The sequence below is a fragment of the Tamandua tetradactyla genome, chromosome 9, assembly GCF_023851605.1.
Source record: "Tamandua tetradactyla isolate mTamTet1 chromosome 9, mTamTet1.pri, whole genome shotgun sequence".
Taxonomy (NCBI): domain Eukaryota; kingdom Metazoa; phylum Chordata; class Mammalia; order Pilosa; family Myrmecophagidae; genus Tamandua; species Tamandua tetradactyla.
Genome location: NC_135335.1, coordinates 101,206,295 through 101,278,383, shown reverse-complemented (window position 1 = coordinate 101,278,383; position 72,089 = coordinate 101,206,295). Strand labels below are relative to the sequence as shown.

The window sequence follows — 72,089 nt, the reverse complement described above, 5'->3', positions numbered from 1 at the left end:
TTGTTTTTTTGGGTGCATGGTCCAGGAATTGAACTCAGGTCTCTCGCTTGGAAGGCGAGCATTCTACCAATGAACCACCCATGCACCCAGAATCCGTATATTTTTAATGAATCAAATGACACAAGATGAATTTTTTAAGGAAACATTTTATTTTTACTACTTTATTCTCAAAGCATTTATATAATTTTAGTTTGGCTGCTTTTTTACCCAGTGCTTCCATTTGTCTAAGCATTCAGAAGGTAGGCTTGCCAAGGACATGCTTGTTAATAGTCTAGGGACTATCATAATAAACAAATAAAGAAATGAACAAGGCACTCTATTCTATGTGGATGTAAGAAAACTCAGTGGTACCACGTGGAAACGAGCACTATTTATTCCTGGAAGCCAAAATTAAATAGAAAGGCTGAAATTAACTGTTTGGCTCTAGATTGCTAAAGAAGATAGTTGATTGACAGTCTAGCACCATCCCCCCACGAGATATTGTTACTACTCTAATCACTGTACTACTTCCTGCCTTTGAAGATAGTGGAGGCTCTCAGGTACACTTAGCAACCCCATGGCACTTACTGTCATCTTTCTTATAAGATGTTATTAAAGATGGTCATTATCAGTGGTTTTCTGATTTTCCCATTTATTAGAATCAGCTGACTTGCTTTTAAACAATGGAAATTTCCAGGCCCACGTTAGCTCTACTCCATCTCATTTCTGGACAACAGCCCAGGGCATTCTGGATTAAAACAGTTTTCCCCAGTGATCCTGATACAGCCGATGGGCGTATGGGAACCATGGAATGTTTTTTTGAAAGACTCATGAGAGATTTCACTCTGGTCTCAGTTACAGCACCAGTGGTCCTACTGTTGCACACACTGTTTATTTCTTATTTCCTGGATATTGTAATTCATGCCACTGATTATGATTTTTTTTGTATTGGCCAATGGAACGCATAGGGTCAAATATGGTTCCCTCTAGTAAGTGTGTAAGAAGAAACTTACGGTGCTTTGGTTATTAACAATGACCAACCTTGACTTCTCTTTCCTACTCTCATTTCCCCTTTGTCCAAATTCCATTAATGCTTATTTTTAATTTTTTATTTTGTTTTATCATGGGTATTTTTGTACATTGTTAAACATATTTTTTTGGAGCAAAGGCTGGTATTAATTAATAATAAATGCTGTCCTAAATATTTTTATAAACCTTGATGATTCATTCTTACCTTGACTTGGGGTGTTTGAATTTACTGTTTCTTATTCTAAAAAGACAACTTATGATGATCCAGCAGAGATCACAATATAAACTTGGTTGATACTGTCTTATTTAGTCTTTTTGCCTTTTGGGGAGTGTGAGAGGAGTAGAGAGGGGTATCATTTGTTGTATCTTATTTCCATAAAAGACAAACAGATAGCCTTCTAAATTTTATTCAGACCGAAGTCAGCATAGTTAGAAATACATCAGTGATATACCTGGACAGGAACTTGATTCCTTAACAAAATCAGTCCTGAGGGGGCAGAACCGAGCCCCCACTGTGCTCTCTTTAGCTACATCTGAAGATAAAGTCGGACTGGAGAACAGCAAGCAAGCCAGAAAAAAGTCAGCAACTGCAAGCGACTAGATCCAAGGAAATCATTTGTAATCTTGACTTGCATGAGATGGGGCAAGCTTGCTTTTGATCCAGGTCTGATATTTCTTGGTTAATAGGGTGTAGATTCCAGGTTTCTTGGCCTTACCACATTTATGACCTCCAGAAACTATGGCACACAAGACACCCTTACAGACCAAGGGGCCCCCTGAGTCACCCTGGAAAGAAGAACAGGGGCAGATACTTGGTGAGAAGCTGTTGAGTTGTTTCTACCACCAACTGTTGATGACTCAAAGGATTATTATCTGGGTCCTTTGTTTCTTTGTGCCCGGCACATCCTGTTGCTCAGTATAGGTTCTCTAACTCTCTGTTTCTGTCTCTGACTATGAGTATGTCTCTGTCCTTGTTCCTGCCTATATCCATGCTTAAATTTTGTTCTTTCTCTGCCTATGTCTACGCACACACTCACTCCTTTAGTTATCAGTGACTATTATGCTTTATTAGCTAAAGAGTGGTTGGAGATAAGGTTTGCAATAATCCACTGAAATAAAAGATATTTTTTAAGCTGTGAATTTCATTTTGGCATTCACAGACTTTAAATCAAATTGCCATTGAAGTTAGCAGAAAGGAGCAATGTATGGTAAATTTCTTAGATTACTTTACTATATTATTTTTTCCTTTTTGCATTGTCATGTGGTTGAGCTTAATACTATATACATACACAACACTTAGTCAATGCTTATTGAATAAAACAATTTTTGAGGACTCTAGAAGCACAACATGTGACCAAAATTGAGTGAGAAGACTTACAAGGGGCAACAGGGCCTTTCAAATAAAGAGCTGGTTTTCAAAGCTGAAGACCAACTTTCCCTCTGCCGCCTGTCACGTTGCAAAGCTGTGTTTTCTACTCTGGTCAGTCATGAAAACGGATGTTTAGGAGGGGACTGCAGATACAAAAGACCTTTGAAATCATTACCCCTCTCCACCAGTAATGCTTGGTACAGTGTGGTGGAGAATACTACACTCTAATTTTTAAAAAATTAATTATCTACCTATCTGTCACCCCTAAACATGATCATATTTTTCATTGTTGTTGTTACTATATCAGAAACCAAAAGATTTTGAAAGTACAGTGATAGCTTTTCTTTTTTGTAAGTCAGTCAACATCATTTGAGAAACATGTACTGTATACCTGAGTTTTTTGCATTTGAATCTTATGAGACCCCTGTATTGATTGTCTTAGATGTTTTTCTGTTCTTGGATAGGTTATCTTCTCCTAGTCACCTTAAGTTGCTAACACCCCTCAAAGGAAGCCTGTAAAAGTTGCCAGATATAGTCTATTACCCTTATTAACAAACATTTAGTGAGCGCTTATTAGGGATTGGGGGAGTTCTTATGACTCATTCACACTGGCAGATGAAAAAAACAGAGAACGCTCTACAGGAATGGAGAATAAACTTTTTAAGTTATGATTTCATATTCTCCATGCCTCTCTGAGATGCCTGCTTGAAGAATACCAGAGACTTACCTGGCAGGAATCCTTCCAGCCTCTGGCATCTCCTGCACATACCATGTCTTCAGTTATAATGGGCTTGTGGTTGTAATAATTTTGACTGTTGCAGAGTTTTCGACTTATGACAGTAACAGTGACTTCTTGCAGGGTATCAGAGGGGCTATATAATTCTGGGTCGGTGGTCCCCCAGCCAGCAACCTGGCATTTGGTTCCAGCTCTCATATAGTGTTGGGATCTTAGGTGGAGCAGCTGGACATTCTTGTTGAGTTTTGCAGCCATGTGAAGCTGGTAAATTAGAAAAACAATAAATCATCATTTGTCCCTGTTAGTATTCTGCTGTTAGCTTGAGTGTTGTATGTGTGGTCCTCTGTCCTAGGAGTGCATCTCTCTTCTTGGATCTACTTTGGTGGCAGCCCGCAGCTGTATTTGTGGTTATTGCTTTTCTGAACATGCTCTCCATTCCCTGTAGAGCTCAAGGATTCTTGGGGTGAGAGTTTGCAAAGAGCAGGAATTTTGCCCAGTCTCAAGGAAACTGGCCTTTCCCCTGCACTGGACGGTTTTCTGTGGAATAACATTCATGGGTCATAACCTTGAGGGCTGGGCTGTTTCCTGCTAGATGGGACCCTTGAGTATGGTCTAGACTAAGTTTGGACTAGATTAAGTATGGTCTAGACTAAGTTGTAACTCACTTCTGATTCCTGAAGTCACTTGGTTGGCTCTGTTGCATAAACTCCTATTATGGCTTTCAGTTGATAATGAGGAAAGCATTTGGGAATGAAGCTTTCAGTGTGGGCCATTCCATGTCCCCCTCCCTCAAATGCGAGCATCAGGGTTGCTTTTCTTCATAAGAATACTAGCCCTGGTGCCTTTGTGGTAAATTCTTGTTCCTTTCAAGGCAATATATGGGGTAATATGGATCCTTATAGAATATGTTCACAATCACCTCAAGAAAAGAGAGGGTGCTTTATGCTTGTATGTAGATGGTTCAGTTAATTAAGCACATTGGAGAAACTGAAGGAAGCCAATGCACATACCTTAAGCAGCATGATATCATTCGATTCAAGATCTGATTTAAGTCTTGAGAATGGTATGTATTTCTTAATGTCAAATGTTTGTTTGGAGGCCTCATTCTTAGAAAGAGAGTGTGCTCCTAAAACCACTTTAGGAGACTTGCCTTTGGCAAACCTGTAAAAGCAAAAAGAAATAACAGAGAACACAGACAGCAAAGTGGGAGACACACCATGGGGCTGTTCCCTATTCACCCCACGTGGTCAGGCAGGGTAGCCTACTCCAGCAAAAAAGGGGGCAAGTTCTGCAGCTTTCCGAATGCTCTGTGGTGGTGAGAAGGCAGCCAGAGGAGGACATTGTTTGAAGGCAACCTCTGGGATTTCAGAAAGTAAGACTCTAAGAACATGGAGCGTGAGACAAAAGCTAAAGCTTGAGAAGCTTCGACGGGGTGAAGAAACCACCGAAGATGGAAAAGTTTATCAACACCTGCAGAAGGGGAATCAAATTCAGGGGACATGCAGCTGGGCCAGCCTGAGCGGGGGTGAAAACTTCTGAGGGAAGCTTTCAGATGCCAAGCAGAGAATCAAAATGATTTGGTAAAGGTGAAGATTAGTTGATAAATGGACCACCTATCAGCTAGGCTTCTTACTCACTGAAGCGTTTCCTCTCAAAATTGGACTTATTTGTCTAACAAATTCGTGTAATGTTAAAGTTACATTTAATTGCAAAAAGTTACAATTTGTTAAAATCTCATAAAGGTATGCTATGTTAATAGACCGAGGTGGGTAAGCACATTTTAGGCTTGGGTCTAGCGCACAAGTGTTCCCTGGCGAGGGTTTACCTGGTGCAAAGGCAGGTGTACATTGCTGAGAACTAAATAAGCCACCTTAGAATGATAGCTATGTTAGTCGTCATTTCTTCATGGGCTTTGTTTTGCAGCTTCATTCTTCAGCCATTCTTTTGCTACAATACCTACTACAATCTACAAAGAGTTATTTTGCTTCTTAAACTGAGCAAAGGCCATACAACTGAGAAAATTTTATTCATTATCTTATTTTCCTCTGGTTTCTTTTCCACACTTTAGGTTTTTACCAAGCAAATGGTTAGCAGACACCAGAGTAAATAAATAGCAAAAAAAAAAGAAAAAAGAAAAAATGGAAGTAGTTATACCTGTTTAGCTAAATAAATGATAGAACTATATAAAATTACCACTGTTCAACTATTTTGGCCTATGGCAACTTCATATGATTAAACTTATTAATTTTTTTCCATGAATGTGTGTTTTCATACAATAGTCATAGTTCCAGCTACGAAGATGATTCCCTGCTCATACTGTGGAGTTGAATGTGTTATCAAAGCAAAGAACAATATGGATTCTAGTGATTCTACTACAGGAACAAGTCTGAAAATAAGTGTTCTAACAAGAGTGAAAATTAAAAATATTTGAGGTAGATAACTTTCCTAAAAAGAATCCCTAAAAGGAGTTATTCATACCAACAATAAATATATTTGAGTATAATAATATTTTAAAAATATTCATGAATTATTTTCCCCCTGATGAATCTAAGCTCCTTGAAGTCAGATATTTTTGATTGTCTTGTCAGTGCTGTGTCCTCAGCTCCTAGAACAATGCTTGGCACATGGTAGTTATTAGTAAATATTTGTTGAATGAATGAGGTGACATTTCACCTGTCACCTCTGCATTCAAGAGCTGCTTTCAATGTTTCTGTAGAGGGTTTTCTCCTGGCGGGAAGAACTGAACAAAGAAGACTTTATGAAGCAGCTTTTTTCTTACTAAGAGTTGATTTTATGTGTCAACTTGGCTAGATTATGGTGTCCAGGTGTTTGGTCAAGCAAGCTCTGACCTATTGCATCTATAGTCTGTTGGCTGCATCCATGGCACATTGCAGCTGCAACTAACAGAGGAGATTGCCCTTGGCAACGAGGAGAGTTTTCTCACCTGATCAGTTAAAGGTCTTAAAATAAGAACTGAGGATTTCAGTTCTTTCACAGTTGATCTAATTTGCTGTATGTTGGTTCTCTCTGGACAACCCTGACTAATACAGTTATGACTTCAAGCTTCTGAAAACCAAAGAGGGCTCTTCACAAGGCAGAGGCTTCCCCAGGAAAAGATTCCCAAAGGATTGTGAGCAAAAGAGCGATGATGGAGGGGACTCAATGAGAAAAGGTTTTGTCTAAGTGGCCCCCAGTGAAGCAGCATGAGTTTTGACTATTTCAGAGGCAGTAAGTCTCAGAGAAGAAGGAGTTGTTGCAGAATAAGGCCAGGCTGACAAGATCCCAGTTGGCCTCTTAAAAATTCCCAACACCTTAGGATGGAACAGAAGCAGCAGAATGTTTCACAAAGCCCTGGAAATGGTGGAGACGGCCACCTACATACAGGAACAAGGACCATCTCCAAGGTAATCTGCTTAGACCAAGGACTGAAGATTAGATGGAGTGACAGAGGTCTCAGAGGACACCTGTATGGACAGATGATATCAATGGCCAAAAAAATCGGCCCTCAACCCCACCCTACCCTATGCCTTGGTGTTGTGAAAGATTATCAGAACTTGCAATCAATGGTGGGGAAAAAGCAGTGAACCATTAATTGCCTGAGATAAAGCTTACAGTAAAATTCAAATTATTTATGTAAAAATAAAGTAAGCTATATTTCTTAGATACCTGAGTTTCCAGGTTGAGATTTGTACCCATTACTGTAAGTTTCTTTCTTTCTTTCATTCTTTTTTACAAACTAAGGCCCAACTGTATGCTTATTCAACTGGTATGCCGAGACCTCATCTTGGGGCAACTTGGAGAAATCAGGACCATAACATGGCTATCCCATATGTTCCTACTTCCTGCTCTCTCAATTAAAAAGATGATTTGAAAAATAAAAGGAAAACTTTCCTCCAGCTGAAAAATAATTGCTAATTTGAGTTGAAGATACAATTCCATTCTGTTGTGAAGGTTTATAGGGTATAGTCTGGTGAGTCAGGTGAGGAAACAACAATTTTTTCCCCTGGTTGTACATAGTCCTGGTAACAGTGTTTTAATAGTGCCACAGTTGATCTGATTTGCTGTATGTTAGGTAAAATTTCACTTAGGCCCAGTGATTAAAATAGAAATTATTTTTATTTTTAAGATCCTGGCAATAGCTTGGAACCATTTGTATGCTACAGAAATATCCCATTGCAATGTCTGTTTTTATGGAAGCCACCTCAAATCCCTATTTTGGAACAAGGAAGGATATAAAAATAATTTTATGTATTTGTTTGCATATGTTTCCTTGCTACATATAAAAGGCAGCTTACAGCAAAAATGCACATTCTCATGCATACAGCTTAATAAAGACTAATAAAGAGAAAGGAGGATATGATCATCTCAGGTTTGGGAAATGAGTGCACAATTGTGGTAGAGCAGGTTGGCACATGGCAGAACTGTGATTTCCCAGAATTAATCCTTTTTGGTTTCTACCGAAAGAGTTTATTTTCATTTACTTTTGGAATTCTAGTTCTATTTGTTGAAAAGTTTGCCTATTACAAAATCAGGCTGGGGATGAAATTTCTCATAGGATATGGATTGGATTTCCGAGGACTGATTCAAATTCAGATTCAACATTCTTACTAAATCCAAAGATTTGGATGGGAAAGATGTTACAAAATCCCTAGGAATTCACAATCAAACAGAAAAGAAGGATATGTGCATTAAAAACTCACACAAGGAAGGCTGTGAGGTACCAGTGGGAGGCATGGAGGATGGATTCCGATGAAGGTGGGGCTGAGAAAATTTTTGGTTTTCCTTCATCTTTTACCAATTTCCTTCACTGGTTATTGCCTTTGAAATGCTTTGGTTGTTTTCATCTCCCCTGGAACATGTTAATATAAAGCACCTGACACAGATGATGAAAGCTTTCTGAGCTCTCCATTTCTGGATACCCTTTAATGTAATTTGTATTACAAAGGTCCATTTTTCTGTCCGTGAGTTACCTGGAATTACTTGAGTTTTGGGACTCCATCTCCTTAGCTAACTCTGGGTCTGAATTCACTCCAAGGAGAAGTAATAATACCATTGTCTTTTATTTGTACACACAGTGCATCCCCAAGTGTGGTCAAGCGCCCACCTGGAGGTGTTTGTGTAAAATGCAGCTTCCCGTGTCCACCCTGGATTTACTTTGAAGAGTGTTACACAGAGCACAATCACATTGCTTCTAAGTGACAAAAAGTGTCACTTAGTGACTAGTGACTAAGTCTTTTTGTCATCTGCCAAAAGCCATCTGTGTTAGTTTGCAAGCTGCCGGAATGCAATATACCAGAATTGGAATGGCTTTTAAAAAAGGGGAATTTAATAAGTTACAAGTTTACAGTTCTAAGGAAGTGAAAGTGTCCAAATTTAGGCACCAACAAGAAGTTATCTTCAGTCAAGAAAGGCTGATGCGTCAGGAACACCTCTCGCAGCTTGATAGTCACGTGCTGGTATCTGCTGGTCTCTTGCTCCTGGGCTCCATTGCTTTCAGCCTCTGTTCCTGTGGGGTTTCCTCATTTTGCTTCTCCAGGGCTGGCTTTCATCTAATGGCTCCCCTTGTCTCTCTCCAGGTTCTGGCTTGCTTAACATCTCATGGTGACATCTACTGGACTCCAGGCATCTCCAAACATCCGTGTCTCCATTCTCCATGTGTTTGCATGTGTGTCAGCTCTGCTCTGAAGTTTCTGTTGGCTCTGAGGCTTCAATCGCGTTTGTCATTTCTGACTCTCTCCAAAATGTTTACTCTTTTAAAGGATTCCAGTAAACTAATTAAGGCCTACCTGGAATGGGTGGTGACACAACTCCATCTAATTAAAAGACCACACCCACAATTGGGTATGTCACATCTCCATGGAGATCATCTATTTGAAAGTTTCCAACCTACAGTATTGAATCAGGATTAAAAGGACTGGCTGCTCCCACAAGATTGGATCAGTATTGAAACATGGCTTTTCTGGGGTACATTATACTTTCAAACTGGTGCAGCATCCATAAATGTGATCTTGATTGAACCTAATGACAGCCCTTTCTGGTGTTGTTAAAGCTGGTGGGCTGTATATTTTTCATCAGTGAAGTGGTGTCTGTTGACTGGCCCAGGGTGACGCATCTCTGAAGTAGGGGGATCAGGATTCAAACCCAGTTTTCATGACTCAGTCTTGCGCTCTTTCCATGACTCCTTTTTAAACTTCATGCCGACCCCCTTCAAGTCTCATATTTCCTCTGCCAGCTTGTCCAGGTGCTCAGTATTCCAGTGTAGACCCACTCCTTGAGGTTTGACAGCAAAGGCAGAAACCTTATTTCTTTTCTTTTATTTTTTTCTGCTTTAGATATATATATTTTTAATTGAGATGTATTATATATTCACATATCATATAATCATCCAAATTGTACAATCAGTGGTTCACACTATCATCATGTAGCTGTGCATTCATCATTACAATTGACTTTTGAATGTTTCATTACTCCAAAAACATTAAAATAAGAATAAAAGTAAAATTAAAGTGAAAAAGAACACCTAAAATATCCCATACCCCCCCATTCTTTATCTATTTTTGTCGTTTTTTTTTCTTACTCATCTGTCTATACACTGGCTAAGGGAGTGTCAGTCATGTTTCCACAATCACATGGTCACACCTTAAAAGCTATATAGGTAAAGAGTCATTTTCAAGAATCAAGGCTATTGGATTACAGTACAACAATTTGAGGTATTTCCCCCTAGCTACTCCAACACATCACAAACTGAAAGGGGATGTCTATATACTGCATAAGAGTAACCTCCAGAATGACTTCACTACTCTGTTTGAAATCTCTCAGCTACTGAAATTTTTTATTTCATTTCTATTCCCCTTTTGGTCAAGAAGACTTTGTCAATCCCATGAGATGCAGGGCCAGGCTCATGAAGTTGTGTCCCACTTTGCCAGGGAGATTTACACCCCTGGGAGTCATGTCCCACAGAGGGGGGGATGGCAGTGAGTTCACCTGCAGAGTTGGCTTAGAGAAAGAGGAGGAACCCTGTTTCTTGAAGACCTCTTTGTCCTGAGAGGGGTAGGGTGGGGAGGACTTGGCTGTCAGAGAGGGTTTTTTTCATAGTCTTGTCCCATCAACACAGATTGGATCAGTAGATTAGCTCCACTGTTACTACCTGGGAAGGCACACATAACAACCCTGGATAATATGCATTAAGCTCTGATGATGTGCCGGGTCCTGAGCTAAGCATTTTGCATATTCTCCCTCATTTGTACCCGAAGACAGTCTTGGGAGGTAAGTATTCTGATTACCCCCATTTTACAGATGAGAAAATTGAGGTTCACATCAATCAACAAACTTGAGAAAATTCCACAGATATTAAGTGGTGGCTCCAGGATGCAAACCCAGGTAGGATTAAAACTCAGTGTATTCGAAGGCAGGGCCTGTACTTTTAGCCATTATACTCTGGGAGCCTAGAGAGATTGAGATGGAGTGAGGCTGTGCTGGAAGTCCATGTGGTGACTTGTTAGGCTTTGAGAGGAGGGGAAGGGCTGGGAGACATTGGAGGGGGCCCTGAAAGACAGTGGACAAGAGAGTTTTGCTTCTGATAAGTTGAAAATAAGCTTATGCAGGGAGTTTTTTTTATTGGTTTCCTTTTATAACTGGCATGGCAGTTTATTAAAAGAGGCCAAATTGCTAAGTGAGGAAGCATGTGGGTGGGTGATGAGGAGAGAACATCCCCAAATTTGGCACACTTCACCATTTTGCTGAGGAAGAGACTTGGGGTTAGTGAAATATTCCCACAGGAAACTTGAGAGTACATCTGTGGAAAGCCACCATTGAACTATTTCATAAATATTTTGGATTTCTTCAAGTTTAATATTTTTTTCAAGTACTGATCTGTCTACATTTTTACACCCAAGTGTTCTGCAGAGGAAATTTGATCCAAATATCCTGGAATTCTTTATCCTTCAGTCATTTAAAATGATGCTCAGCAGTAGTTGTTTTTTTTTCTTTTTTAAACTCCAAGACTTTTTATGTCTTTTTATAAGCTGTTTTCCCCAACTTGGGAATTCACTTGTATTGAATCAAGTCCACTTAAAATTTAAAATTCAATTTAATAATACTGTTTAACTTTGGATAGCATTTTATGGGTTTTGAAGGACTTCACACACCATGCTTTAGGCTTAGCAAAAAAGAAAATCCTCCAATCTCCTTCGTTTTTTCCACCCAGCATTTGAGCATTTATAGGTCAAGCCTTCTAGTTTGGAGAGATAGTATTCCAACTGAACATTCACCATAAGCATATTTGAAGAAGTGGATGCTTTGAATGGAATGAACATTTATAGACAGTCCCCTCTGCCTACCTGGTTCTGGGGTGCCAGGTGTTCTGGAGAGAAGGTCTGGGGTGACAGGGATGCAAGATGATGTCTGGGCCCAGAAGAACCCCATTTAAATGAACCACATTAAATTGGAAATCAGTGGCTTGCTATTTAGAAATAAAATCCAAGCTCTCACAGTTGGCAGGCTTCAAAGCTTCCAATTCATGTTTGAAAACGACCCCATTCAAATGGGGCAATCTGACAAATACCCAAAAGGAACATGGAGAGGCCGGTCCATTCGACGGATCTGTATTTTTTTTTTTACTTTTGGCGCATGGTCCGGGAATCGAACCCAGGTCTCCTGCATGCAAGGCGAGCATTCTACCATGCAATCACCACGCACCCAGTGGTTCTGTTTTGACCTAGCTGACGCACAGAGGACAAACCACTATGGCTGTGGCAAGTTGTTACGTGAAGTGCTGTGATGTATGTAAGGAAAGGAGAAGGCTCCCTTTCTTATTAGCTTATTCAAGAGTGATACATAAGGAAATGAACAAACAAAAATCCCCAAACCGAAAGACAAACAGGTAACAAATGAAAAATTAGTTTTCTATTGCTTTTCCTTTTGTGATGGTGATAGCATCTCAATGTGGGTTTGTATTTTACTGGCTGAAGTGGGTAGAGAATCATAGGTTGAAATGGACATTGAGAGTTTTATACTCTACAGAAAATCCCCCTATTCTAAGTATCTCCCCAAAATAACTCTCCCTGTAAATTACCTATAACGGTTTTTTATTCCACCTGGGAAGGTTGTTGACCCTTACAGCTTAATTATCAAACTGTGAGCCCTAAAACTTTGGAGGGGAGCAGGTACTATTATTATAATGTACTCATTTGTCAAATGGGGAAACTGAGGCACACAAAGCAAACCTAGGTGATCTGATTTCCTTGTGAGCGGCATGATGTAACAACGTTAAGAATACTGCTGCTTCAATTATTACTTGAATTAATTATTCAATTAATTAACAATTATCAATGTTTCCCCTGGCATTAAATAGAGAACTTGAATTTGTCTAAAGGCGTGCTGGGAGAGGGATGGAGAGTTAGCCCAACTCTTTCTGACAAGGAAAATCCAGGGCAGCGAAGGTGGATGTGTGAGAAAGTAAATACACTCCACCAGCACAGAAAGTAACAGTATATCAAATCCTCTCCCAGGAGAGGCGAGCTTCTTTTCTAACCACCTTGAAGGAAAACCACGTTCGCCCGAAAAGCGTAGGGCACTTACCGAACTCGGCAGTGGGCCGCTGTCAGCACCCACTGTGGATGAATCAGAATCCCTCCACAAATGTGATTTCCACCGTATTGGATAGAAGCCATAAATGGCCAGGAATGAGGGGCCACTTCACTCCCTCCAATAATTTCCATGTTGAAAGCTACAAGAAAACCAAGACTTAACATAAACATCCAATTAGATTGTTTTATGTAATTCATCTGACAGCCACTATATTATTTTCAAAGGGGGAAAAAAGCTCCTGCAGTCTCCTTATAGTTATTATTATAATTTTAATGATGAATAATTGTACATCATAGTTTAGAAAGCTAGAAATAGTTGTGCAAAATATTTTTTCTATAATGCCACAATATAATCCCATTGAATTTCATTTATTGCTTATGTGTGTTAATTATAGGAGATACTTACATTCTGGAGTCACGTAAGCCCAGGCTATTAGGAAAAGCAGAAAAAGAGAAGAAAACTTGGCCATTTTAATGACTTAGATTTATGAAGTCCAGATTAAATACTCTGATACTATCGGCACAGGAACATTCTGAAGATTGAATTTTGATCTCGGCCAGTTTTAACTTTCTCACCACAAGTGTTCTAGAGGTAAGGTTTTTCACGCCTAGATTTAAAAGTATGCTCAGTTTTGGGTGTTTCCGATCTCTGCTTTTAGCATTTTTTGGTAGAGGTATGGGTGCGATACAGAATTTATTGAAGTTACAGAAAAAATTTAAAGATGTTCATTACTCTAAAGCAAAACTTACTATTTTTTCTAGCAGAAAGGGGTGCCTGTTGTTTTTCATTTTTATTTTTCATTTGGACATAAATTCATTTATAGAGAGACGCAGAAGCCTTGCACAGATCATGGCTGCTTTACAGGGTGGCTTAGCTGAAACCTGAAAGTCATACCGAGAAACCCGTGTGTTTTGTAGCAAACTTATTTCTAGTCATGCCATTTTCTCTGAATTTGACCAAGTTTGGTTACATTTTAGTTACAACCTTTGGGAGATTTAATAATGTTATTAAAGAAGAACATTGGCAAAATGGTTTTGATTCAGAGTCTCTCTTTTCTCATTTTTAATTGAAAATGACCATGTGTTTATCCAAGGTTTTAATAATAGCATCTTTTAAAAATCGAGGGGGGCATTTCGTCATTCTCCTCAGGAACTTTGCCAGTGCATTGCCAGGCTTTCTAAAGAACTTTCTCCTTCATTACGAAAGGTATTAGGCTCAAGGTTCTGCAAGATTCTTTTTGCGCTGGGTTCTGATCAATAAGGAAGACACTATAAAATGCGTTTAAATAGATACCTCAGGCACCGGAACCTCAGTCACTGTCTTGAAACACTGACCAAAACTTGCATTGAATTAACAGATCTTATTTTCCCTTTTCTAAGGTATATGCATTCTAAATTCGATTTTTTTTAAATAAAGGTGGTTTGAAATCCAGAGCTATTACACCTGGCAGATTGCAAGAGATTCCCACCAAGTCATTGTTTTCTTGGACCACAAAATAGGAATGATAATAATAACAACACTAATTATATATTTTTAATACTATTTTTATTGGGTTATATAAGTAAAGTGCTTTAACTAATTTCCAAATTCTCTTTACATGGCCATTTACATATTTTCTTGTCTTGTGTCTGTGGGGAAGGCAGACAAGTATTATATTTATGTTACAAATGAAGAAACAGGCTCAAAGAGGCTAAGTAATTTGCCCAGTATTACAAGCCTACAACTGGACCGAATCACTTGCCTGAGCTGAAATAACTTGCTTGTTAATAAAGCACTGGCAGGGCATAGACTCTGATAAATAGCTTCCTTTCATTTTAGAGGGATGTGGCCGCAGTAAAGCTTTCTGCATGTTAAATGAACAGAATTGAAAAACCAGCGTGAAGTAGTAACTTCCTGCCAAGACAGCAGAGGATGAGACACAGAGGAACCAGGTGAAGGAAAGCCTCAAACTGAATAAACCAAATTTGTTACTTCCACCCAAATGTCCCTCTGAAATTCCAAGTGACCTTAATCACTTCTTCGTGCCTGGGATGAATCTCTCATGTGTCATTTTTCCAAATTGTAACGTGGGCATAATGAGGTGGGTTTCCTACTCTATCACAGCTGGAAAATAAAGAAGGTGCTGTGTGATGCTTAGAAGTCATTTGAATCATTAGGAAGAAATATTTTGTACAAAAGACAAAGCTTTATTTTTTTTTCTTTTTTGTGGGGAGGGGGACATAGTAAAAAAACATCTCTCAGCTTCTTGCTTCTATGTGTAATAAGGATTATTAGTATCCACAAAGCCTTTCTACAAACTGCAAAGCATTTTTAGCAGTGTTTCCAGGGAGGTGGGTCTCATTAGCCCTTGTTTCATGGATAAGAAAACTTAAGTTTGGGGACTTGGCTTGCGATGACAGAACTAGCAGGTGGCAGAGCTGATTCTTAAACCCTTATATTTTGGCTGCAGGTTCCATGTCTCTTTCAACCGGGCCTCATACCTGCCTGACACTGAGAAGTCCCTGGGGGACTAGATGTTCTAAGGGGCAAGCTGGCTGTGACAAAGTGCAAAAATAATTTAACCGTATATACTGCAATTAGACATGGGTGAGATTTAATTTAGTTGGGAAGACTCTTCCTTGTAGCTGACCTGGAAAATTCTGAGAATCATGTTGGTTTGTAGTAATGAGTTACTTGGTTTTGGCTTTAGACTGATGTGCTGCTTAATAGCCTCATTTGTTTTTATATTCAGGATCCTGGATTTGAGAACAGTGAGCTGTGTAACATGATGAGATCTGTGATCTAATTTATTTCTGGGTGTCGGTTTTTGTTCTGTTGAGTCTGCTGCATGGAAGGCATGTTTGGTTTGGAAGGCTTTTGCTGCAGCTGGGCTGGGCTGGGTTGGGCGAGAGCAAAGCTGGGCGCAGCCTGGGGCTGGCTTCCCACGTCAGTGGGCTCTGCCATTTTCCTTTGCTGTGCTGTGGAAAGCTGTCCTTGTTATCTGCACTTAGATGTTGTTTTTGAGCACAGGGTTTTGTTTTCCTCCATCCCTCCTCTTTCTCTCTCAATCCTCTCATGTTTCAAGAGACCCTTTTTGAACAACTGTCTAGAAGCTCCAAGGGCCATAGATTGCCTAGAGGCTCCAAGGGCCATGGATGTGGTTCCCCTCTTGGGCTGAATGGATCACTTTTCTTCAACAGCCCAGCCACCTGCTTCCTCAGAGCCACAGACCACGCCCTCTAGAGCAGCATCACTCAAAGTGTGGTCCGTGGACCTATGCCTGTCTGTGGCCTGTTTCATTACCAGTCTGGGACAAGATGAGGATGCAAATAGAGAGTAGGACTTTAGAAACTGTTAGGCACTTTAACATTGCTCTATAGTAATGCATTTTATTTAATAAAATATCAATTACTGTCTGTTCAATCTACTCATAAAAACTGGGTAGTGATTTTGTATGGCTTTGATTTTTATTAGTTTACTTTATTAATTATATTACATTAATTAATTTAGTATACATTTATTTACTTTAGTTTTTCAATTTGTTTTTGTTGTATTTTATAAAAGTATCAGTCTAAACTAAAATAAAACAAATTAAGCAAATAAAAATGTAAAACACCTTGTCTTCCCCATAGAGAGTTTGAGAAGCACTGTTTTGTACACACAACTGCAGAGCAGGTCTATTTCATCCCCTCCCCACCCCATCTATCATCCCCTTTGAGAAAATTTCCCAACACCAAGGTTTCCAAGGCTCCCAGGGCTGCCCAATCATGCCCAACCTTAGGCATTTGGAGATCAGGATTTGGCAGTATTTCCCTGAACCTCTCCCTGTGGCCCACCATCCTCTGGGCCTTGATTTTGGTCTAGTAATGGTGCAGCTAATTTGATAAGTGAATCTACGGACAATTACGGTGAAACAATAGCGGCTTTGGAAATTGGGAGATGGGAGGGAGATTGGGCTTGATATGATGACATTATGTCCAAGGTCCTCCCCCCAAATTAAATCCTACCTCATCTTTTAGCCATCTCTCCCATGAGGTCCCTTAAAATAGATGAGCATCAGAGCAATTAAAAAAAAAATAAAAGTAACTCTTGACTATTAGCTGCGGTTCTCGCCTTATCCTTAATGTAGAAAAACTGGTAGATTAGGTTGGGGCATGGGGAGCACTATGTTTTCCTAAAATACTGAAATTTAAATGCTTAGAGATTTGTTCTATGGCACTCTCTCATCATCCTAGCTTTCTTTCCTTCCAGGAGTCTTGGGTCTTGTCACAATCATTTCCTAAGGAAGCGAGCAGTGGAACAAGGAATAGGGTGGTAGACAGATAGAAGGGAGGGAGGAAAGAGAATGTGCCATCACCATAGGCATTGGGATTTTAATACCAAGTGCCTCCATTTGTCAAATCACTTGACCAGTCAGTACTCTAATCTGATCAATCCATGGCTACTTCTTCCTTTGAACAGGTAGGATAGAGGAGAGGCACAACTAAATCTATAACTTCTAGAGACCCCATACATTCTTCTGAAGTTCTCGGTAGAATAATGGTGGTGATGAGGGTGGGATGGAGGCAGATTTGTTTTATGATCCTCCACCACATCTTTTAACCAGGATGCATTTTATATAGTGGAATATTAATTATTTTCCTTTATTAAATATGAAGATGTATTTCCTAATCTACCACTATGGCATTAAGTAACATAATAGTACTTAACCTTCTTCTGGTTTGCTCTTCTCCAAGTCAACTGTGGAATAATGGCATTGGGTGAGAGTTGTCTTGAGTATAAGATTTTGGCGTAAGAGTAACTATTGGGAAACACCTCAAGAATTAGGCAAATGGTGATTTCCATTGCTCCCAGAGCTGGCTGTTTGGTGATACATTAACTTTATTCCAACATTTTCTGCAAATATCAAGCTGTCCTTCTGTGATATCTCTTCTTTTATTCTTCAGCGTGTCCTTCAATGTTCATTTCCATTGTGTTCAAATACTATGGCATGGGTGGGGAAACCCACATGGTGAAGTTTTATGATGTTGTTGGACCTGAGACAAATCATTCACACTGTCTGCAGTATTTGTCCTAAAAAATTTATACATGTGAAAATCCATCAAAAAGCCTATTCATAAAATTAGGGCAATTTAAAAAAATCAGCATGGAAGAAAGCTTTTTCGTTTATATCAGAGTGAAGCAACACCAGCTAGAAGACTGAAGTTCCACAAAGGGACATATTCTTAATAAAGAGCTTTTGGATCTTTAGGGACATTTTTACAAAAAAAATTCTTTTTTTCGTAATAAAATTCTTTCTCTTTCTTGCCATCCTGATCAATTGTATATTTCCTATTGGTTTAGTGCAATAAGTTTTCAGTGAATCTTGTGGGCTTTCATGAATGCTCATCTCTTTGATTCTTTTGCATCAAAGAGGTATTGTTAATACCCAATGGAATATGTAGGATTATGGTATAAGTTTATCAAACTTTATGGACCATGGAACATTTCTTTCTAGAGAGCATGTAAGGCATCTGACTACCATGGAACTCATGGTGGGAAACACTGCATACACTTTTCCCTAAGAGCAGAGCTTCAACCATCAACCTCAGTGTGGATGATTTTCTACCTTGACCTCATTTCATAATATTACTCCTCAATGCTTTTTATTCCCTATTACTCTCCTCTAACCTTCTCACCATCATGTTAGAACAGATTAATTTCTACTCACTACCTGTATGATAGATACTGTATTATTCCAGTCCTGTATGAAATGCCCCTTTCTCCATGAAGTATTTCTTAATTATTCTAGGCAAAAAAAAAAAAAAAAAATTATTCTAGGCAAAAGTGCTTGATCCCTATTTCAAGACCAAGAGAAACCCTTAAAAATAATAGAGTGAACATCCTGCTCAATACCATTATGACATTTATAATATTCTGCATATTTGTTTTTATATATATGTTATTCATCTCTGAGATGGTTAGCTACTTGAGCACTATGTCTATGTACCTTGTACAAATAAGAGATGCTTTCAGTTGTAAATAACAGATAACCCAATTGAGAGGGTTTTAAACAAAAGGAATTCATTTTCTTGTATAACAAGCAGCTCAGAGGTAGGGTGGCACCAGAGTTGAATAATTCAAGGCTCAACGTTACTATCAAGGACCTAGGTATGCATCCCCAAGACCATTAAGCTCATGGTTCCAGATGTCACATCTGGCCACATAAAGGGTAAATGGAAGAAGGGACCATCTCTTTCTGTTTGTGTTTCTTAGGATCGCATACATTTTCCAAGAAACCAACCCAGCAGATCTCCCTTCCCACATCTCACTGGACAGAACAAGATCGCATGACTGCCCCAAACCAATCACCACAAAGGCAATGGGAGTTCTCAATGGACTAGTTTCGATATATCTGCTGAGTTGGGGTAGGTGTCATCTTTGATGAGGAATAAAGATCTGAAATAAATAAGGGCTCTGTTAGCAAGTATGAGTGACATCTGTAAGATCAAGTTCAGCAAACCACAGAGCATATTATAGGTACTATAGATTTGCTGACTAAAGGATAGACAGATGGTTGCACCAAATAATATGTTCAGTCAAGATTTTATAACTTGTTACCCTTCTACTTCCTTTCTTGAGTTTCTCTATGGAAGATTCAAGTTTACATCACAGGAAGAATATTCACAGTTGAACATTTATGGTTGTTAATTCTATATTTTAAATATTAAAGCCTTTTTCCTCTGTACTCCTTACACCAGTAATATCAAGAGCCAGGGATATAATAGAGTCATTTTCAGTAAATATCTCCAAGGAAATTCCCAATGGTAAAATCAAAATAACATAAAATAGATTCTAAATTAAGATTTTCATTGTTTTCATCAACAAAACCATAATGTTGGGAAGCTTCTTTTTATTTTCTCTCATATTCAAGATAGCAACTGTATTTCATTGTAAGTGATTTGATGCCAATAGTTGAATCAGTCTGTATTTTAATTTAGTGTTTCCTCCAGACATTCTTTGAACATGTGTCAACAGGAAAGTCCATTTCAAAATCCACTTCTGCCCATTTCTCCCTTTAAAAAAATGAGGTTTGAATGTATGTCTTCCAAGTGTATTTCTTTAGTTCCCTGCATTCTTGCTGAAATTTACCAACAAAGAAAAGATCAGAACTGCTCAAAGGCAAATTCTGCAGCAGATGAAAATGGCCATGGGAACACTTCCATCTCCACTCTGAGTATTCCTATTTCTCTCAACATCCTCTTCTGCAAGGATTTATTGTCAGTGAATACCTACCAACATCTCATTGCTCAATAATATTTTAAGGAGTCATCATGCTCAAGTTCATTCTCATTTCATTTGGTTTCTTAAATATTAAAGAAACATCTGAAGTTTCAGAAGAAGCGTCTTTAATCATGAGATATCAGGTCTGGAGACCGTCAGGAATGGAGATAGTTTGGGTAGAGAACTTGTTCCCATTAAGTCACGCCACACAGGTGTTATGTACTGTGTGTATGTGACAGGCTGGCTTTAGGAGTGATGTTTCATTTTTGCACATTATTGGGTAATACATAAGCCTGAAGCCCCTGAGTTGTTGCTGCTGTCAGGAGGATGATTAAAACCGTCACACTAGCTGTGCTAGGGAACAAATTTCTGTCCACTGTGTGTCTATGTTGAATGGGAAGGTGGCTAAGGAAATATTTTAAAGTTTAGGCTTTAATCAGAAAGTACTTTTTCCACTAAAAATGACATTTAGGCACATATCTGAAGAAGCAAAGAACACAAAGAGTGAGACTCCAGGAACAGTATGGGCTTCTGGTCTACAGAATGCTCTATCACAAGCATATGACATGTGCACGTGCACACACACACACACACACACACACACATACAAGCCATCTCCAGGGTAATAAATAATAAGAATATAGGAAGTTGGGCAGTAGGGATACCACGGTATTGAGTAGGAAGGTCTTTCCCTTGTGTTCCTAATTGCCAGATACTTGCTTTAAGAACAAAGTCGCATGAAGTCAGAAACCTTAAGAATGTATCCTTGTGACTCACTTGACAGAATTCAAGGCAGCAGGTTGTAGTACCAGCTGGCCTTATGCAGAGAAACCAACCCAAACCTAAACTAAGGATGCTTGTTGTGGGGTACGAATCAGAATGCTCAAAGTGCTTTAAAAGTTGAGGAGGCTTTTAATAACTTGTAGTTCAAGGGAGAAGGAAAACTGTCCTAATAGACTAGTTAACTTTCCTTTTCAGACACCCAGAACACTCTTCATCATTTAGTCTTAAGATTTTTATTTCCAGAATGTGTTCTGTGAATGTGTCAAAAAGGACTCAGGGAGAGAAAAGACTGGTAATGACAAAATTAGGAGTGTTCATATGACCAATAGTCTTGGAGAGGAAGGTCAGAAAAATTATGTGAGATCTCTGGGCCAAAAACCCATGTATGTGTATGGAATGTATGTATGTGAAGATTCGTGAATACAAATATTTTTTTAAAAATGTATGATCCCAGAATAATCTGGGCAGAAGATTAAAAATTATTTGCAATAAAAAAGAAATATTTGCAAAATACCCTTGAGAGACTGGGAAAAGAAGGAAATATTAAACCTCCCCACCTGCAGAAGACCTGATATTCTTATAATCACGGGGGGCTTCCAATTTGATGGGCCAGACACTCAGTTTTGGGGCTTGTCCTTATGAAACTTATGCCTGCAAAGGAGAGGCTAAGTCTACTTATGATTATGCCTAAGAATCACTCCTAGAGAATTTCTTTTGTTGTTCAGTTGTGGGCTCTCTCTCTCTAAGCCAACTCAGAAAGTAAACTCACTACCCTCCACCCTACGTGGGACAAGACTCCCAGGGGTGTAAATCTCCCTGGAAATGTGAGACATGACTCCTAGGGATGAGCCTGGCCCTGGCATCGTGGGATTGAGAAAGACTTTTTGACCAAAAAGGGGAAAAGATGAGATAAAATAAAGTTTCAGTGACTGAGAGATTTCAAATAAAGTCAAGAGGTTATCCTGGAGGTTATTCTTATGCATTATATAGATAACCCTTTCCAGGTTTTGGTGTATTGCAGTAACTAGAGGGAAGTACCTAAAACGGTTGAACTGTAATATAGTAGCCTTGATTCTTGAAGATGATTGAATAACCATATGGCTTTTAAGGTGTTACCATGTGATTGTGGAAACTTTATCCAGAGTATGGAAAGATAAATAAGAAAAACAAAGACAAAAAGTAAATAACATAAGGGGGTGGTGGGTATGGGATGTTTGGGTGTTCTTTTTCACTTTTATTCTTATTTTTATTTTTAAGTAATGAAAATGTTCAAAAATCTATTGTGATGATGAGTGCGAAGCGATATGTGATACTGTGAACTGTTAATTATAAAAATTGGATGATTGTATGGCATGTGAGTAACATTTTTTTTTAATTTAATGAAATCCTTCCTCATAAAGACATCTGCACCCTCACATTTATGAGATTTTGCCAGATAGCTTTTAATTGATGAGGACTTTTAATTTTTCATCATGGACACAACATTCAGAATCATGACTTTGTTTTAGAAACAAACATTTTTCTTTGTTTAAAAACAAATAAACTTGGCTCGGACTTTCAGAGGCTACTTGGCTGAGCCCTATGGCCATAGAAAATAAAACCTACTTTCTGAAAAAAAAAAGCCAAAAACCAAAACCAAAAACAAATAAACAAACAAAAATGTATGGTAAACCTATATTTTATTTAAAAAATATTCTGAGGGAAATATTTCATTTTCAAGTTTTAGAATGGTAGTGTGGTAGTTAGATTCAGTTGTCAACTTGGCCAGGTGAAGGCACCTAGTTCTGTTGCTGTGAACATGAGCCAATGGTACGTGAACCTTATCTGTTGCTGATTTCATCTGCAGTTGGCTAGGAGGCGTGCCTGCTGTAATGAATGACTTTTGACTTAGTTGGCTGGTGCTTAAATGAGAGAACTCAACATAGCACAGCCCAAGCAGCTCAGCATACCTCATCTCAGCATTTGCAGCTCAGCCCAGGACTTTGGAGATGCAGAAAGAAATCACCCTAGGGAAAGTTGCTGGAACCCAGAGGCCTGGAGAGAAGGCCAGCAGAGATCACCCCGTGCCTTCCCACGTAAGAAAGAACCTCAGATGAAAGTTAGCTGCCTTTCCTCTGAAGAACTAACGAAATAAATTCCTTTTTATTAAAAGCCAATCAATTTCTGGTATATTGCATTCAGGCAGCTAGCAAACTAGAACAGGTAGTAACAACCATTGGCAGCAATGGGCATCTTAAACTGTTTTTCAACTTATTAAATAATGGTTACTCTTCTGATGGGAAAACAAGGAATAAAAGAAGTGAGCAACCATCATTTTGCCAAGTGTATCTGTGCAAAGCCAAGATGCCATAGTAATTTAGCTATGCAGGCTCAGTGTCTGCCAAAGTTCATTTCATAGACAAAGAATCAAGTACTGGACACAAAGCAAGAGTAACATGAAGCACGCAGAGAAGGATCATCAGAATGTGGACAAACCAAGTAAGAGACAAGACACAATTCAGACAAGTCTACAACAGGGATTACTCCACTTTCTCCAATTCATTAGTGAACACAAAGTTTGTTTCTGAACTCCCAACATGAATACTATTTTAGTGGTGAATATACAGACACACACACACACACACACACGTTTGTTTGTATATATATATTCCAAGGTAATTAGATATAATTGGATTCAGTCATTGTCAACAGATCCTTTTATACTCTTTATAAAGCCCTGAGTTAAAAAAAAATAATTCATATGGGATTGACCTCTGGGCAGGACGAAGTTCATCTGACTATGGAAGTCCAGGTTCTGATTCTATACTGCACTTCTTTCAGAAAGTTGTTTTAATAAAGCAAATTGATGTCTGCTTGGACCACAAGTGTTACAATTACAGAACATTAATGCTGAAAGATACCTGCTTCAATAAGATCCTGTCAGAAGTAATCGTGACTCACGTTGTTCAAAGGAAGAAACTTTAATGAAGGGACTACACAGAGAGATGTGGGCAGGGTTAAGGGAACTGACTGGAAATGTTGCACTGATAGACAAGCAACAGCAGGAAACTGTTGTTGCTCCTATAGCCCAGGAACTGAGCCAGAAAGGGGGCACTTCTCAGTAGGATCTGTAAGCACAGAGGGATATTGCCCCAGACAGAAATGCAGGATGGAGCAGCAAAGAAATGCCAGGATTCCTTCTCCTTTGCTTGTCTTCTGCAAGTGCCTGCCATAAGCCAAACCCAAACTAGAAGTCTGGAGACTTCTAGTCTCTAGAACTATGAGACAATAAATTTCTCCCGTTTTAAGCCCATTCAGTTTGTGATATATTTTTTTATGGCAGCCCTAGAGAACTGAGATACCAGGGAAGAAACTGGTGTTTCCCTAATCCCGCAGCTTGAAAGTTCTGCAACCCCAAATTTAGCTGTTTGACTGCTGTGTGCTGCTCTAGAGTGGGCCATGGGGAAACCAATCTTGTCTCCAGAAGTCTCCCCAGTGAACTACGCTCTGTCAGATCTGGTACATGTGTGCTACTTTGCCATTTTTCCTTGTTGACAGGATACTCAGGGAGGAGCTGATAAGGTAGCAGGGGCTGCTACAAAACTCCAGTGACAGATATGGGAAGTCTTCTCATTGTCCACCCTTCTAGCCAGCATCTCCTTTAATCAACTGCATTCTCAACCGATGAGGCCAAGGCTATTGTGCATTACTCATCCACATTGCTTTGCAAAATGAGATAATCAGTGGGATGACTATTGAACATTGTGACCCAGTGTGTGTGACATTAGTATAACCCTCACCTGTGCCTGGTGGGTGGACATCAATATTTGGACACAGAATTGAACAGGAAAAGCCAAAGAGAAGTGGTCATTTACAAACATTTCATAGCTGCTTTTAGAAATGAGTGATATTTATTTGTGGCGCATTGCAAGTTGCTCAGTATTGCCCATATTTATTTCTGTTGCTTTGCAAGTTGCTCAATTATAGTTTTAATGAGTCTTTCATGAATAAGGCTTCGATTTCCACTCATTTCATTTAGGGAGGGTATTGTGGGAAAATGTGGCTTTTTATTATGCCATTGAAGACCTCTTTGTCAGGGTTCCAAGTGGTTATAGCAACTAAGTCTCCTATTGAAACTTCCTCTAAACTCAATCCCTGAAAATTAATTGGAACAGAGTACAGTGAGCTCTGTGAGATGCATCTTTTGGTTTCAGAGAGTCAGAGAGCTGGAAGGTGCATCTGTTCTTTGATCCTTCATGACTTCTATGATCCTTTGAGTCCTTGTGACTTATTTCATACAAGGTTTTGTTGTTGTCTCATTCCCTTGGAAACTCTAGGGCTCTTATAAATAAGGACCACTGCTGGTCATCTTGAGATTCATCCTTGCAGCTGTATTTCACAGAGCCTCAGAGCCCCTCAGACTACTGGCCAAACATTGAGGGCTCTTTCTACCTGTGGAAGGCCATGTCTATTAAAAAATACTTTTAAGGGTGGGCCACCGTGGCTCAGCAGGCAAGAATGCTTGCCTGCCATGCCAGAGGACCCGGGTTCAATTCCCGGTGCCTGCCCATGTGAAAAAAAAAAAAAAAACTTTTAAGAGTTTGAGGTTAACTCTACTTGGTTGCATGAGTCAAGTTTCACCTCTTCTCCTAAGGAAATTGAATCAAAGGGCTTAGTGGGTGGGGACACAGCCTGAACTTCTGGCATTTCCTGAGGACCTTCTCTACTGTTCTTTTCTCTATTGTGTAGCTCCACGTGGGTGCTCTAAGGAGACCAGGAATCATGGTATACAGCTGGGGCAGGAGGGGTATCTGGTGGAGGCCTGGTCAAAGACCATGCTGCGTTATCAAGGCATTTTGTGAGCTCACTAATTCCCAGACATGGGGCTAAGTGTATTAATGGTTATAAGTCTCACAGCAACCCAGTAGTAGGTATCTCCTCTTTTTACATCTGGGGAAATTGAGGCTCCAAGATTTAAATATCTTGCTCAGTTTATACTGTTAGTAAGTGGTGTACTCAAGATTCAATCTCAGGGGGTCTGACCCCCAAACCTGTATTTTTTTTAGTCACTGCTCGATTTTGTGGAACATTGCTGCTGTTTTCACCTCTGTTTACTTCCTGCCAGAGTAGCTGCAGGTTCTAGGGAGAAGGGGGCTTGGCGGGGAGGAAGGCACAAGGGTAGAAAGAAAAGTGATCTGATATACTCTTTTCCACTAATGTACTAGTGATCTAATGTTATAGTTGCTTCAAGCATTTTAATTTTAAAAGAGGGAGAAGTGAGAACCCAATCCTTAAATCATCACTGCTTGAGTACTTGGGCAAGGTGAGGGGAATGGGGACAGAGGAGGGCTGTCAAAGTGTTTTCCTCTCAGGTCCCTTCAAAATGCTGTTTGATATTCCCTGGTAAGGTTGGAAATTTTGTTTGCACCATAGGCACTTGTCTGGATGTGTGGTGCTTGAAAGGTGATCAACCACGGCCTTATTTGAAGCTTCATTATTTTTAAATTAGTGAAATGAAGGCATTAATACTTTAAAAATAGCTGTGGTTGATGCCTACCAGCTTGTCTATCTGGAATAACTAGTGGGCCCTCATAGCTTTCTAGAGTAGGCCATGTGAAGGTTGAACTTTTGATTTGCCATCTTGAGAACAGTTTGGGTAAAGAAAGCCTAAAGAACTTTGCATCTTTTTTTATTCTTGGAGACATTGTTTGGTATTTTATTCAGTGAGTACTTCCCAAATATATTTACAAAGGAACACAGGCTCGGTGTGTCGTCTGGAAGTGTGCACCCAGACTCAGGATCCAGAAATGTAAGCTGGAATTTTGTGTACGTCCATGTATGTGTGTGTGCAACTATGTGACTGAGAGTGGGATATTAAATCTGGGCTTTCTTGCACATATATCTCACCCCAAAATTTCTCTAGTCAGATCAAGTTATGGTGATGTTTATCAGGCAGCTTGCAAGGATGTCCTCATGCACTGTTCTAGTGGGAGATTAAAGTGTGGCAGAGCAGAATACTTTCTACTGTGAAGCAAACTGTTGATGGTGGGTCAACAAAAGTGAAAGCAGATCTATTTGTTTAGGAAACTACCATATGTCATTGAATCTAAGATGTCACCAGTATAATATGTGCCATTACTTTAAATATTATTAAGGAAGAAAAAACGTCTTCCAATGAAACTCTGATGTAAAGCTTTGTACCACTAGAATTTTTATTTACACTTGAGAACTGACTTGAATGGACATAGATTTTTGTCACTTGAAACTTTTATACATTCATAAAATGGAAATTATAAATAAATGGTCAAGATTACCCTATAATGACTTTATATCCATGTCTGATCTTTCTGAATCATATTAATACTATGTCTTTTCTACAGTGTCTGCCTATGAGCCATCAAAACCATAGGTGACACAGCATTTCTTATAAGCAACCTCCACTAACATCTTTAAGATTCTCTTCCCAGTGACAGATGCTCATCCTGTAAGTTTTGAAGTGCATGGTAGGTGATGATGTCATGATAGATGCATCTCAGCTTCAGAGATGTTGACATGTGAAGTAAATGTGAGTTTTAGAATAAATGAAATATGCTAAAAAAGTGAAGTGCATAATATAATATAAGGCCAATTTCAGAAATCTCCAGAGTGAAAAAATAAGTGCCATTTCTGTGAACATGAAAAGATGCAACTGGGGAAAGTCATTAATTTAGAGGTTTCTCAAAATTTGGAGTATGTCAGAATCACCTAGCTTACTTGTTGTTCTGGTTTGCTAGCTGCCAGAATGCAATATACCAGGAATGGAATGGCTTTTAAAAAGAGGAATTTAATAAGTTGGTAGTTTACAGTTCTAAGGTTGAGAAAATGTCCCAATTAAAGTAAGTCTATAGAAATGTCCAATCTACGGCATCCATGGAAAGATACCTTGGTTCAAGAAGGCCAATAAAGTTCAGAGTTTCTCTCTCAAGTGAAAAGGCACGTGGTGAACATGGCGTCATCTGCTAGCTTTCTCTCCTGGCTTCTGGTTTCATGAAGCTCCCCAGGAAGCATTTTCCTTCTTCATCTCCAAAGGTCGCTGGCTCATGGACTCTCTGCTTTGTGGTGCTGCAGCATTCTCTGCTCTCTCTGAATATCCTTCATTCTCCAAAATGTTTCCTCTTTTATAGGACTCCAGGAACTTCTCAAGACCCACCCAAATGGGTGGAGACATGCCGTCACCTAATCCAGCTTATCAACCACTCTTGATTAAATCACATCTCCAGGAAGATGATCTGATTTTAGTTTCAAACATACAGTATTGAATAGGGATTATTCTGCCTTTATGAAATGGGATTTAGATTAAAACATGGTTTTTCTAGGGGACATACATTCCTGTCAAACCAGCACACTTGTTAAAAATGCCAATTCCTGACAATCCCAGACATATCATATTGGAATCCCTGGTTGTGGAACCCAGGAATTAGCATTTTTAGTAAGGCCCTGGGACATTCTGATGTAGGTGGTCTGGGGAATGATGCTTTGGGACAGCTGCACTGAGCCCTTTCAGAAGACCCTCATTTGTGGTGTACATGAAGCTCTCAGATCATGAAGTCCCATGACAACCAAAAGAAAGCAAGACACTTTTTGTTTTTAAAAAGAGGGTAAAATTTGACTTTTCTTTGGAAACAAGCCAAGAACAAGGGAGCCAAGATACTTTGACACCAGAATAGAGAGTAAGTCAGAAACTGGCAAGGCCTAAATAAGGGGCCTGGGAGTTATACTTATTACTTCTCTGCTTCTAGTGATTGTCTTTCGATGTGTTAACACTCAATCATTTATTCAACCTACATATCATAAGGGCTAAGGCTGTTTGTCAATGGACAAACTGATAAAGCTAGTAGGGTGGTCCTGATTAATATTTTATTACAATATAAAGGAGGTCAGTTTAAGGTTAGATAAAGGAAGTGACATATTAATAGAGAAGCAAAGCACAGAATCATTTCCTATGATTCTTGTTTTCATCAGAAATCCCAGTCTTTCCAAATTTTGTAGTGAAAATTCCAAATCCCTTAGCAATAATTTCTATCGTGGTTAAAAAAAGAAAATGGTCAGCAAGTTCTAATACCTAAAGGGCTTTCAATGCTTAAGTTAATTCTTCAGTCACTTAGGAACTTTGTGATATTTTACTAACTCTTATAGCCTACAAGAGCAGTTTAATAAACAATTTAGACATCCCATACCAGATGGGATGAGGCAGGCAACAGGGAGTACTGGTGGAGTTTTCCTAAGAAAGAATGTTGATACTTAGCTCTGTTTCCTGTGAATTAAATGAATGAAGAACTGGACCAAGTTGCAGAAAGTGAGAGGAATGGAGAATGGGTAGGGTCTGCGATCGATCGATACTTCTTTTTTCCTCTTTTCTCCTACTAGTATATTTGCCTTATAGAATAAATAATATTTCATAATTTCATGGAAATTTAGAGGTTACACCATGTTTTTATATCTTCATTCTCATTTGATATTCACATGTCTTTAGATAAGAAAGGCATTTGTATTTCTCATAGTTCTACAAGAAAAAAAGACTTCATGTTAATCAGGAAGGCAGTAGGACCGATGAGGGAGCTAGGACCCAAACTTGGGTTCCCTGGTTCCATGTTCAGAGCTACTTTTACTGTTTACACTGCTTTTCATCTCATCAGGGCAGCACATGTTGCTCCTGGAAGAGTGTCCATATTTGAAGATAAAAGGACATTGGTATGTCTGGAATCTCGTGGCAGATGGGGGTCATAGACCCAGAACTCTGATGTGAGAGAGAGCTAGCTGTTAGAAAAGCTCACTTTGGCTTTTCAGGTGAGCACTTGCCAGAATTGGGGCAAAGAGGAGAAAAAGGCGACTGGATAGTGTGAAAATTCCTCACATGTCCTCAAGTCTAGATTTCCTATCTTTAAAAGAATTCTTGGTAGCTTGGGCCCCAAATTGAAGTTTCTATATTTGACCAGGGTTAAAAAAATGACCTGATTCTGTAGCTACTTTCTCTGGGGAATCCATTGGAATCAGAGCTCTGGATATAGTAGCAACGCTCTGGGCAACAGCCCAGAAATTCTGGGTTGAGGTTTGTAGCAGACACTGTAAGTGTCCTGCCTTTAGGTTTTTACACTCGCTTACATATGCTCACACTCACTGTTCCTGCAGGGCTGTTTGCTGACACAACTGAGATTGTGTCCCAGCAGTCTATAGCATAGATCTGATCATTAAGACAAATCAGAGGTCCTATGTCCAGGTAAGAAGTCCAAGTGCACTTGACTTTATTCATCTGAGCTGATGTAATTTTTGAAAATTGCCAGGCAATCATATAATAGTGTATCAAACCTCACTTTCCTATTACAATTGTCCTTATTAAAATTAAAACTTAAGGAACTGGAGTGAGATTTCCTTTGAGGAAATATTTGGCTCTAAGGCATAAGAATTGTTTCTAAAGAATGAAGCAAACCTTTATAAATCAGATTCTTGATAATATTAATCATGATGCTTTCACATCTGCTATCCTTTTTGGTCCTCTGAACTCATTATTGAGGGTAGAGAGGAGAGATGAGAGGTCTATGGCTTGTGGCATGTGACTTGCCTAAGGTCACATAGCTACCACATAGCTTGATAGTGGCAGAGCTGGTTCTAGAATTCCTGCAAAGCTGCTCCTAGGGCAGGTGGCTTTGGGAAGATTCTCCAAGCTCAGTGACTGCAGTGAAACCTAACCAGTTTGACAGATGTGTATCATCAGGGTCCATCAGACATGAGGTACTCCCAGGAGCTCCCTCTCAGTGTGGACATGAAGTGACCAAACTGAGGGCTGGAAGGTCAAGGGGTCAACATTGGTTAGTTGTGTAGGAGTAGATGTGAAAGGACCATAGCCTTTGCTCAGACCCCATTCAATTCTCAGCTCCTTCTGTTGTCTCTGGAAGCTTCTCTTCCACTCCCTCAAAAAGAAACTCATATTCTACTGTCTGACCTAAACTGTCCAAGAACTTGGGCTTTACTTAGCTTCTCCTGCTAGAAAGAGAAAGGAAGGGAACATACTGGTAGAAATTGAAAGGCGCATTTTAACCTTACTACTTACTCTCTGATAATGATTCTGAGAAATCATTGGTCAAATGTATATGTTTATTAGGTCCCTATTTTATGCTGGACACATGCTCAATTGCCATCAGCTGGTACCAAAAAAACAAAACCAAACCACTAAAGTAAACTAAAACCTAAGTCTCTTCCACCTAAAATCTCCTCCTAAGCCCTCCATTTCCCCCATGGAAATTTTTGCCTTCAAGTCTGCCTTTGAAATTGAATTTAAGTTAAACCTATCTGGAAAAGAGGTTTGTGATGAAGACACAGTAAGCATAGTTCACCTTTGACTTGACCTGAACCACCTTCTGAGAGTTTAGAACCTGCACAGAACCTTTCCTGCTTGTGCATATTTGCCTATCCAGAAAAAAAATGCTTGGTTTTGGTTAAAAACAATCACTGCATGCAAAAATGAAGCAAAAAAAAAATAGATTAGTGCAGATTACCTACACTTTTTTCTGGTTTGTCACAATACCAAGTTTAAAGAAAAAAATCACAATGGCATTTCAAAATGAGCAGGGTGTATGGGGTTGAATAATTACTTGGTTTTATCATTCTCTGACCTCTGTTGCAGGAGGCCACACCATACGTTAAACTTGCATTTCAGGAACTGTAATAAGTTTACATGATTTCCCTTTGTCAAATCAAATAAAATCTTCAGTTGTCAGATTTGACAACTGAGGATAGGTAGATAAAGTTGAGAGATTTGCCAGCACCCAGCACAAAGCAAAACCAGGCAGGGCAGACCTCATGCCCTCAGCCTTATCAGCTTTGCCTTCACTTTAATTTATTTTATTTTTTGGATGTAGATTAAAGTCAACTCCTTGGATGCTCGTGCTACAATTCCCTAACCTTTTGTGCTCACTGCAAACTTTCTTAATGGGATTAGTTGATCTGGGCTCATGGTTGGGGGATGGGGTCAGATATACAACTAAAAAAAATCCCATAGGGATTGTTGTGGGACACACTCTTTTGTTTGATTTTGGAAAGGCTTAAGAGTCCCCCAAACTGAGTTGTTAGTTACTATGAATTGTGTTAGTTCTGCCATGTATGAACTCTGTTGAGCATATTATCTGCACTGTTTTGTGTATTGAATTTGTTTATTGTTACTGTGGATTTGGTGCCCCTCGACTTTAGATCTTCTCTCCAGTTAGTATTTGAAGTAAATAATTTACTGAAGGTATTATGAATTTTTGGAAATGCTGAAGATGATTGTTGTATTAATCATGGTCCTACAGGGAAACTGAGCCGACAGGACATATATGTGCATGTAAATATCATGAAGTACAAATGCTGTAGGGTAGGCCGCAAGCTGAGAACTCTGATGAAGGTTTCAATGATACCCCAGGAAAAGCCGGCTGGCTGAAATAGAGATAAGAATTCTTCTTTCTGACTGCTGAAATGATCAGTTTTCCCTTCAAGGCTTTCAACCAATTGGATGAAACTTCTCTCACTGTTAAAGGCAATCTCCTTTGTTGAATGTAAATGCAATCAGCCATAGATGCAATGGCTAACTAACAAATGGCTTAAATCCACAAAATATCCACACTAACAATCGGACTAGTGCTTGCTTGACCAAACAACTGTATATTATAATCTAGCTATGTTGATATATAATATTAACCATCACAGTTGTCCATGAGCTTCCCTTCTTTTGCTTGCCCTTAATACTTGTGATTTTGACATTCAAATGCCTTTATTGTTTCTTCATTAAATTCCCATAAAAGATCAGAAGGTGCTTATCCTTATATTATTTTTCTTTATTTACTGCCAACTTCACAATGACTTTACTTAAAAAATGAAGAACAGTCATCATTTATGGAATGTATATTATTTGATAGACACTTTCCATACATTGTTTTCTTTGGTCTTAACAATGGCCCCATGAAGAAGGTGTCACTATTCCCATGATATACCATGAGGAAATCGAGGCTTAGATACATTAAACTAAGTTCCCATGGCCCCTATCTAGAAAGTGGCAGAACAGAGATTTGAATCTAAAATTTATAGAAAGGACAAACTAGTGTGCAGGCTGTATCCAGACCACCAGAAATGAGGGCCCATGCAGTACTTTCTAATTTGAATGAACTATTGGCCAACCTTTAAAAATTAGGGGATTACTGAAAACATCCAGATTCTAGCTTCTCTTTTAATATAACTGGAAGATCCATCATGACGGGCTCAGAATCCTGTAGGGTAGCAGTCAGCTGGCCCTGTGGAATGGAGGCCTGGGCACTTCAAGTGGACAAAATCCCCTCCACTCCCAATGCATCACCCTTGGCCCATTCACCTGGGTCATCTCTTTGGCACCTGTAAACTTGATTTTGCAATCCTTTTTTCTAGTCTCTAGAGCTGGTCTGGTCTCTGGAATCCTGCCTTTTGCTAACTGTGTGACTTTGTCAAAGTACTTAACCTCTTTAGGCCTCAGTTTTCTCATTCCTTAGATGGGAATAAGAGTAGTGCCTAGCTCTTGTTTTCATGGCTAAATGTAGTAATCTGTATAAAGAGCTTAGCATGGTGGGGGTCTGGCACATAGTGGTTCTCTATAATGATCAGGTGTTACTGTGAACCACTATTCCACGTAACCACCATCTCTGAAAGTGGGGCTCAGCAAAGTTTGAACAAGGAAACTTTTCTAGGGACAGCCTGAAGTATGAACTGTGTCATTGGAATCATTGGCCATTGTGCCAGCTTGAATCCATGGTGGACCCCGGAAAAGCCATGTCCTTTAACTCTGGTTCAATATTGCTGGGTGGGAGCTTCTTTATTGTTCCCATGGAAATGTGGCCCACCCAATTGTGGGTGGTAACTTTTGATTAGATGGCTTCCATGGAGTTGTGTCTCTTTCTCTTCAAGGTGGGGTAGTTTCCTCAAATCCTTTAAAAGAGGAAGCATTTTGGAGAGAGCAACAAGACAGCCAGGAGAACCATGACAGCCCATGCAGCCAGAGACCTTTGGAGATGGGGAAGGAATATGCCCCTGGGAGACCTCTGCGAAACAAGAAGCCTGGAGAGAAAGCTAGCAGACTTCCCATGTTTGCCACGTGCTTTTCCAGTTGAGAGAGAAGCCCTGGACTTCAACAGCCTTCTTGAACCAAGGTATCTTTCCCCGGATGCCTTAGATTGGACATTTCGATATCTTTGCTCTAATTGGGACATTTTCTCAGCCTTAGAACTGTAAACATGCAGCTTAATAAATTCCCTTTTTTAAAAGCCATTCTGTTTCTGGAGTATCGCATTCTGGAAGCTAGCAAACTAGAACAGCCATAGGAATCTGGTTTCACTGTTACTGGCAACGTGGTGTGTGACTTAGACATTAGACATGGTCCAAGTTCAACTCCTGACATCATAAGAACCTTGGGCAAATTATTTACCCTCTTTTTTCATTTGCAAAAGGGCATGATGGTGAAAGAGGCACACTTATCCACTGTTGGTGGGAATGTCAAATGGTGCAACCACTGTGGAAGGCAGTTTGGCGGTTCCTCAAAAAGCTGAATATAGAATTGCCATATGACCCAGCAATACCATTGCTAGGTATCTACTCAAAGGACTTAAGGGCAAAGACACAAACGGACATTTGCACACCAATGTTTATAGCAGCGTTATTTACAATTGCAAAGAGATGGAAACAGCCAAAATGTCCATCAACAGACGAGTGGCTAAACAAACTGTGGTATATACATACGATGGAATATTATGCAGCTTTAAGGCAGGATAAACTTATGAAGCATGTAATAACATGGATGGACCTAGAGAACATTATGCTGAGTGAGTCTAGCCAAAAACTAAAAGACAAATACTGTATGGTCCCAATGATGTGAATCGACATTCGAGAATAAACTTGGAATATGTCATTGGTAACAGAGTCCAGCAGGAGTTAGAAACAGGGTAAGAAAATGGGTAATTGGAGCTGAAGGGATACAGACTGTGCAACAGGACTAGATACAAAAACTCAAAAATGGACAGCACAATAATACCTAATTGTAAAGTAATCATGTTAAAACACTGAATGAAGCTGCATCCGAGCTATAGGTTTTTGTTTTGTTTTGTTTTGTTTTGTTTTTTACTATTATTATTTTTATTTTTTCTCTATATTAACATTCTATATCTTTTTCGGTTGTGTTGCTAGTTCTTCTAAACTGATGCAAATATACTAAGAAATGATGATCATGCATCTATGTGATGATGTTAAGAATTACTGATTGCATATGTAGAATGGTATGATTTCTAAAAAAAAAAAAAGGGCATGATAATTTCATTAGATACTATTCATAAGGTACTTCTTAAGTAAGGTACCGACTTCAATATATGTAAAATGTTTAAGAATGGTGCATGGCACATATTCTGCACCCAATAAACATTATCCACTACAGAAAATAATAATTCAGACTGTGCTGTCTGCTAAGTACATGTTGCTTCTGGTATTTCAAATTGGATTGCCATGGGAAGTCTGGGAAATTTGGAAGCTAGAACTCTTGTCTTCGTTTCCCACATCCTCTTTCCTGGACTCTAGATTCTGCTCCTTCCATCCTCCTGAAATTACACTTGAGGAGGCCAATCAGATCAGATCATAACCAGTGGCTTCTGCCTCATCTTCCAGAGGGATCATGGATTTTAGATAACAGCCTGTGTAACACCATCAATTCCCCAAAGAAGGTACTGAGGCTGAGAGAAGTCCTGCGGCTTGCCCACAGACAATTTGTGAAAGACCAAAAGTTAAACTTGCTGAGTTATTACTACAAAATGACACTGACCTTCTTACTTTAGGATTTATAATCCATTTTGATAAGAGTGGGAGGCAGGGGGCACTTGGTGTAAGAATGCCTCACCCCCTCTTTCACCTTACTCTCTCTCCTCTGTAAACCTTGCCTAATAAGGCTTTGGCCCAGTCGATAAGTTAAAAGGGCTGTTCTGTCTTTCGGACCTAAGGTCTGTGACCCCCACATAGTTTAAAGACCTTGTTTGCTGGTGGGTTTCGTTTTCCCTTGCTCATGACTTGCCTCTTTGGGGCTGGGTTCTGATTCCCCTGCTGGCTCATTTGTTTCCTTGGGCAGGCTGCCTTGTTTGGCGGTTTTTAGTGAAGGCTTTGACAGATGCCAGGAGGTGAGGGGAAGGGCTCCGAATGGGCTCATTCATTGGACAGGCAGAATCTGTGATGGATGAGCCTTCTCCCCAGGGAGTTTTGGATCAGGAGAAGTCCAGCTGATAAGTTTTTCCAGAATTGAGTAACCCAGAAATAGTGCCAACAAGATCTTTCCTCGTTTGTAGGTTTTTAAAAAATTGATTTTTAAGAGAAATCCTCAGCTGCAGTCCACATCTTTCAAGAAATACAGCTACTCCATGATAGATTTATGCAGAGTGAATTGCTTTGAAAATGACATTTGAGGAGAGAGAAGGAAGGAAGAGTAGGTCTCAAAAAAAATCCCTATCAAAATATTTTCTTTCTTCTAAGTGTTGAAAAGGCACATTATAACCCTTTTTTCTTCCAAATGAGCTCATATCTATTTATTGAGGGGAAATACCAAATGTTTATTTTTTTTCTAAGGAGCTTCTTGGGTCCTGATGATTCACGTCCATATCACTTTCCTTCTGACTGCAGAGGCTCTGAGGCAATGCTACAGCCCAAGCGATCCGCCAATATGCTGGTGTCAGAACAATTCCTCTCCTGAAAGAGAGGGTATCTGAACTTCTTTATTCCCCTTTCACAGACGTCCTTGAGCCTTTGAGGCGGATGTGAGCAAGTTTTTGAGTCCTCATGCAAAACAACCACCTAAACAAAACAGATGACATCAGCTTGGGCTTTTCAATTCCTGGATGGCAGTAGTGTGTTAATCCAGCCTTCATCCTGGATTTCATAAACTAAAACAAGGGAGCCTGGCAGGAGGACAGCGCTGCCGCTGGGTTGAGGAAATTGATGACGGGGGAGCATGTAGACTACCCAGTGTATAAAACTCATAAACGTGTACGCAGAGCTTCAGCTACCGCTTTGGAAGCTGGACGGCTGCTTCCCACCAGCAGAGACCACGGTTCGCCAAGCTGCGCCGGAGCCCACTGGGCATCATGAAGAGCCTCTTGCTTTTGACCACGCTCCTTGTACCTGTCCACCTGGTGACGGCCTGGAGCACCAAGTATGCGGTGGACTGCCCTGAACGTTGTGACGGGAACGAGTGCAAAAGCAGCCTGCGCTGCAAGAGGACGGTGCTGGACGACTGCGGCTGCTGCCGCGTGTGCGCAGCAGGGCTGGGTGAAACTTGCTACCGAACCGTCTCAGGCATGGATGGCGTCAAGTGTGGCCCCGGGCTGAGGTGTCAGTTTTACAGTGAGGAGGATGATTTTGGTGACGAGTTTGGTATCTGCAAAGGTAAACAGTGACCCCTTGCTTGTCCCCGCCCAGGGCAGGCTCAGGGCTTTTAGCCCACTTGGGAGGTGAGGAGGCTTTTTCCCCTTTAATTGATCCGAGGGAAAATGCAGGTGGGTTATTGATAAAGCCTAATACAGGTGTTGTCATAGGTAGATGGAGCAGGATAACTCTGCAAATAGCAACAGAAACAGTATATGCAGGAAAGGGCAGAAAGAAATACAGCATTTCGCTCATCATATTTAGGAGATCTAAGGAAAAAAGTTGACGTGCAAGCGTTGCGTCGTTTTCTGGAAAACTTTAAAAGCTTGACAGATGCTCTGCTATGGATGAGTTAGGAGCTTTTTAGCCTGGAAGGCAGTGACTACACGGGTCTCCATTAGATCACCTCTTGACGTAGTTTTTAACCCCAGGGTTTAGTGATTCTTTGATCATGAAAGGGTTCACAGGATAGATGAAATATTTCTGATGAATACTAATGTATTTTGTGGAATAGGGTGGGTTTAAGTCATTTAACAAAATAACTCACATTCTTGGAACAGGGCACCCTGAAGTATAAAACAAATCACATTCTACTTTATAAAGGTTTTAGCCATCTAGAAAAAACAGCATATGGTATAAGAGATGCAAAAGTAACAGTAAAGAAAAAATAAAAACCCGAAATCTTTACAGAATGAGGATGACAGTTCTATAAACGCATAGAAAAACTTCAACAGGTTGAAATAATAGCTCAATAATACAGCTAAGCATATCGTAGGATTTATTTCAAGCTTTGTGACTATAGTTGAAAATCTTTAACATATATGAAATATATAGAATCAAAAGAATGGTGATTTAAAATTACTTTACATATGGATGCTTCATGATCTCATTATGTGCTTTTATTAAGATGCAACACAGTCTATAGCCCCATTCATCAATTTATAATACAAAGAGACTTGTAAAGTTATTGCAAGGGCTGGGAACTTCTAAATAATCCTTACTTTTATATATTTAATACAATTGTACTCTTGTATTAATGGTAAGCACCCAGTATTAAGCTAATCTCATTAATTGTCTCACCTTTTAAATTCTCCTACCAGGGGAATTTTGCATTTTGCTTATTTTACTTTGCTTATACAACCAATAAAAGGTAGAATACGGAGGAAACATTTTCTTTGGTGGACATACACATACTTTTTTTTTTTTTTTAACTGAATGGGATCTGTATTTCTGTAAATTATAGGGCTTATCAGCCAAGAAAATAGAACTCACATAAGGAAATTAGAGAGGAAGTGGTTAACACAATAATACCTATATTATAGCAAGTATATGTAGTGGATTGCTTTTTCTCTTGGCATGAAAATGTCTTTGTAAATGTGCAATCACATATGGATAAAGAAATAAGCTGTAAGGCATCTGAAGACTTCAGCGATCTAGTTTCTGCTGCATAGTGTGGTAGAAGTTAATGAGACCTATTTTAAAAGGATATTTAGGATCACTCTTGTGGGCATCCTTCAGATAGCAGATAAGGCTGGTTTTGAATAGTCCTCACTCGGTTGGAAAGAATCAGCCTGTGTGAGCTTTAGCAACTCTAGATAGAGGCATTATATTGTACTATAGGTAAAACTCCCTCCTTCAGCCTTTTACTGAACAACAGTGTGAAAACTATACTTCACCTGTATGTCCAGATGTTTTCTGAATATTCACGTTTGGCATTGGGTTGCCCAGATAGCAATCTGTCATTCTACACGTATTTATTGAATACTTACTCTATGCCCAGCACTATCCAATATATCAGGAGGCCCAATAGGCTGGGAATTTGACTAAAGTTTTAGTTTTCATTATCTTGAGGACCAGTGTAGACACAGTCAAATCTCAATCTTCTTGCTTTTCTGAAAGAGGGTTTGCAAGATCCCATTGAGAACTATTCTTCTCAGCAGAGAGGATAATTTTTAAAACCAGGCTCATCTGGGTGGTGTGACAGTGGCTCAGTGGCAGAATTATCTCTTGCCATGCTGGAGACCCGGGTTCAATTCCCGGTGCCTGCCCATGTAAAAATAAATAAATAAAACCAGGCTTATCTGCAATCTGAAGGATACTTAAAAAATTAATCTAGCTTTCTTTAAAAATTATAATTAAGATATAATTATAATATTAATAATTGATATAAATATTCTACATCAAGTTCGCTTGACTCTTAAAAACTGGTTAATCTATTGAGTCTTGTTTATGTCATAAAACTACAAATTTTAAATAAATGAGTTTGTCCTCTTTATCACAGTGTATTATGTTTTAGTATAAGTATAAGAACATTGAAGCTCTAGAAGATTCCAGGTTTTGGTAGGCATATAAATAGTTAACCCTCAGCTTTATTGTTCATTTAGCATTCGCATCTTAGCTTTGTAGAAGGTTTTACAAGCAAATCCTCTTAACTACTGGGGGAGTTAGTTAACTTGTGCTGCCCTTTTGACAGATAAGTAACTTGATAGAGTTGGAGCAGATAGAGGATTGATCCTGTCATATAATTAACTGGAATGACAAGTGCTCTTTAGCTCTGGTTAGTTTGAAGACCCTCTTTACCCATTTAAAACACTAAATTGTTTCTGTATCCAATGGATTCAAAGACAACGTCCACATCTTTTAAACTCTTTGAGAAGCTGTCATTGAGCTGTCACAGAGGTAACCTATGAGAACCTATCAATATCTAAGCAGAAAATAAACAGAATTAAGGCTGACAAGGAGTCTGGCTATGTGCAACTGTCTTTAACTAAATTTTACAGCAGGACACTAAAACTGAGTTGTCCATGATGTGGTCTTAGTGTTTTGAGAGTCTTGAGATTTCACCTTTTATAGCTTAAAGTCTCAGCTTTCAAACTTGGACTTTTTGAGAATTGGGTTTTATTTTACAGTCAAGACCTCATGAGATTTGTTCAAATCCTAAGGCTGTGCACACAGGGGCTGCTGGATGGGGGCTTCTGCACAACAGGCAGCCCTTCTTTTAACCCTTCACTTGCTTGCAGACTGCCCCTATGGTACCTTTGGGATGGAATGCAAAGAGACCTGCCACTGCCAGTCGGGCATATGTGACAGAGCGACTGGCAAGTGTCTGAAATTTCCCTTCTTCCAATATTCGGTAACCAAGTCTTCCAACAGGAGATTTGTTTCTCACACAGGTAAGAGCTGATTCTGGCATAAACATTGGTACGATAGTCCCATTTTAGGTTTGAATAATTTAAAAAATCAGTGAATAGAATAAGAAGTTGATTTGAATAATTTTGTTTCCTATGTTTATTCCTATACCCAGGGGAAAGGTGGGTAGTTGTTGAATTTGGTTGCTATTGCTAATTTTAAAAAGATCCCATTAATAATTTTGAGGGTTATATAACTTCTCATAAAGTTTATCCATTTTATATGGAGGTTAAATATGATTGATTACCAAAGAAACTGTAATAAAGCAAACCAATCAAGATGACAAAGTTCTTTAAATTCTTCAGTGATCTGTTTTATATATGATCTTCTCTCCCAACTTCACTTAGAAAAAATACAGTGAGGAATTTATTGGATAAGGTTTGAGAGCCAAGAAAGAAAATGTACATTTCTTCTTTTTTTTAAAAACCAAATGGAGGCACTTAAATGGAGTAATTTCAAGTATGCATTTTAATGGATTTTGAAGAGAGTCAGAGATACTATCTGTGATTGATATTTGGGGAGTGAATGAAATTGTAGTAATATCCATGTGTTGCTTGTTAGTCCATTTGTATTTCTTACACAGGTTCTTAGGACATGAGAAATATGCAACCTATAAGATAATGCCATGCACATACTTGGTTTTCTTATTGGAAAAATGGCAAGTATAGTAACACTCCATTAAAGTGAAAGTAGCTCATTTAAAATATCACATAACCACAGCAACTGCTAGTGCCAACAAACTATATGCTTTTTTCCCCTCAGATATAAATAACTGATCATTCAAATCCATTTTATTCAGATTTTCTCCCCTGGCTTATTGCACATCTAATGATCAAGACGTGAAATATTTGGCATGTGCTTATTTCCCCAGCTTTACTTTCTCCTTGCACGTGGGTACAACCAAGCACACTAAAATGAAGGGACAATATTGGGCTTTTCAATGAACTCTTAGCTTTAAGTGTGGCTAAGCCCTTAGAAATTAAAGTGAGACCGTCCTTTATCTCTTAGGTGAGTTTCTTTGTGCATATTTGATCTAGAAAGGTAGGCGTTATTAACATTTTAAGTATTTATGACTTGTCCCTCTAGTCCTTGAAAAACAAAATGGAGAAAGACTAGGTTTCATAGGAGCTGGACATTTCTTGAAGGGTCAGAGTGTTCTTCATAGCCGATTGAAGGCTATCTATCGTCTTAGAACGGCTAGTTGCCTCAAACACTTGCAAACTTCTTTTTGTCTTATTTTGCTTTCTTAAAACTGCAGGCTAAAAACATCTTTGAGGCAAGACTTGCATAGCCCCTTTCAGCCAGTTAAGGTCACACTTAATGTTTCCCACCGGAGAGGATTGAGTCTGTTGTGAGACTTTGCGGCCATCGGGATGCAATCTACGGAGAGACCAGGAGGGTTCCTTTAGAATAGTCCTCAGCGACAGGAACTCTTTTTTTGTGTCTCATTTGTGTCCCTCCGGCTCCACCTGCTCACACAAGTAGGGTTTGCTCTTGGCCGCTTCTCCAGATAGCTGCTGAGCAGTCTCCTTTCTCTGACCTGTTACCCTCTCTCATATGCTAGCGTGTTTTTTTCGAATTTCTTTATTCCTAGAGGCAAGCCTTGGAAATAGATATATTTCTGGGTAGAAGTTACACAAACATATCTCTATACCAAAATAGAGCATCATGATACTCAGAAATTTGTGGGGAGAAAAGTTGTTTTTCTCCCCTCACTGGCCTGGATTGCTTCCTTTCATCAGCTAAAGGGGCAAGGAAAGGTAATTGCTTGTATGACCTTGGTAGACCTTGGTCAGATTCCAGATGGAGAGCAGAACATCCTAATGACCTGGCTGAGAGGCTTGCCAGGACTCTCTGCTCAGCTGTGCATTTGTCTACGTGAGCCTTCCCAGACGTGTGCTGTCGTTTACAAGAGGGAGCTGCGGCCCTGTCCTGCTGCAGGCTTGGAATTACCTTTGCATGAGCTTGTTTGGGCCCACTCGGAGGGCAGGGTAAAGGGCTCCAAGGCTCATTCATATAGGGACTTCCGAGGTCTCTTCCATACTCTGATTATGTGAAGTCATTTTCTCCAACTTTCTTTCAACCTGTCAGCTATAACAGTCTTCACAAATGGGCTTCCTGCCCCTGGTTCTTTATTTCTTTCTTTCCTCCTTCCTTTCTTCTTTCTTTCCTTCCTTCCTTCCTTCCCTTCCCTTCCTTCCTTCCTTCCTTCCTTCCTTCCTTCCTTCCTTCCTTCCTTCCTTCCTTTCCCCCTCCCTCCCTCTCTCTTTCTCCTTCTCTCTCTTTCCCTTCCTTCCTTCCTTCCTTCCTTCTTCCTTTTCTTTCTTGGTTGTGAGCTCTCCAAGACTGGGAATTCACAAGCAACTTTTTGGGGGGAAGTAAGATCTGGACTGTTTCATGAATTTACATGCATTCACACTAACCACCTAATAACACCCCCTTTTAGACTGTGCGCTGCTTCACTACTCTTGGAAGCAGAAAGTTTCAATTTTGGAAACTCTAAATACTACCGACTTTTTTTTTTATGTAGTGCTAAGAACAACTTTTATAAAAATTCTCCCCTTTGTTCTGACATCTGCTTTCTAGAACCACATCAATACACTACTCCCTCTTCCTTATACTAACTTTTAATATTTTTAAATTTTAACTTTTAATTTCATTTAAGTTAAAGCTTTAATTTTAATTGAATTTTCAGTACACTGATATTTGATTGTAAATATATTGCCTAGAGATCTATTCTCAAAGCATTTGCTCATTCAGCAAGTACTTATTGAGTACCTACTCTAATCCAGATATTGCTGTAAGTGTTGAGGTTATAGCAGTGAGAGAAATGAAGCCCCTGCCTTCACAGAGCTGATAGTCTAGTGGTGGAGAGAGATAATACAAAACAAGAAAACACATTTTTGCGTATAAGACAATGTCAGGTGGTAAAGAGTTATGAAGAGAGGTAATTCAAGGAGAATTATCTAAAATAGATGGGAGATGCTAATTTAGATGGGAGGTAAATAAAATGAGCATAGAATCTTTATAACTATTCAGCTAAAGATATAATGGTAAATTCTACTGTAAAATAAAAAACAAAGCAAAACTGTGCTTGGCGTCTGAGTTATAAATCCTTGGACATGAATTGTATTCCTTCTAATTTCAGACCATGACATGGCTTCTGGAGACGGCAATGCCGTGAGAGAAGAAATGGCGAAAGAGAATGCTGCCCGGGCTCCTGTCATGAAATGGTTAAATCCGCGCTGATACTGGGTGCGATCCCAAGTGGAAGCTTTATTTTCATGACTGTTCAACGTGCAACTGACATTTGGGAACTACCTAGATTATAGCAGATGGACATGCAATTTTTAGAGGCCAATTGTGGATTCAGGGCGGGTCCAGGAAAAAGAAAAAGTAGGCTCCTTCGATCTGTTTCAATGCATATGCCAACATTTTTAGATGTCTGTTGAATTTGTGAATGCCGAACGTGTAGATTTGTTAAATGTGTGTATAGGAATTCTGAAGAACTGAAAATGCAATTTGGATACCGTTGACATGGAGACAGGGTCAGCCAAAAAGAAAGCTAGCCGAAGCTGCAGACCACGGTAAAGCTGGCTTTGACTCCGGCGTACCTTAATGCTGGATGCAGGGCGGAGGAGGTGAGGGTGGGAGTGAGGGAGTATAATATTTAGCTCTTCCTTGCAATAGCTTCAATAGAATTTAACTGCACTCTTTTACTTTGCGAAAAGTCAAAACAAAACAACCAGAACCGACACCCCCCCCCCCCAAAGAAGTGAGGTGTTTGAAGCTTTTGGGAGCTTGATGACAGCTTCCAAAAGAGGCAGGTTTCAAAAAGCTGCTGATGGAGCCCCGCAGGCTGCATGTACCTGGGAGATGCTCTGGGGTAGGGAACGGACGTACACTTCCATAAATGGTTTTAAAGAATGACGCTTTGAGAAGTCAAGCTGGGAGACATTTTTACCCGCTTGGAGGAGAAGTGAGGGTAAATATTTATATATTTTTGTAAAAAAAAAAATAAGTTACTATGAGTCATCCTCCATACCCATATTTATCACCCTCTTGAGGAGAAGAACATAATATTAAGTGTGTTTATAATGGTTAGAATAAAGGTGTAACTCTATAAGTTTTGCAAACATCGGATATTATGAATATTATAATAATATTAACAGTAAGAAGCATGAGAGAAACCTGAAGAATTCAGGCACTATGGATTAATAAAATGTCCAAAATGAGCAATCGAGTGAATTTATTTAGGAGTAAGTGAAGTGACTTAGGTAAGTTTTAAATTTAAAGTGGGAAATAAGTTTGTAGAAGGTTTATAACCAGTGAGTCAATTTTTAACAGGAAAACATGTCAAGATGTAGCTCATTTTCATGCTTTTTTTCTTTCAAACTTGTTTATAAGTTGAATTAGGAGTACAGTTGGGAAGACCTGAGCACAAACAGGACTGTTGTATTAGATGCTTTTAGGGAATATAGGCAGAAGTATTTTATTTGGAGGTAAGAGCTAATTTAAGAATTATTTTACTGTCTACATATATTTTATTCTTAAAGTTTGCCAACAGAGTTGTGGATGCATGCGTGGGCGGGTTTTTGAATGTAAGCTGACTAAGCTGTTAGGTTTTATTTTAAAAGGATAAGTTTAGTACTGTTCAATAAAAAAAGACACAGCTCTTCCAAGTCTATTCATGATTTCAATTTATTCTAGTGTTTCATTCAATTTATGCATATTAAAGGTCAGCTTCTTCCATTTCTGTTACAGACAAACTGCTTCTGCCAAAATGGGAGATTAAAGTATTTATTTTTTGCCTCACATTTTTTATCTGATCGTTCCTTATAGTTTCCTAAAACATGGGTCCCTAAATATTAGTCTATTCCAAGGAGGCAAGAGAGAGAGAGAGAAAAAAAAGATGAACGCTTATTTGGGTATCATGTTAGCTGTAGAGCTAAGGTTTGAAATGTCGATTTCTAAGTCACTACTTGACTGTCTCTGTCACACAGCAGCAAGATATACAATTTAGAGCATATTTTATTCTTTATCATTGCTTTGTTTTCTCTGCCTGGAGTTTAACTTCTTTGTTACTAAGTGCTGAACACTGCTCTAGGTTCTGAGAGGAAACCCTAAATAAATTAAATCTCAGTGAGTTAGCTGACTGACTGAAAATTACAGATCTAAAAATACCAATCCAGTTTCACTTTTATCAGTTCAGGTATCTCATTCACATTGCCACTTTTAAGCAGTACTAGCATTTTGTTTTCATATAGTTCTTAATGTCTTTGAATGGGATTGCACTTTAGAAAACACAGGCAAAGACCAACCAATTACATCAGTAGTTATAGAGGAATAGACTACCATAAGAGTTTTGAAACTTGAGAGTATCATTTCTAAGAGCAAGACATGTTTACTTATTCATATGGGTAGTTATGGAAGCATTTAAAATGAATTGGTAAAATGCTGGAAAAAAGTTATGTCTGCATAAAGAACAACACCCAGTTTGTATGAACTAATCTTTTTTTTTTTATAAGAATAGTAGGAATTAGGTGTGAATAAGATAAAAGATTTCATTAATGCAGGATATTAATATCTGTATTAAATAAAAATAGCACTAAAAATTTTTGCTTTCGCTAGAGTGCAATGAAGTTTCAGGATATGCTCTCAGGGAGTAAGGTTTCATTAAGATCTATAGCCTTGGCCTGAAGATTGGCCACAGTCCAAATGCCCCTTTGGGGTAGTTTGGAGTTGGGGAACAAGAGCTAGGCTGATGCAGAGATCTGCCTGTGCTCCTGGTTCACAGTAACCAACTGTCTGACTGTGGACAACAAAAGCAGACAAAGACGTGCCCATTGACTTTTAGTTGCAGGCATGTTTTCTAGCTTCCCAGCTTTTTGCTACTAGGGCTGTATGTATTCTTAATCTCAAGCGCTATTGCCCGTCTTTCTCTAATTGCTCCATCATCTTTTAACTCTATTCTTCATAGCACTGGTCTCCAAAATTTTTTGATTTTGCACACCCCTGATTGCACACTTCATTGTTGCAATGTTTGAGCATTCAATTTTAAACTACTTACATACTATGGTATTGATATATTGTTTTGTTAGAAAGCATACACTCAGACTAGGACTTTTTAAAAAGATGACATAAAAATAAATATAAATAGGAGTTCAGAGATTTTGGACCATGCTGGGAAACACTGAAGAAGCAAAAGAAAATGCCAAAGATCAGTGAATCTCTAATGAGGTTCAATATCATTTACTATTGAAGAGAAACAAAGCTAACATATTCAACATAATAACTATTTATTGAATGAATGGGTGAATGAATGGATGGATGGATGGGTGGATGGGTGGGTGGATGGGTGGATGGATGGGTGGATGGATGGTTAGGTGGATAGAAGGATGGATGAGAAGAGGGATGGATGAAGGATTGATGAATGGATGAGTAGAGGGACGGTTGGGTGGAAGGATGAATGAATGAATGAATGAATAAAGCAGGTAACAAGTCTTCTGTCTCCATCAGAGCAGCAGCTGCTGACAGAGCAGACCACCTCTCCTTCCCTTTCATCTATTAGCTCCCCTGTCTCCCTGATGACTACCTAGCCTGCTTGTTGGAATGTGAAGGAACTGAAAAAACTGGAGACCCAGGCTGGGATCAATGAACCTTACAAACAGGGTTGTCCAGGACAACAAAGGTGGGGGTTGGGGACAGTTTATTCGCAGGCACTGGGGACATCATGGTGGTACCAAGAAGTAATTTCTGCAGTGCGAGACTGGGTTGTCCTTTTCTATGAGAGGCAATTTAGGAAGACTGCCATGCCCATTCTCCATTTTATTCTTTTCTTTTACTCTGAGTTTTCTTGGAGTAAAGGATGCCTAGGTATATTCTACATCACACCAATAGTTAGAGGGAGAATTGATTATTTCTGATTCCCCATCAGTTACTGTAGTAATTAAGCTAAGGCCTGGCTTTAAAAGAGTGCATGATATAGAGTAATGGTTATCAAACTTTAGCATGCTTCACCTTGGAAGATCTTGTTAAAACACAAATTATTGATTCAGTAGGTCTGAGGTGGAACCCAAAATTTTGCATTTCTAACAAGTTGCCAGATGCAGAGGCTGCTGGTCCAGGGACCACACATTGCGAGCTACTGACATAGGGAAATCTAGACTTGAGATAAATTAAAGGACGATCAAAGCCAGCCATTGTTGGCTTTGTGAAAGAATGCACTGCAGTATCTCTTAACCAACTGGTACATTTAATTTTTAGTTTGAAGATACCAAACTATTTTAGCATCTGAGAGGGTTGAGAAATGTCAGAGAAACTTTCAGCTAAATATGGGGACTTACCAAAGACAAGTGAAGAAGTCTATAAAAGGAAGATGGAAGGGGAAGAAACAGAGACTTTGAAAGTAATAGCAGAGCCTGAGGTCTCATAGACAGAGTGACCAGAGGTGTCATGTACCCGGGAGAGATCAGACGGAAGTGAAGAGTCTTTAAGAGGCTCCCGGTAATTGCAGTGGAGCAGTAGAGGTTGGGTTGGAAGGCTGACTGAAAGGTGATGAAAACTGCTTAGGAAAGGAGCATTTCTCCAGAAAGTTGTCTGGGAAGGTAGAAGGGGTTTAGTTTTGGTTCTCCAACTCCCCCATGCAAGATTAGAGAGCCTTCACCATTTTAAGCTCAGGGTTATCATTCAGGAAAAAAGATAAAGACTTTGTAAAGCAGTAAGGGAGTTTGATTTGATTGTATGAATCCAGTTTATAAAAATTCCACTGATAATGGATTTTTGAGATCTAACTCTTACATAGCAGATGTATTTATACGCTTTCTGGCCCCTTAGAAAATATAGGCATACATGGAAATCTGAGATATTCAGGTTGAAAAGAGGGGGCTATAAAATTCTAGTCTAAACCTTTTATTTCACAGATAAAAACACCTAGATCCAAATAAATTAGGTGATAGACTCTTGTACATGTTGGTGAAAACTCTATTACTTATCACTATACCACTTTTAGCTATTAGAGTTAAGAAATGAAAATATGAAAATCTTTCGTTCATCTATACCATATTAAAAAGTTTTAAAAATATGCATCTGTTGATGTAGACATTGTATTTTTGTGAATTTATTCTAAGGAGATAATTTTTAAAAGTGAGAAAAATGTATGTATAAAACAAATGTGACCATGTTTTTACAAGAGTGGAAAATTATAAAAACTCTGAAAAGGTCACTGATAAAGTATCAGTTAAAGGAATGACCAAGGATCGATCATTTGGCTAAAGCTTAGCCAAGAACTGAATATCATGTAGACTTTGAAAATGGTGGGGTACCCATATAGCTATTGCTATAGAACACTATTCACTCTGCAGGAAAGGGAGACAATGTGATCAGCTGGTTCTTTGGTTGGTCAGGCAGTGAGGCTGCTGGATGGAATGCACATCCTCTCTCTTGCTAAACCACAATCAGAGCGCAGACTCCTAGATTTTAATGAATCCCCTATCCCCAATTTGGGAGCTGCTGTTTTTCAAAGTGATACCTTTATCAGGTTTCCCCAAAACGTTCATGTTCTAGGGGACAAGAATCTCCCTTCTGCATTGTCAGCTTATTGATCTACATAATATTTAATTAAATTGAACATGAGCGAATGAGCACAAGCAGATTTGGAAACAAATGCAACCGACTCTTTGTAGGGTTTTATTTAAACTGGTGGGAGCGCAGGTGTGCTCCTTCAGGGTGCAGCCTGGGTGTCCTGTGTTTTCAGGAGAGAATGGAGACACCTGGTTATCTCAGTGAGAATGTTAACTGGAGGTTGCTTAAGAGCACTTCTGTGAATTAAGCAAAGAAAGCACGTTGTAATGCTGTGTGAATTATCTTGTTTTTGTGAAAAAAAAAACACAAACATGTATATGGGGTAGTGCACTGGTGGCTCCGTGGCAGAATTCTTGCTTGCTATGCTGGAGACCTGGATTCAACTCCTGGAGCCTGCCCATGCCAAAAACAAAACAAAACAAAACAAAGTGGAGAAAAAACATGTATATAGATAAAGCAAGATATTAACAGTAGTTCTTATTTTATCACTTATATTTTTAGTCATTTTCTGAAATTTTTAATGTTTATAATTAACTATTTAGGAAAAAAGAATAAAGCGCTCTCCAATTTCAATCGCAGCATTAATACAATGTAGTGATTTACTACAGAAACAGCAACTTAAGGACAAAATCCTCTATTCCAGGAGTTTTGATACGTACTTTATCCTCTCAGCACTTTGTTAGACGCAGAAGTAGAATTTCAAACTAAGTAAATGTGGCGAATTGCACTTTCTTTGCAAATACGAGAAAGGCTACAAAGCACATTTGCACAAATTGCACAAATTCTGGGACCCATTTTTGGTCTGGCAGAAGCAAAATCAGTGAATCCTCATGAAATACAGATTAAAGTCTCTGGCTCCAAATACACATTTTAAATTACAATATACTTTCTGCACCTATGCCCAGAAATGCTATCTGCTTAAGCAGGTCACCCAGGCCACCAGGGTTTTTAAAGTATTTCCTGACACCTGTGAAGTTGGTAAATATTTCCTGTTTTTGTTGTGTCTAGAGAAAACAGGAATTAACAATTTGGAAGTGGTTATTAAACAAATGTTGCGAATGACCTCTACATTTTCTTAATATCTACCATGACATTCTTATCTTAAGGGAAAAAAGTAATGGCGGTAATAATCTGACAGATTGAGTAGTGGCAAGTGAACTTTATACCCAGGAGGAGTGGCACTGATATTAGTCATAGGATGTGCACTATAGGTTTGCGGAGTTTAGATGTAAATCCAATAGTAAGTCTGCAGAAGTAAAACGGGACTGACAAAGGGAGCAATAAATAAATATGTTAATGATGGCTTTTAGCTAACTGTATACAGTTACCCAAGTTTTAGTATTTTTGATCATCTTAAAGTATCGTGGATGGACCTCAGGGTTCTTGAGTCAGATGGAGCCAGAATTAATCCATCATATTACTCACTAGCTATTGTGAGTAATATAAGCTGTAGGCAGACTATGCAACCACCATGCCCCGTTACTATCTTTAATATAAAGTGTGGGTAATGTTTTCTGTGCAAATTTTGCATATATTCTATGTGACATGGGATCCTGTCCCTGTGTCTAGGAGATATTAAGCTTTCCATAAGTAGCAGATAATTTAAGTGTTGTAAAAGCCTGTCTCATTTACTGTATTTTAAGTGTCCATTAATTGCAGCAAGACTGAAATATTTAAAATATCTTACATCTGCCATTAAAGATGAATCAATAAGGTAAATAGCAGCCAGTGAAATTCAGTTAATAGCCTCTGGAACTCTCTCACAATTCTACAAAAGAAGTGACTATTTTTAAAGAACAAATAATAGTGTTCTATTTAAATCCCCAAACAATTATTAGCATGCTCCTGGAAAAAAAAAAAAAGGTACAATACCTCGGGAGAATGCAAGGGAGCCCTACAGATGTGGCACACTTCCCTGTATGTTATTTTTAGTTTCCTATTCCTGACTTTTATTTTAGAACTTGGCTCGCTTCCTTTGAAGCGTCCCCTTAACTCGTTCATACTTTTCTTTCTTATATAATATACTTTAACCATCTTTTTTTTTCACCCCTCAAAGGAAACTCAAGGAACGTTGGCCAGTTCAGGAACTCCTGCTGGCCGTGGCACCAGCAGAGTTCTTGGTTTGATAACAACCAAAGACCTCCACTATCCATGGATGACTTTCTAGTTTTTTAATGCACCAGAGCTACCGATGGATATGAGGGCAGAAATGAGTGAATTTTGAATAATACCATTTCATGAAATTGTTTCACGACTTACAGAAACTGGAAGAATTTGAGCATGGACTTTGTTTTTCAGTAGATTTATATATATATATTAAATTATATTATAATTATTAATATAATTTTTAAAATTATATTAATTAAATTTTATAAATTAAAAAGGAGAGGGTGGGCAACAGTGGCTCAGTGGCAGAGTTCTTGCCTGCCATGCCGGAGACCTGGGTTCGATTCCTGGTGCTTGCCCATGCAAAATAAACAAACAAACAAAACAAAAGGAGAAAGTCCAGTTAGCCTAGTTTTTCTATAGGCAGTTGGTCAGGCATCCTTGCTGATGGAACAATCAATCCGCATAATGTACAAGGAGGCAGTGAGGGGACATGAAAAGTTATGGTCCTGTCTTTAAAGAGTCCTGTAGAGAAACTGTGGGGCTGGGACAAACAAAACTGAATATAAAATCATGTGTGCTTGTTTATGGTTCTTCCGTTGCAAGGAAAGCAAAAAAGCAAAGCAAAATAAAAAACATAAGACAAAACGAAACAAAAAAGTGACATGAGTAAACTTCAACAAAAATGAAATTCATTGGTTGAATATGTAATGTCTCACAAACTGGAAAAAATACTGCAGAATAAACTGGCTTGAGAGATGCAGGAGGCAGGAGCGAATGGACATTCTCTCTGGGGTACTGCCACAGGGATAAACAGCTACAATTGTTTTGTTCGCATTCCAGGGCTGCTCCATCACTCGGAGCCTCTTTGAAACTCCTCTGAGGAGAAATTACCCTGAGAGCCTGTGGCCCATTTTAGTGAATAGCTCAATTGTGACAATTGTTCTCCCTTTGTAGGTGAATTTCATTTTCGAATGTGGCCAGAGCCATTCAGAGCCAAGCTGGCCAATGAGATGTTGATCAGTTTGGACAGTACTGTTTTGATGAAAGCCAAGATGTGAATATAAGATAATAAGTAGGGTCTGGCAGGAAGGAGTGCTTCGGAGAATCAAGAAACATTTTGTATACTTGGGAACTTAGGAAGTAGAACCCACCCAATTCCATTTGTGTTATTGGTGCTTGTGGGAAAAAGATGGGGTGCACTGCTCAGTCGTCTTTGGGGATTGGGTCAAGCTCCTCCAAGGATAGAGCAGTGGAATAGCCGGGTTCAGTGCGGACTATGTGGGGGCAAGAGACATCCCATTGGTGGGTGGGGGAAACAGTCACCCTTAATTGCCCCTTTTCCCTCTCACAATCTGGCCATTTATATATTTTTGAAATATGAGATCATTTGGTGTCAAACACAAAAACGTTTTTATTCACATTGCTTTCAGGCAAAGATTGTCCTTTGTAATATCTAGTTAGTTAAAATGAAAAACTTTCTGTTCCTAGCCTTGAAGGTTTATTTTTTAAAAATCCTCTTCCTTCAACTGTACCTAAATCACTGCAAGTTATACTCAAAAGGTATTGAGAAATGCGATATGTATATATATCGATAGAGAGACGAATAAAGGAAATGTGATAAAATGGTAACATTTGGGGAATCTGGATGAAGGGTATATTGGAATTCTTTTTCTATTCTTGCAACTTTTCTGCAAGTCTGAAATGAGCTCAAATTAAATGCTAAAAAAGTAATCATTGATATTTTAATCACTCACTCCATGCTGCTTCATTTATTGCTTTTTCCTCATTGTTGTTACAATAATTATGTCAACACAAAACCCATTAAAACCCCAGAAAATCTGCCACTCTGAGGCAATGTGCTCAGGAAATGTGGCTGCCCCCTTGCTTGATGCCCATGTGCTTCAGAGGAGGTGTTACAAGTGGGCAGCCTTCAAAGCCCCTGAGAAGCCCAACTCGTCCAGCTCTGAGTTCATATAGGGAGCACTGAGGAAAAGGCTGAGACCTACATCATCCCAGGGACAAGAATCCCTGCTTTTGGTAGGTGCCTGTGCAGTAGGGGATGGCCAAGGCCAAGTCAACACCTGTTGCAAATAAAGGCAATGGCTGGAGGGAGGTGTCCATGCCCAGGCAAATAAGTTAGAGATGCTGGGAAGGCTTCTCCTAACCCTGCGGATACTGTTACTTATAAAGATCACAGTTGGCAGTACTGGTCTCTTTTGTTTGCCCATTTAGTTTCCAGGCAGTCAAAAGAGTCAGCTACGTTTTACCTATTTTGCTCTTATGCAAGCAAGATTAATTTTCCATTTTCAGAGAAATTCTCTAGTTGGTGGGGAGTTCATGGGTGGGTTGTAGACATAGAGACTACCCTGTTATGTCAAGGTTGTATTGCTGAAATTATCTGGAAAAATACGAATTTTTTAAATGCTTGATGGGTGAAAATCCAAATGGGAAAACCTGGGCCAGAAATTTTCACCTCCTCCAGTGTCTGTTTTCTTTTCCTTGAGTACTGACTTGGCTGCTCTCATTTACTTTCCAATGTGTTTTAAAGTAAGGAAAAAAGATACGAGAGGCAGTCGGTTTCTTGGAGAAGAGTACAAGCAAGGGGCAATGGGGGTAAATCTTCTCAGAAAGTTGTTTACTGATGAGGAAGATGGAATGGGGATTTCTTCTAGGGTGATATTTTATTTGTGTCTTTTGGAATGACACATCTTGGGTATATGATGAAGTGGATTCCACTCATTATGCTGTGGGAAAATATTTTCCTTTAATGAATCGTAAACATGGGCTTGTTATTCTGAAAATGTGGAGCACATCCTCATTCCACACAAACAATGTGACATAGGTCTGGAGCCAGGCCAAGGTTTTCTATGAATAGAATTTAGCACAGAGGGTGTTAGAAACACTGTGTATCCGTGTCGCAGCCCTGGATGCCTGGTTCCAACAAAGGAAATGACTTACCTGCTCTTTGAAGGTAGAAATTAAGAGGATTCCCTCTTGTCCTCCTTCACACACTGGTCTAGGGCTTCCTGTTAACATCATGAGCTGACCACACAGCCAGAGATGATGCATTTGCTTTTGAGTGTTTTCTTTTTCCAGACATAAATGGATTTCAATCAGGCTCTCCCTGTCACCCCAAGGCCGATAGAGTCCACATAAATGCAACCTGGGAAACAGTCGATGGTATTGAACTGGGCAGTGACCTCCAAACACCATGCTTTGGTCTAGACTGGTTTGGTTGCAAGGAACAGAAACCTACTCAAATGGCTTGAGTGAAAAAAAGGTAGGGGGACAGGTGGAAATTTAACAATACAGAAAATTTAAATGGTATGGCTGGGCCAGTGGGGTTTGGAGAGGTGTGTAGAATAGACTCAATGCCTTTCCTTCCCTCAGTGGCCCAGTTAGCTTGTGACTCTGTTATTGTCTTCATGCCTGATTCCCTCTCCTCTTAACAGTTGACTTCTGCCGCTTACTGGTAATATTAATAATAATGGTAGCTAACACTAAGTGAATGTTTAATCTGTACAAGCTCTGTTCTAAGTGCTTTACATGTATTAATTTGTTTAGTCCTCCTGACAACCCTTTGAGGCAGGTACTATTTTTCTCTCTTGTTTAAAAAAAAACTTTTTAAAAAAATTGTATAATATGACATATATATACAAAGGAAAGGAAGAAAAAAGCAGTAGTTTTCAAAGCACTCTGCAACAAGTACTTGGTTTGTACAGGTATCGTCCTGCTTTGACAATAATTCCTTCCCTACCCCTGCATAACCTTTTCAGTTCTAGAACTCCAGTACCTTGATGTTAGAGGACAGTCTCTGAGTATATTATTAAAAATTTCTGAGAGAAAAGTTCTGCTTCATTACAGGTCCATCAATTCATCTTTTTAAAAGTACTTATCTATCACAGCTCTTTCACTATGTATTCAAATACTTCTTTGGTGGCAAGTGACAGAAATCCAGTGTAAGTAGTACAAATGCATTCAAATAAAAAGGGGGAATTATTGGTTCATGAAACCAAAAAGCCCAGAACGTAGGTCTAGCTAAGCTAGCTTTGGGTCTGGCTGAACCCAGACACTTATGCTGTCAAGATTCTATCTTGCTTCTGTCTGGGGCTGCCCATCTAATCTATTAACTGAAGAACTTTCCCAATAGCTACAGCAGAAAAGTCATCAGAAGTGCCCTGGAGGAACAGTCTGAGTGAGGAGACCAAGAGTTGAGAGTGGGGAAGGAAGAATCTCCCATAGGAAAAAAAGGCTCAGATACCAAAGAAAGAAGGAAAGTGCAATGAAATGCAGGGCAACAGAGGTAACAGCTGTCAATTCCAGAGCTCCAACTCCATTACATCAGCAGTACCTTGGGTGAGGTGGGGGACAGGTCACATAGTATCAGATGAATTTAGAACAACAAGGGCTATGGCTAGGAGGGTATCAGTGGGGCAAATGTGCTAAAGTATGTCTAAGACATCCTATGAGTCATCTTGCATTGGCATATGCAAATTAAGTTCTGGGAAGTATATTATGGCACCTGACACAGGAGAAACAAACACTTGGGTGCCAAGTGTGGTAGGTTGAATTATGTACCCCAACAAAAGGCATGTTCTTAATCCTAATCTGCATTCCTGTGGGTGTGAATCCATTTATACATAAACCTTTTTGAAGATGTTATTTTTAATTAAAGTGTGACCCAACTGAATCAGGTTGGCCTTAACCTGTATTACTGGTGTCCTTAATAAGCAGAAGAAATTCAGACACGGTCAGAAGACACAAGGACAAGCCAGATGTCAGCAGAAACTGGAAAAACAAATGGGAGAAAAGAGAGAGAGACAGAGAGAGAGATCTCACCATGTGATATGAGGCAGAAATGCAAGCCAGGGAATTCCAAGGATTTTTTTTTTTTTGGTAAAGGATGTCTTGTTTTTTAGATTTTAAATTAAAACATCCATTCACACACATAAGAGATTCATTAAAGAAAAAACAAAAGAAGAAAAACATTAAAGATGGTGGAAGGTGAAAAAAGTTCAAACGCAAATAGTGATAAAAATAGATGAGCCCTCCATAAAAATCTGGACTAAACTGTTGAGTCACTCATATCTATTCAGTATCAGAGTATGAGGTGAATGCTGTAAACTTTGGGAAGAAAGTATGTCCTTGCTGACCCCTTGATTTTGGACTTCTGGCCTTTCAAACTGTGAGCCAATAAATTCCTGTTAAGCCAACCTATTGCTATTTATCATAGCAGCTCTCACAAACCAAGGCACCAAGAGACGTACCTCTGGTTCATGCTGCACAACTAATGAGGGCAAGAAACTCAATTCTTGGGGCCTTGATTTCTTCATTTGTAAAATGAGAGGCTTGGTTAATGGACCTCTAAGCATCTCTTTCAGTTCTAAAATTTTTTATTCTGTCTTCAAAATCTTGACTTATACTTTGTTCCTGTGAGCTGTCATCACCATCTCATGACTCCAATCTAGAGCAGAAAGGTTGAGCCCAGTGAGGATATGGGAAGTGGACTTGTGAAAATGTGCATAGTTGGTTTCTCACATAACACAATCTGAGGACAACAGCACTGTCAGCTACTCTCAAATTTCTCCTACTGTCTAGCACTGTAGAGAGTCTCAGAGTCTCCTACTGTGCCTAAAACTCCAGCACTGATATATTTTTACATTTCTAGATCAGAGATTCAAATTATTTCCCACACTGCTTGTCTAGCTCTCTCCAGTTCTACCCGCATCTTGTACTCTTGCCTATGATGTCCCCCTTACCCCTTGTCCTTTGCCCAGTTAACTCTGAGTCATTCTTCAAATTTCAACTCATTTGTTTGTTTGTCAGGAAAATATTTCCTGATCTCCCAGACTTAGGTAAATCCCTCTGTGATATGCTCTTCAAGCACCATGCAGCTTCTCTGCAGGGCATCTGTGAAAGCTGCAGTTACTTCTCAATTGTCCACATGAGAAGTGTGGTCTTCTTATGAAACCATCAGCTCCACATATATAGAAGTTGTATCTGCTTTGTTTATCACTTATCTCTAGGAAGTGGCACAGTGCTTGGCCTATAGTAGGAACTCAATAAATACCTGCTGAATTTTTTAGTTATGAGTGCTTGCTTCATCTAGGAAAATTGGACATGGGAAAGTTTTCCTTCTTTAAGTTTCTCCTCCTCTTATATTTAGTGGAGTAGTCTATGATTGGTTAAAAGGAGTAATAGGTGAGTAAAGGAGTTACCAGAACTCCACCCCTTCCATTTAGTCAAAAGCTATCAACTGTGATCAAGCATTCCTTCCTGGAGATATATACCCTCGATATATACCCTTCACTCAAACATCATGTAGGACCCAAAGGCTCTCTTAAGAGATATCCCATACCCAATCCTCAACTGGCAAGATCTGAAGATCAACGCGCCTCTCCTGGGGTAGGCTAATGTCACGTAACCAGGGTTTTCTTCAAGTTTGCTATTGTTCAGTGATCAAAGACAGAGACTGGTTGTTGGTAATGGTGGCAGTGATGGGCAAGGCAGAGCTGTCTGTTCATCCATACATCTCTGCACTATGCAAGCGATAATTGCATCCTACACAGATCCTGTCTCCCCTATTCCTGAAACCTCGGATCTTCTGTCTAAAGAATGAAAGCAAAAGGGGAATGTGATGGTGATATCTGGGCTCAACTCATTTCCTGCCATTCCCTTCATGATCTAGGAAGGTATCAGGGAGACTGAAGAACTCTAGTGGTGGAAGGTAGGTGGAAACATTAGTGCAGGAAGTTCTCTTCTTGTATGAAGTAGGCCCCATTTGGGGAGCTCAGGAGTCAACCCAAGCTTTGTGCTTATCCGTTTGAAATCTCAGACCAACATTTTTGGTTCAAAGCATGTCTAAACCTATCAGCATATCCTGTTTATGCTCTGAATCTCTCACCTCTGTATTTGAGGTTTTTATAACTGAAAGGTAAGAACAAATATTTTCCCTGGCCTTGGAGTATATTTAGAAAGCAAATTATAAATCTTATGTGAGGATTGCTGATTTACAAGTGTTTTCTACTTCCAGGCTGTCATGTATCTCTTAACTGCTGGGCTGCTCCTTAGGGCTTCTACTGTTGTCCCAGACATCCAGTGTCACAGCCTGAAGTCTCTACCTCTAAGACGCAAAGTTTAATCCTGGCTATGGCAAAAGGGCTCTGCATATCTACCCCAATGCCAGCTGTGGTTTCTGAAGCATTTTTCTTGTCAGTTATGGAGACTGAACTCAGAAGATTTCCCTCTTGATGGCCAGGCAGCCTTTCCCTTGTTTGTCTTTTGTGACCTGCTTAGTCCAGGAATCTGCCTCCAAGGTTAACTTGCTCATCCCAAGGTTAACTGGTCCTCCTGGGGACAAGTTAGGTCTTGTGCCTTGCCCAACTCAGCTTTCTCCCATCCTTAAGCCCCGAATCTTCCTTGCAATTGCTCTTCTCTTCACTTTCCCACCAGAATCCCCCCTTCCCCCAGATTTTCTCCCGTATAATGGGTTTAAGATTTGTGTTTTATTTCCCCTTAACATTTCCACTGTAAGTTATTTGTTCTGAGTTTATATGTCAGGAATCTCCAATCTAACTGGGTTCTCTGAATAATACTTCATCTGGAAGTCTTGGAATTCATGAAGCACTGAGCAATTTTATATCGAAGCTGTTTTATGTTCGGCCCATACTAAAAAATCGGCCTAGACAGCAGGGCTCTGAGAGGTAAGGCGCAGGCTAGTTATTGAGAGCTTTGACAGCCTGTTCTGGGGGAGCACCCACAGCATAACGGACAAATATGGTTGTGCAGGTTATGGTGGGAGCTGTGATATGCTGCCCAGAGACCCTTATAGGAATGAAAGACTTACTCCCCTGTTGCTGGGAGTGCTGCCAGCCAGTAGACAGCCCCCAGCTGTCAGATCCCTTGCTGAATTGCTTCTGTAAAGAGAACCTTTCTGGGCTGTGTGCATTCAAAGAACCCATCAACATGGAGTCTGTTCTAGTTTGCTAGCTGCCAGAGTGCAATATACCAGAAATGGAATGGCTTTTAAAAAGGGGAATTTAATAAATTGCTAGTTAACAGTTCTAAGGCCCAGAAAATGTCCCAATTAAAACAAGTCTATAGAAATGTCCAATCTAAGGCATCTATCCAGGGAAAGATACCTTGATTCAAGAAGGCCGATGAAGTTCAGGGTTTCTCTCTCAAGTGAGAAGGCACACGGCGAACACAGTCAGGGCTTCTTTCATGGCTGGAAGGGCACATGGCGGACGTGGTATCATCTTCGAACTTCCTCTCCTGGCTTCCAGTTTCATGAAGCTCCCTGGGAGGCATTTTCCTTCTTTATCTCCAAAGGTTGCTGGCTTGTGGACTCTGTTTCATGGTGCTGCAGCATTCTCTGCTCTCTCCGAATCTCCCTCTCTCCAAAATGTTTCCTCTTTTATAGGACTCCAATAAACCAATCAAGACCTACCCAAAGACATGTCATCCCCTAATCCAGTTTAACAACCACTCTTGACTAAATCAGATCATCCAGGGAGATGATCTGATTACAGTTTCAAACATACAATATTGAATAGATATTATTCTACCTTTATGAAATGATATTTTGATTAAAACACGGCTTTTCTAGGGGGCATACTTCCTTTCAAACCAGCACAGAGTCCCTTTACAGCAACTCAGAACAGCTCTGAATAGTCTTCCCGGCAGGGTCCCCTGAGGTCTCCCCAAGACTGCCCCATAGCTCAGCTTCTCCTCTGATACTGCTTCTTTCTCCTCCTTTTCTGTTGTGTTAGTTAGATTCAGTTGTCAACTTGGCCAGGTGAGCATACCTAGTCTTGTTGCTGCAGACATAAGCAATGGTGCGTGAACCTCATCTGTTGCCAATTACATCTGCAGTCATCTAGGAGGTGTGTCTGCTGCAATGAGTGACGTTTGACTTAATTGGCTGGTGCTTAAATGGGAGATTGCAACGTAGCACTGCTAAGCAGCTCGGCATTCCTCATCTCAGCACTCACAGCTCAGCCCAGGCCTTTGGAGATGAAGAAAGAAGTCACCCCGGGGAAAGTTGTTGGAACCCAGGGGCCTGGAGAGAAGACCAGCAGAAACCATCCTGTGCCTTCCACATAAGAAAGAACCTCAGTGGAAAGTTAGCTGCCTTTCCTCTGAAGAACTAACAAAATGAATCCCCTTTTATGAAAAGCCAATCCGTCTCTGGTGTGTTGCATTCCGGCAGCTAGCAAACTTGAACACCTGTGATGGTTAATTTTGTGTGGACAACTTGGCTGGGTAATGATGTCCAGTTATTTGAACAAATACTGGCCTAGCTGTTACTGCAGAGGTATTTTGTAGCTAGGATTAGCATTGACAATCAGTTGCTCTTAAGTATTGTTGACCATACGTAAGATGACCTCCATAATGCAGGGGGACTTCACCTAATCACTTGGAGGTTTTAAGAGCAAGAACTGAGGGCTTCAGGGATAAGAAAGAATTCTGCCTCAAGACCATACCCTCCATTCCTTGTCGAGTTTCCAGCCTAAGAAATTTAGAACTTAAGAATTCAACGTCACCTTCACCAGAATCTCTAGCTTCCGGCCTACCTTACAAATTCAGACTTTTGCCAGCTTCCACAATCACATGAGCTGAATCCTTATAATAAATCTGCGTGTGTGCGTGCACTTGCATGCATCCTATTCCATTTCTCTGGAGCACTTTGATGATATTTCCCCTCCCAAGAGCACCCCTTAGAAAACCTCTTGTTCACCATCTCCATCTCTGAGTCTGCTTCTCAGGGAGCTGAATCTAACTCATCTTTGTTCACCAAATTGTACGCCACTGGGGCTGTAATAGCTGCCTTTTTGTGATCATTTGCCCAGAGTGGCCTTTTTTTTTTTTTTTTGGCAATTCTTCTGTCTGGAGGGGGTATCTTTGACTATTTCATCTACTTGGAGGAACCACCTTTGTGATTTGTTTGTCCGATGGGGTTATTTTTTTGTAAATTGCCACCAAACCCAAGCTCCATTTCTCCAGGGAGCAGGCCTATTACATTTGGACAAGCTATAAAAAACATAAAAATATTTCTGGCAAAGAAAAATAAAATAAAGGAGGAAGTGAAGTATAGTACCTTGAATTTGAGGAAAAAAACAAACTAGAAGAAAATTCCATAGGTAGTACATCAGGGCTCAGGTACTTGGGTTTTTATTCATCTGAAAGGGGAAAAAAGGCATAATGGAAATCGCTCTTCAGATTTAAAAGGTGACTCCTGAGATGGCAGGAAAATGGCTGAGGAATCCATTGCTGTTTGCTATTTAGACACAATCAAAAAATATTTTTCAGTGTTATGTGTCATCTCTTGAGTATTGCAATAGTTCACCACTATACCCTGGGACTCTTTGCAAACAATAAACAGGAACCAAAGAAAAGGCACCACAGTTCCACCAGGACTACTTAAATGTAATTTTAGGCCAAGTAAAAGCAACTCTAGATGAAACACCTAAAGTCTCCAAAGAGTAAAAATAGAAAAGTCCTTTGGTAAAGAGGACTTTGAACAATGAGACACGTCTAAAGACTTGATGATGAATTAAATTATTTTTATGTGTTACCATCCAGAATAGAATGTAAGCGCCTTAAAGACAGGAGAGGTCACTTAGTATCCTTGATAAATCTAGCCCAACATGTCCCACATGCTAGACAAGGAAATAGTATTTAAGTATGAATGAATGATTGAAAAAGAATGAATGAATCCAGCCCCTACTATTAACTATGCTTTTTTCATAAGATGTCTTTGGACTTATTTATTCATTCAATACAATTTACCAACTACCTTCTGCAAACCAGGTACTAAATCTACAATGATGAAAATAAAACAATCTACTCCTCAAAGAGTCATACATAGCCCAGGAGAATAATACATGAGTACAAAGGCAACTAAAAGTAGTGGGTTGAGTTCTGAAATGAGATGTGCCAGTTTGAAGCTTTTATGTACCCCAGAAAAGCCATGTCCTTTAATCCTCATTCAGTATGGCTGAGTGTAATTTTTTTTATTGTTTCCATGGAGATGTGACCCACCCAATTGTGGGTGGCAACTTTTGATTAGATGGTTTCTTTGGAGATGCGTCTCCACTCATTGAAGGTGGGGTTGCTTACTGGAGTCCTTTAAAAAGGAGTCATCTTGGAAAAAGCTTCATTGCTGCTAGAACCAACAGAGCACACACAGCCAAAGACCTTTGGAGGTGAAGAAGGAAAGTGTCCCAGGGAAGTGTCATGAAACAAGAAGCTGGGAGAGAAGGCTAACAAACTTCACCCTATGCCCTCCTAGCTGAGAGAGAAACCCCAAACTTCATCGGTCTTCCTTGAGTGAAGATAACCTTTCGTTGATTGTCTTAATTTGGACATTTGTATAACCTTACCTTAATTTGGACATTTTCACAGCCTTAGAACTGTAAATTTGCAGTTTAATAAATTCCCTTTTTTAAAAGTTGTTCTGTTTCTGGTATATTACATTCTGGCAGCTTTCAAACTAGAACATGAGATATGTACAAGGTCTATCAGGGACTCAGGGAAGTATCTCAGTAAAGGGTGAACTGAGATTTGTAGGGGGTTGACCAGTAATGAAGTAGGACACAGAAGTATGAGGCAGAAGGAATAGCATATGCAAAGACATGGAGATTTGTGAGATCATGGCACATATGGGGAAGTTCAAATAATTCTGCATGACTAATATGTATGGAGTATGGGGGATTTAAGATGAAGATGTAGAGGTAGGCTGAAGATTGATCATGGAAGTTCTTTGGTTCTTTAAGGAGACTGATTTTCTTCTGCAGCAAATTGGAAGAAGCTGAGAATGAAATGGCTGTGATGATGGTCTATGTGTGGTACAGGAGGAAGTACAGAGAAAGCAAGAAAAAAATATGATTTTAAAGACCACTGATCTGATTTCAGTCCTTAAAAAAAAAAAAGAGGATTTGAAAGATATTTAGGAGGTAGAATCAACATAATTTTTTGAGCAATCAGATGTGGGTTAAAGGAGAGAAAGAAGTTGAAGATGGATTTTTATCTTTGATTTTGGATGCCTAGGAGGATGCAGGAGGAGGAACAGACTGGGGACTGAACTAAATGTGATGAATTCAGTCTGGGGCATGGAGGCTATGACCACACAGATGGAGATTTTAGAAACATGGGTGTGGAAGGCAGTGGGGGGTCAGGGTTAGAGATGTGGATTTCAGTGTCATTAATCAGCACTTATCAGTATATGCTTGATCCCTTTATATCTCCTTGGCTTTCTGGATGAAGATATATATAATTTATTTGATAGACACTCTTGGTTGTTTACCCAGAAGCCTCAGGGAAGACTACCCTACCCCCAGTTCAGAGATAAATCTTGATGAGGCTAAATCTGTCAGGATAATCCTGTTCTACTTGGCATGAATTAGCTGAGGGTAAGCACATTGCCCAGTACTACTGACAGAGACATGAAAGGAGCGTGGTGGTGGAGAATCTAGGAAGGGCCACAAAGAAAGAAAAGCCTCCTGGACATAGTTGGGCCTGGGTATGAGGTTTAGCGTCCATCTTGTTCCTAGTCTGAGGACAAAGCCAGTATCAGAGGAGATAGGTGCCAAGAGAAAGGCGGAGAAAGAGCCAGAGTCTCTTCCTAGCTTCTGGGTTTTTAATCATCACTATTGAATAAGTCAGTTTAATTGGGAGTTTCTGTTAATTGCAGCAGAAAGCATCCTAACAGAATCATTGGTTGGCTATGATTTAACTAACGGAACCTAATCTCTCAAACTTGATCACATCCGAGTGACAACAAAATCAAATGTCCAAGCTTACAAAACTAAGAACTAAATCCCAGGATGCAAGGACTACTCTAAGAATGACTTCCCCTTAGAAGGGGGAAATTTGTGGGAATTTGTCTGAGTGGCAAGCCACTTTTCCTAAGCAACATGAGCTCTCTTTTCTGAAGCACTATGGACCTTCACCTAATGCATCTGATTTTTATTATGCAATAGCTTTGTTTCAACAGACACAAGGAAAATCCAGACCTATGCACAATTGTATAGTGACGAGTTCAGTTGTATATGTGTATATAATGTAGCAGACACAGAATCACAGGTGAAAAAGTGTTCTCCTAGCTTTGCCTGGGTAGATAAAGTCCCAGAATGAGTCATGAAATCTGAGTCATGAAATCATGACTCAGTCATGAATGGGTCATGAAATCTGAGTCACCAGGCTATTTTATTATGTGATGGATAAAGGCAAATAAATAATACCCTTACATATAAAGAGAATGTTATAGACCTTGACATTCTTCTAAACATAACATGTTTTTGATCCTTCACAAGGCTCCAGGTGAGCTGAAGCAGAGAAATTTATCCCAATATCCCTGGTGAGGAGTCACGTGGCATATCTGAAATCATACAGTGACTTAGGGCAGATACCTTCTCTCTGCACAAATTTATGGTTGCCAGAACTGATCCACCTACTAGGAAGAAGGAGGTCTGCAGTTAATAGTATCTGTGGAAATGTGGCCTTAGGCTGGCAGAATGACTGAGAAATAAACCCAAATGGGAGCTATGCCAGGGTTAAGCCAGCCTGACAACTGGGAGCACTACAAAGGTGTGGTCTGGGATTTGGGGATGTTTCAAACTTGCAGATGTGTCTAGTCCATCTTCTGCAGCATGTGTGAAATTATACTGGATTTGGACAAAGAAGCCCAGCATCTTCTTTAGAAAGACTAGTAAGAAACAGAGTGTGTGAGCCGGACAAGGCAAAGAAAGCAGTAATCCCGGGGAAGACATCAAATTCTTTCTTTCTTTTTTTTTTTTTTTTAACATGGGCAGGCACTGGGAATCGAACCCGAGTCCTCTGGCATTGCAGGCAAGCATTTCTGCCTGCTGAGCCACCATGGCCCGCCCGACATCAAATTCTTTATCAAAAAGGAAGCAGGTGCTGTTGCTTTAAGTTCTGTTGTTGGATTGCAATTATTTTTAGCACTTGGAAAAAATGTGAAAGTGAGCAAAGTTAAAAAAGAAAGTAAAAACTGTATATTTGGAAACAAGTATTAGGGACAATAGTCTTTTCACATTATCTTTGAGTGTGTGTGCATGTGTGTTTTAATGGAAATATTTGCCAAAGGAATAATTTTGTTTGAAAAAGTTTGGCCAGAAGTTCCATAGAAGGTAACTTTTGAATTTCCTATCCTACAGTTTAAATGGGTAATCTTAGCATATATTTTTGTGGCTCTCAAACTAGTCATTAACTTTACACTTACTATATTCAGCCTAGTATTTAGTCCATAACAGTGTGTTGCCAGAACGTTTTTTTTTATTTTATGTTCGGATGTTTGTTTTTTTTGAAAATAGAATATGTTTATAACTTTGTAGTCAAGAATCAAAATTGCTGTGAAACCACACTGCCACCAACATTTTTAAATGTCTCCAGAGATAACAAAAACTTAAATAGAAGAAAAACAAATTAAACTTTTAGAGTTACAATGTTATCTTTTACAATTTAAAATGGGTTTCCATTTTTGGATTTGTTTTTTTTTAATAGAGCTAAGACTTAACGAGAATATATTACTTTTTAAAAAAACGTAAATACATATTTTTCTTTTTGTTCTTGGTTATAAAAGTAATAAAGGATTTCATTCAAAATGGCTTAGTAAATTCCTGTTTGAGTAATTTCTTCTCTTGCAAACATATATATTGGGAAAATAAAAAAAGACATAGCCAGATTCAAAAACAAATTAAATAGCCTCATGAACCACAAATTTGAATGTGGTGAACAGGGATAAAGTCATGAACCAGCTGAGCTCTGGGTTGGAGCTGGAGGTTTGGCTTCTGCAAGAGTGATGAGAGCAAAAGGAGTTGGTGCAAAATGCGAGGCAGGAATCAGACTCACTTGAAATGAAGGGCTAGGGTAAACTTTTGTAGATGAGAAAGAAGGTTGACCCTCTGCCTGGAGCTATTGATTAAGGAAGCTTCACAACTCCGGAAAACTTGCAGATATAGTCCTATGATACAAGTTGCCTTTTGGCTGGGTGATTGGATCTGCAATACGCAGAAAGCATTCCCGTGCCAGATCCCTGACTTGCTATGTTTAGGCACCCAATGGCGTCAAGTATGAAACCAAGAAGGAAGAGAGGAAAAAACAAAGAACATAAAAGCAAAATCCCAAAACTTCCCACTAAAAAAATATGCCCGCGCACCAAAATTGAAAAATACATGCTAAAAAACGCAGCCAACAAAATCAACGGTTAGAACATGAATTTTCTAAAAATGAAATTAATTTTATAAACAAATCTGAGGACCCTGAGTAGACTTATTTGGGTTTTTACACTGCATACAAACAAAAACAGAAAGAAATGTGTTAAAAACTGATGGCTATGAATGATAATCAGCAAATAAAATATTCAGTACATGAGGTAAACCCTGGACTGGGCACAGAAAGAATTATGAATTATTAGGTGATATTTAGAAATTCAGTCATAATGAAACTCATGGAGACAAAGAAATGAAAACCTCAATAGCAGCCCAGAAGAGAGGACCAAGGAGAATTGTAGAGAAGAAGTAATGAAAGTTAAAGGCTGACTCAAAGAAAGACATGAGATCTCAGATTGAAAATGTCCTCCAAGGGATAACAATACAAATAAATCCACGTTAGTATAAAACGAGGGCTAAAGTGAAAAAAGTTTTTGAAGGTTCTAGAAGGAAAAGCAGATTACTCTCACACGAATAGCAATAAGTTTGGAATAGTCATTGGTCTGGCAGCAGATTTCTTTTCAGCAAAAATAAGTGCCAGCAAACACTGAGATAATATCCTCAATATTCTGAGGGAGATTGATTATTAGCAGACTTTTTATACTGATATGATCTATCATTCAAGGATGAAGGCAAAATAACAACACTTTCAGACATATCAGACCGAAGAAGATCATCACGCATAGACCCTTTGTGGAAGAACTGTTAACATATTTACTTTGACATGAGGGAAAATGACTCTAAAGAAGATACATGGAATTAGAGACACAATTTTGAGAACAGAAGTCAAGTTTTCAAATTGGCAATTTTAAACTTTGGTAAATTTGATTAAAAGTTGATGTGAAAATGATCCTTAAATGTGTGCAGTGCATTTTTAAAAAGTAAAACTAAATGTAAACAACAATATTACAATTGGGGGCAGTGTTGAAAGAGTAGTTAAAGGACTTTCATTTGTTTGGAAGGGGGATAACTAACTTAAGACTTACTAAGCATAGTTCAATTAGTGTTTAAAATATACATAATTAAGGGTAACCACACACAAAATAGAAATACAGCCAGTAACTTCAAAATTTACTGAACAAAAAGAGAATTAATAAAAAAGTCTTTACCATACTTTTTTGCTTGTTTCCTGCTTCCTATTGAATTTTGAACAGAAAACTTAAGAAAAGATAGTGGAAATAAGAAATTCAAATCTATCAGTAATTATCATAAATGTAAATGGATTCCTTGATTAAAAATAGTTTATTAGATTGGATAATAAAAAGCCAAAAGTCATATTCCATATTCGTAAGGATTCTCCAGAGAAACAGAACAAATGGGATGTAATATATATGTAAATATTATGAAATTTACTGTGGGAATTGGCTCATGTGACAGTCGGGATTGGCATTCTGTAGGGTAGGCCACACACTGGGAACATAGATAAGATTTCAGTGAATTCCCCAGGAGAAGCAAGCTGGTTGAAACAGAGTTAGAAATTCTTTCTGATTGCTGAAATCATCAGTTCTCCCTTTAAGAACTTCAACTGATTGGATGAGACTCCTCTCATTGTTGAAGGCAATCTCCTTTATTGATTGCATTTATAATTAGTTGTAGAAACAATTAACTAATGGATGATTTAAATCCACAAGAGCCCTCATAGTAAAAATCAGGCTAATGCTTGCTTGACCAAAAAACTGGACACCATAAGCTAACAAAGTTGGCATACAACATATAAACATATTAACCATCACAGTCTACCCCCTGCCAAATTGAGACCCATACACATCTCCTTAAACCATACTCAATCTCTAAAAAATAACAATAACAATCATTCTTTCACTGAATGTAGTTCAACTGTTCTGAATACAATCGGAACACAGTAACCTTTTTTCCAGAAGAGGATGCAATTCCTTGGGTAATAGCCACACTTAAACTTGATATCCTGTAATTTAAATACTATGACATAAAGTTAATGCAACTTATGTTATATGATAAGGGGATAAGATATAGAAGAAAACAAAGATATTTGTTATATATATTATATATACACAAACATATGAATAGCAGAACAAGGAAGGAATATTCATAACCATTATAGTACTCATTTCTACAACTGGTCATGTGGACGTAGCTCTTATTTATAATTATATTCTTCCACTACCCATTCCCTTCATCCTCAGCAAGCACCTCAGCTGATCTTGGTTCTTTGGTGGTGTGACCCAAACCAACATTCTTGACGAGTCTGAGCCATTCTTGACTAGTCCTGCTTCGATTGGGTTGTTAGAGTTTTCTGTTGATTTTAATGACAGTGCATAGTAGTACTAAGAGATGCCCTAAGGGATCTCCTGTATTCCAAATGTTTCCTTACCACCATTGTGTAGTAGCAACCTTATTTTCCCTTGATAATCAGGATCAATTATGCCAGTCAGTACAGTTATTCTTTGCTTTGCCTAATGACTCAGAGGCAAGTGGCCAAGTGGAAGTTTTAACTTCCATTTCAACGGAATCATTGTTGTGTCTCCTGGTGAACGCACTCCTCTTTTTGGAACTAGACCAGCAGAGCTGATGGTCTCCAGGACAGGAGGCAATAATTTTTCTATGGGTAATAGTGAGTGGTGCCACTCCCATTTCTATCCTTTGATGCCTGGATCAATATGGGAGAAACAGCCTCATAGAATGGATGCTGATGTAGAGCATATACATTCTCCAGGAGAACATTGCAAACTATTACCTCCCAGTTGACTTAATAATTAAGCCTTCAGAAGTTCTATTTTAGTTTCCCTGATTGCTCAAACAAATAGCATGCAATGTGTTGGCTTAAACAATGGAATTCAGTGGCTCATGGTTTAAAGCTAGGAGAAAGCTCAAAACCAAGTTTTCATCAAGGTAAAGGTTTCCCCCCAAAGACTGACATTTCCGAAGCTGGCTGCCAGTGATCCTTGGTCCTGGGGGCTTCTATCACTTGGCAATGCATATGGCAGCCTCTCCCTCCTTTTCTGGGTTTCTTGACCTTCAGATCCTTGCTTCCCATGGCTTTTGTCTCTCTTTATCTGAATTTTATTGCACTTAAAAAAAATAAAAAAACAGTGATAGGATTAAGACCCATTCTGATTGAATTGGCCATACCTCAGCTTGAGTAACCTTACCAAAATGTCCTACTTACAATGAGTTCATACAGAGAAATGGCTTAAATTTAAGAGCATGATTTTCTGAGATATATATAACTCCATAACACCACAAGGCCACACCACCATTCTATCTATCCAAGTGCTTCAGGATGATGTGGAACAAGGTAAGATCAGTGGATTCCATGAGCATGTGCCCACTTCTGAGCTTCCTTTGGCAGGAAGTAGGTTCCTTGGTCAGAAGAAATGCTGTTTGGAATACCATGATGGTGGATAAGGTATTAGGTAAGTCCATGGATGGCAGTTTTGGCAGAAGCAGAGCATGCAGGGAAAGCAAATCTATATGTGGAGATGTTTCTATTACAGGAAGAACAACATTCTGCTCTTTCAATGATGGAAGTGGCCCACTATAACCAACCTGCCATTAGGTAACAGTCTGATCACTTCAGAGAATGGTGCAATTTCAGGGACTAAATGTTGGTCTCTGCTGCTGGTAGACTGGGCAGTGGCTGTAGCCAGGTTAGCCTTGGTGAATGGAAGTCCACATTGCTAAGCCCATGTATAACCTCCATTCCTACTCCAGGGCTACTCTATTCATGAGCTCATTGGGCAATGTTATGGTTAGGTTCATGTGTCAGCTTGACCAGGTGATAGTGCCCAGTTGTTTGGTAAAGTAAGCACTGGCTTAACTTACTGCAAGCACATTTTGTGGCTGGTTAATAAACCAGAAGCCTGGTTTATTAAATCATCAGCATATTGATTGCATCCATGGCTGATTACATCTGCAGTTGGCTAAGGAGAGTGTCTTCTGCAATGACTGCCATTTAATTTAATCAGTTAAGGGCTATAAAGGAAAAGTCAGAAAAGAGACTCTCTCTCTGCTTCAGCCAGCTGGCCTCTCCTAGAGAATTCATTGAAGACCTTCAACAGAGTTGCCAGCTTGCAGTCTGCTTTATGGAATTTGGACTTTTGCACCCTCACAGTTGTGAGGGACACTTTATAAAATCTCATATTTACAGATATTTCCTGTTGGTCCTGTTTCCCTTGAGAACCCTGATACAGCTTAGTACTGGGAGTGGTTCTTGAGAAACATAATCTTAAAAATGGATTTTAAAATTGAGATATATTATATATTCATATATCATATAATTATCCAAAGTGTACAATCAGTGGTTCACAATTTTATCATAGAGCTATTCATCCATCATCACAATTGATTTTTGAACATTGTCATTACCCCCCAAAATAAAAATAAGAACAGAAATAAAAATAAAAGTAAAAAAGAACACCTCAAACATCCTATATGCCCATACCACTCTATGTTTATTTAGTTTTTGTCTTTTTTTCCTTGCTCATCTGTCCAAACACTGGATAAAGGGAGTGTGTCACAAGGTTTTCAAACTCATATGTTCCCATCTTAAAAACTCTAAGACTTTTCAATTATCTTCAAGAATCAAGGGTATCAGATTGCAGTTCAACAGTTTCAGGTACTTCTTTAAAACTGAAAAGGGTTATCTTTATAATGCATAAGAATAACCCCAGAATGACCTCTCAGTACTATTTGAAATCTCTTAGCCACTGAAACTTCATTTTTTTCATTTCTCTTTTCTCTTATGGTCAAGAAATCTTTCTCAGTCCCATGATGCCAGGATCAGGTTCATCCCTGGGAGTAATGTCCCACATTGTCAGGGAGATTTATACTGCTGGGAGTCATGTCCCCTGTAAGGGAGGCAGGCAGGGCATTCACTTGCTGAGTTGGCTTAGAGTGAGATGCCACAACTGAACAACCAAAGAGGTTCTCTGGGGGCGAGTCTTAGGCATAATCATAAGTAGACTTAGCTTCTCCTCTGTAGGAATAAGTTTCCTAAAGGCAAGCCCCAAGACCGAGGGCCTAGCCAATAAAATTAACAGTCCTCAAAGCTTGTGAGATTATCAGGAATTCCCCAGGTGGGAGAGTTTAATATTCAAAAATGGGTTTTTACAATTGGCTTTTTACTCTGATTTGATTCAAAGATGCTAATGACTTTATTTCCAACAATCAGGATGGTAACGACAGCCCATGGCATGAGTTGGCAAGACAGATATGCAAAATATCATCATTTGATTTTCCTAGTCATATTCTTATATAAGGCAAGGCTCTTGGTGACAGTGTCTTTGACAGCTTAGCAGAGTTTTGTAGAATTAAGAGGTATAATGATGTTGGCTGGTTGTTCTTAGATATGCTGGATACAGTTATAAGAGAAAGGGATGAGCTGAAGGCTTCAAATTTGCAACTTAAATGCCATATGAAAGATGTAAAAATTTCTATGTGTGCCCTGAAAGAAAACCTTATTTCCTGTGGTTGGAGAATTGAGATCTCTGAAAACAAGACCCAGAGTCTCATTGTGTAAGTAGCAGATTTACAACATAAACAAAAATCACAACCTTTCAGGATCTCTCTTGTTGGGATAAAGGCATGGATTGGAAAAGAATTGGGATCCTGAAGATTGAGATGGAGACACATGGGTTGATAACGATGGCAGTGGGAACATTGGAACCCTGTATTCTTCTGAATCTTTGTTAGATGAATCTCTAATAGTCTGCATTGAGTAAACACCCCCTCCACACACACCTCCTGACTTCCAGTTTGCCCTGAGGAGTCTGCCATCCAACATGCGTGTGAAAAGATGAACCCTTCAGTGCCTGCTAAATCTGTAACCATCTCTATCCCCACTGAAGAGACAGCCCTTATTCCTCTG

General features: G+C 39.3%; 2 protein-coding genes across 2 annotated transcripts; one reads left to right on the top strand and one right to left on the bottom strand.

The window, feature by feature from the left end:
* Nucleotides 1-1,407: 1,407 nt before the first annotated feature.
* On the bottom strand, nucleotides 1,408-13,268 carry GZMK (granzyme K). The gene is made up of 5 exons (XM_077115169.1): nucleotides 13,107-13,268; nucleotides 12,693-12,840; nucleotides 4,124-4,274; nucleotides 3,105-3,374; nucleotides 1,408-1,794 (listed from the first exon to the last, which is right to left on the bottom strand). The coding sequence occupies exons 1-5, from the start codon at nucleotides 13,168-13,170 to the stop codon at nucleotides 1,621-1,623; spliced, it is 807 nt and encodes a 268-aa protein (XP_076971284.1). The 5' UTR covers nucleotides 13,171-13,268; the 3' UTR covers nucleotides 1,408-1,620.
* A 23,326-nt stretch (nucleotides 13,269-36,594) lies between these two features.
* Nucleotides 36,595-45,236, top strand: ESM1 (endothelial cell specific molecule 1). The gene is made up of 3 exons (XM_077117137.1): nucleotides 36,595-37,151; nucleotides 40,151-40,303; nucleotides 43,468-45,236. The coding sequence occupies exons 1-3, from the start codon at nucleotides 36,851-36,853 to the stop codon at nucleotides 43,566-43,568; spliced, it is 555 nt and encodes a 184-aa protein (XP_076973252.1). The 5' UTR covers nucleotides 36,595-36,850; the 3' UTR covers nucleotides 43,569-45,236.
* The last annotated feature ends 26,853 nt before the right edge of the window (nucleotides 45,237-72,089 follow it).

Coding starts and splice junctions, on each gene's coding strand:
- GZMK (XM_077115169.1), bottom strand. CDS start 13,170: ATGGCCAAGTTTTCTTCTCTTTTTCTGCTTTTCCTAATAGCCTGGGCT. Junction 12,841..13,106: donor GGCTTACGTGACTCCAGAAT/GTAAGTATCTCC, acceptor GTTTTCTTGTAG/CTTTCAACATGGAAATTATT. Junction 4,275..12,692: donor GCGGCCCACTGCCGAGTTCG/GTAAGTGCCCTA, acceptor TTGCTTTTACAG/GTTTGCCAAAGGCAAGTCTC.
- ESM1 (XM_077117137.1), top strand. CDS start 36,851: ATGAAGAGCCTCTTGCTTTTGACCACGCTCCTTGTACCTGTCCACCTG. Junction 37,152..40,150: donor CGAGTTTGGTATCTGCAAAG/GTAAACAGTGAC, acceptor ACTTGCTTGCAG/ACTGCCCCTATGGTACCTTT. Junction 40,304..43,467: donor GAGATTTGTTTCTCACACAG/GTAAGAGCTGAT, acceptor TTCTAATTTCAG/ACCATGACATGGCTTCTGGA.